The sequence below is a fragment of the Conger conger genome, chromosome 18 (assembly GCF_963514075.1).
Source record: "Conger conger chromosome 18, fConCon1.1, whole genome shotgun sequence".
Lineage (NCBI taxonomy): Eukaryota > Metazoa > Chordata > Actinopteri > Anguilliformes > Congridae > Conger > Conger conger.
In genome coordinates this window covers 13268907-13329498 of record NC_083777.1, presented here as the reverse complement: position 1 = coordinate 13329498, position 60592 = coordinate 13268907, and the positions used below count along the sequence as shown (strand labels likewise).

The window sequence follows — 60592 nt, the reverse complement described above, 5'->3', positions numbered from 1 at the left end:
CACTCACTCACAAGGAGCATTCTGTTTTTTCTGGATTTATTTGAAGAAAATATAACTACAGCTGGCAGATTATGTAAGAAAAAGGCAGGGGATAGAAGTAGATAGTCTTAGGAGAAGCCTGCAAATTAATGTAGTGTTCATCTGCATAGCAACAGATCCCACCGCTACAGTTGCACAGATGCTAAATGCCATTAACCCCAGAACTGATCCCTGTGGTACACCCACCATTTTTTAAAATAGACTAGGTATGTGAGTGTGAAATGATTCAAGCCGAGACATTTCTTTCCGTACCTCCTCTCTCTTTCAAAAGACTTAAAATGGGATTGTATCGCATGCTGCACTTAAACTATGCAAAATGAGGACATATGTATGTTACAATCATCATGCATGAAGAAGTCATTTAGTAGTAGTCCTTTACCAGGGTATTTTCTATACTGTTTTCTATACTGTATTTTCTATACTTAGTAAACTGTGCTGCCACTCCAGAGCTTCACAAGAATAGGAGATGGGAAACAGCCATAATTATCCTAGGCAGGACTGAGTCTTATTGTAAATGTTAAATTACCTTCTGTTGGAGGGTGGGTAGTACAGCTTTAGCCTGTAAGGATTTATTTACAACCTGATAAGTTACATTGTGCCAGGTTGATAAACCCATCTGGAACAAAGCAGTGGGAATGGCATAAAATAAGGTGGTAAAAAAAAATCACAATTTGTCTAATGACATTCTGCAGCCTGTAGGCCGTATGCCATGATTGATGTACAACCTATGGCCGCAAGAAGTCCGAACTGAACAAATCATTATGGCTCTTCTGTCTGATTCTGGGCATGGTGCATACACATACGGTGCAGTGAAATATGACCGAAGCTTCAATCAGCTGTTGTCGTCTGCTCCGTTTTATCTCTCCGTTCCCTGCAACGGGCTGCAGGTGTTTGGTGTGCGGCCGTTCGGCTGAGGGAAGATCACCCGGGGCTGGAAGCATACGCAGCAGGTGGGAGATTCCCACCGCTCTTGTGTTTAATGCCTCTCCTTCTCCGGAAAACAGCTGTGCAGGGATACTCTGGGACTCCTTTCACTGAGAATATGCTCCCAACCAAACGCAAAAGGAATGCATAGCATGACAAAAATGTTCCCTTACCTCGAGAAGGTATAAGAGGCTGCGATCGAGAAGAGAAGCGTTCAATGGTACTTCATAATATGGCAAATTATTCATTGTAAACACCTAGCTGCTCTGTACAATTCAGTATAAAATCAGAGCTGATCCAAGCACATAATTTATAATATGTTATTTATCAGACGCTTTTATCCAAAATTACTTACATTTGATTAGACTAAGCAGGGGTCACTCGCCCCTGAAGCAATGTGAGGTTAAGGGCCTTGCTCATTTTATCCAACCTTCCAGTTGCCAGTCATGTACCTTAGCCTCTAGGCTACAGGCTGCGCCTTGATACAATTTGCCAAATGACGTTTGAGTTTGATGTCTCCTGGGTCTGTCACATGTTTGGGTAGATGCCTGTTTCTCTACCCTCCATTTTGCATTTATTTTTGCCAGTTTGGGCAGATTTGAAAAGCGGGTGTGGAACCAGTTGCAGTTTATACATATTTTTACCTTGATGAGTTTATCTGCTGAGAGCTCTTAATGCACATTTTGTCAGGTCAGCCTTTGAGCAGTAAGTCTCCTTGTTTTGGTGACCCTCAGTTACATTCACATCAGCAGTAAGCAACAAGACAGTAGATTTATTTCATCCAATCACAAATTTGACCAGCAGCAGTCTGTACTCGTGTATATCTTTTTTTTTTTACTGTGGATTGATATAAAGTAAACTTCCATTGGTGTATACAGTTGCTAAGTAAATTGATCCAGAATAATTGGTCACTGCATACCCTGAAACAGTGGTGAGAAAAAAACTTCTTAATGGAAGAAATCTCAGGAGGAGCCCAGCTAGAGGGGAGGGCGATGAATCTGTAGCTCTAGGGTGTCAAAGAGTGGGCTGGACCAGTCCACAACCTCAGAGCGGGGGTCTGGGGGTCCGGTTGGAGTGGTCCATGAGCTCGGGGGGTAGAGGCAGTGGCAGGAAATAGAAACAAAGGAGGATGTGAGGCAGTAAAATGCATTAGTACGTAGAATAACTTACCTGGTGGATGAAAACCTAGCTTTTGCGTGGGCCGTCCAGGCTGTGCACTCAAAGTTTCCATTTTAATAATGACTTATTCCAACAATCAATATATCACAACATGAAAACCATACAAAATCAATTTGTGGCATAGTCCATAGTCCTAGTGGTTCTTGAAGGTACTGCAGAGGGTCCCTCCTGTTCTTGATATGCAAGGACGATGTAAAGACGTGGGGTACCCTGGGTGGCGCACCTGGATCAGTAGAGGTTGAAAACCCACACATCATAACAAGCCAGCTGGTATTTTATTAATATGTTTCAGTTTTATCATGGTAGGGGATCATGTACTGTACATTTTTAATTGCTAAAATGTAACTTAGAACTATGGAATGCTTTTGAATAATGTTTTTTCCAAGTGTGTTCCCTGTGGTTGATATTGAAAACAAATTTATCAAGCCTTTTACTGAATAAATTGTCAGCAATTGGCCGATGAGTGCAATCACTGACAATGCATATCTAGTATGAGCTCATTTTAAGGTTGGAGGGCAGGAATAATATTTGCATTTTCAGTAAAAAAAAAAAAAAAAAGACTAATCAAGAATGGAAATAAACTAGGGTAGGAAATGATTCTCCACACATTCCTGATGTCGTTATTGACAACAGAATTTTCTGACAAAAGCAAAAAACCAAATTTTTTGTGGGGGTTTTGCTTCCCAATCCCTAATGTTTAATAGCAATCAAGATAGCATATCTTATGTGGAAGGAAATAATGTATTCCTTGTGAAAAGACATTTTAGAGAGAGATGGCGGTGCGTAGGTGACTGATCATACAAGGGTGAACTTGTCAAACGCATATCTCCCCTCTCTCAGATGTCAAGATTAACGCCTGTGAAGTGAAAGGGAGGGGGTGGAAAATGATAGACTTGCTCTGATATTGGCAGCACTAACAGAGAGGGAGAGGGTAAACTGCACCAGTGTTTTAGTACACTTGAAGGGCAACCCTTTTTGGATCTTAATGAACAAGGCCGATCCACAGCAAGACCGATAACAATAACAATGACTATAAATATGTCGTTTTAAAAATCGTTAAAACTCAAGTGGATGGCCGTGTCCACGCCACAACTATAACGACGGCGACAGTGACGAACGATATCTTTGGGATCGCTTTCAGAGCTATTTTTTTCCTGCTACGTGAACAATAAAACACTGACAGCCAATTAAATTCCAACCCTATGTACAGGGTGTCATGTGCAAAATGGCAGGTGACATAGCTGATTATTTACAGAACGTTCTCGTTCAGCGGTGTGGCTGACGCTCATATCGTTATGGATAGAGTTGTCATTATAGTTCTAGCTCTTAGTGTGGATGATGCTCACATCGTTATGGATAGAGTTGTCATTATAGTTATAGCTTTTGGTGGGGATGGGTTTTTAAGAAAGAAGTGGTTCCGTGTGCGCTAGCTTTTGGGGCCGGCTAATTACAGGCTTTCAGTTCAGTGCGCATAGCGGCACAGTCTCTGTCACGCTATCCAGGGAGCTCCGTGCGCGCTAGACTACGGGGAGAGAGCTGTGGAGACGGGCAATTAAGTGCTTTTCTGAGTCACTTCCTGCAGATGCCTCGCAACAGATTGAGTGCGCCAGCTCAAGCACATCGGAGCGAATGGAAGTCATAGGTTTACTTCTCTTTACGGTTTTCTGAGTTCCCCACATAGTCGATCCTGTCTACTCTGCATATCGATACCTCGGAATTACAGGCTACCAGCTGCCATTTTCAAAGGGCTTTAAATTGAGCTTTGAAGTTCTTGTCAGTTCATTGGTTTTCATCTCTTATAACCTCATAAAAACTGGAATTACACTCAGATTCTAAACTGTCTTTTACATTTTATAACAATACACATCTAAAAAATGATAATGACAGCATTTATTTGTATATAACTCATTTTTGAGGAACAACATCTCACTTAAAACCCTTTAATTGTCACCTCACAATATCCCGGGCACCAGCCCTGGTCCTGGTCAGATCTACTGGGCTGCAATCACTTAGCAGATGTTCTGGTCCTCAATGACACACACAAGTGGAGAGACAGTAGTGCTGTTCTCAGGAATATAAAAGTGCAATATCACCAATGTAAACAACCTCTGCTGCCATTGGTCGATACCATTAGCTGATTTGTGAGAGAGGGCAGGCCGGAGGGATGGAGGCAGTGGGAGGTTCCCGCTTGGACTGCCGTTCATAGCTGCTGTGCTGCACCGTTGCCTAGCTGCATGTCTGCACTCTGCGCAACATCGCAGGTGGTGGTGTGAGCTAAACAGAGCAGCCAATTCTGCCAGAATTCATTCTACTTTCCCCTGCCCGACCACCTGCCGCTCCTCACAGGTCTGGTTGACTTCCTACCCGCAGCTAAAGACACTGACACACCAATGAGGGTGTGCTTTTGGGTTGATTGGAGAAGAGCCCAGGCGTCGTCTAGCGTTATCTCCACACGGGCTGGTTAGGGAGCACCAACATTCACACTCATTTATAGTTTATGAACAGTAACTGGATCGGATTATGTTTTTTGTTTTTTTTAATTAATGACTTCTTTTTTTTTTTTTTGCTTGGACATCCAGAGCCTCTGTTTTCGTTAGCTTCTTAGGATGCAAATTCGGGGCACTCTGTCCAAATACAGCGGTCCCCTGACGTGCATGTTTTAATTTCATGCTTTCTCATAATTCATAAATCCATTAGACTTTGCATGTAATTAATTAAATATGCACGCAGCGCTTTTGTTGACATTATTTTCTGCTCACTGGAGCATTTGCATGAACCCACCGCCCCCCTCTTCCCCCTATAATTGCTGCTTGCACTTGTATTTACTTTATGTAAATGCAAATATCGTACATTGTTAATTTAGGAAATATTATACGAGTCAGTTTCTTTGTGCAACACACTGTGGTAGTGCCACATGTGCACTGCAGGAGACCTTGCTGTGTCTTTTGAAAATATGAAAAAAAGTAATTAAAACTGTGTAAAATATGTGGCCTTCATGCCATATTTCTGACACCCCTCAGAATTGAGACTACAGCAGATGCAGACCACCTGCTGTCCGTCTCTTTGTCAAGTCCTAGCAACTTTTCTGTTTAGATCAGAATCTCCAGACAGTGTTAGATATATTGTGGACAAATGCAATGCAACTAATTTAAAGTTCGACAAGTGTCTTTGAAAACAAACAAACAAATCAATTAATTGATAAAATACTTAATGTGTTTACTGCCATACGGCCATTTTGGTGACACTCTGATTTTCAGATCCAAAAGGCCTGCTTTATATTATGAAAACAGTAATAAGATTTAATTTATTTATCTATTCAGCTGTTGCTGTAGCTGATGTGCAAAATGGGTGTTTGTTCAGAGGCGATGGTGCACCTCTTTCTGACTCTGCCTCTCTCCTTCTATGCTAATAACATTGCGAATACACCTGAGGCATATAATGATACTTGCAGCTCTTGCAAGGTGAGAACCTGAAAATGAAAGTTCAATGCATTAATCTTCTTCAGAAAGAAAATTGGAAAGGCGATGAAAGACAGAATGAAATTTGCTGTTTGTTGTTTGTTGTTTGAAAACCTGTTTGTGCTAGGTCTTTTCTTTCTTTTTATTGAGCTCTTTATTGAGTTCCCTATGCTCAAACAACACCCTGTGTTACATTTCAGAAGTGTCATGTGTATGTATGTGTGTGTGTGTGTGTGTATATGTATATGTGTGTATGTCTCTCTGTGTCTCTGAGGCAGAGGCAATAACTGTGCCATTTATGCAATGATGTCCTGAATCTGCTTTTGATTGTTTGAAAGCAGAATAAAATGGGTGACCACTTATACTGTAAATAGAACATTCATGGACTAAAAGAGGAGAAACAACGAGCCTAAAGCAGTGAACGTGCACTAAAACTTCAGCACATGAGATTCATTAATTTAATGTAAATGAAATCGGATGTTGTTATTCCATTGACAAGAGCAAGCACTCCCCTCAGTCATATACGTGGGTGTAATTCATCTGCAGGAGGTGGCTAAAGCAATCAAGTAGACATATGAACATCATGGCATGTATTGTTGTTGTGTTGGCACTATATTCATATTGTATATCTACTTGAGGAGTCATTTAATTTATCACCAGCACACGGGGACATCATGTACAGACAGATAAACATCAGTTCAGCATGCTGTTGGGTGCTGGTACGCATCATCGGGGCTTCCCAGATGACCGCTGTTTGAAACGACAGAGCATCGCTTCAGCCCTCGTCCGTGGCAAATAAGCTCTTTTATGTTCGCCAATTAAACCCATTTATGCTGATATTACACACTCATTTTAAAAAGCCACAGAAATCCGCTTGAGGGAAGGGTGAATACTAGCAGCAACCAGGATGGGGGCCATATAAATTGATCAGACAGGATTGTATTAGAGGGAATCTGCTCGTGTGGCCATTACAGTCTGCTTGACAATCAGCAGGAAAGGAGACGAACACAGCTGGGCCAAAACGAGATTGAGTCAGCACGCTGAACTCTTAGGAACATTACTGGGAAACTGTACAATGGGATGTCGCGTATAAATCACTGTTAAACGCTTAGTGTAGAATCTCTTGCCACATCCAAGCTCCTCTGCTTTTGAATTGCTTTTCCTTTGTGGCAGCAAAGCTTTATCTTTTGTCACAAGGAACAGAGTCATTTTTCACCAGGGCTTTGCCTCTGTAGAGCACAAATGGGGGATGATTAATTATGAATGTGCAACTTTTTAGGACTAGAGTGACTTTTTCTTGGATCAGTGCCATTTTGACCTTAGTTTGTGTGTGCATTGTTCCTCAAAAAAAGAGTGTTTGCTGGGCAATGCAAGTATCAAGGCTTAATGCCAGAACACAGCAGCAAGCCACAATAGATCTTGCAAGACTGAGTTTGTACCAGGAGGATTGCCGGCTGAAGTACAATTTGAGGACTGCTTTTTATGTGCAATGTTCGAGCCTTTTAACAATTAGCCAAATAGAGTTCACCATAGATACAGGCCCATCCAAAACAATAACTATAACTCCAAAGGATAAGTATAACAATAACAGTGTGAGCATCCACACTGATAAACGATAACGTTCTGAACGTGCCTTGTTCATCCAAATGGATTTTGATTGCTGTCAGTGTTTCTATCATTCATGTACCTGGAAAAAATCTGAATCTGATCCCAAAGATATTGTTCATAACCGTTGTTGTCGGCATACTGTAGTGGTTTGAACTCCTTCATCTACATCTGCTTGATTACAATGAATTTTAACATATACAGTGAGGTCCAAAAGTCTGAGACCACATTGAAAATCTGCTGTTTTTTTTCATGTAATCGTGAAAATAAACAGAAAGTTTTAGGATTTTGAAAAATGTAAAACAAATTAAAGTTACTTCAAAGTTTGCAAGAACTACTTGAAGACCAAAGAAGAGCAAGGAGTGCTGCGCAATCCACAATCACCTGACCTCAGCCCCTTTGAATATTTATGGGGATACTTGAAGTCTGACAAAAGCTAAGCATTCAGTATTCACAAAATACTCTTTGGAACATTGCTGTATAATTCTGGGATAACACGGATCATCAGGTTTTGCCAGTTCATGCCAGCTCAAGAGCAAGCTGCCATTAAAGCAAAATGGGGACATACAAAAACTAAGAAATTCTGAAATTCATGTCAATTTCACAAAGATTCAACTTTTCACACAAATTCTTATACTGTTTGTATTAAATTGGGAAATAATATAAGTATTTTCACTGGTGTCAGACTTTTGGACCCCACTGTACACCATCTGTACACCAACTTGTTAATGCAAATATTTAATCAGCCAAATATCTGGCAGCAACTAAATACATAAAAGCATGCAGACATGGTCAAGAAATTCAGCTGTTTTTCAGACCAATTGTCAGAATGGGGGAGAAATGTGGTCTAAGTGATTTTGACAGTGGAATGATCATTGGTGCCAGGCAGGGTGTTTTGGGTATCTCAGAAACTGCTGATCTCCTGTGATTTTTATACACAACAGTCTCTAGAGTTTGCAGAAAATGGTGCGAAAGACAAAAAACAGCAGCAGTTCTGCAGGCAAAAACATGTTGTTAATGAGAGAGGTCAGAGACGAAGGGCATCTCTGAACACACAACGTGTCAAACAAGTGAATGGGCTACAGCAGCAGAAGACTTAGTAAGTCTACAATATAATAAATACCTAATAAAGTGCTCAATGAGTTTATAATATCCTTCTCGGTGTGGACAGCCTTCAAGGGTGTGTTCTGTGTTTAATAAATATAGTATGCGAAGAAGAAGAAGAAAAAAAGACAAAGATGAAGGAGGCAAAGAAGTAGAAACGATTGAGACAGCTTCGTGACATTTGACCCAACCATGTTTAGCCTGTTGTGGCAATATGTAAAAACAGACCTACCTGCATGGCAGAGCTCGGCCTGTGATATGCACCCAGTGTGACCCCGAAAAGGACACACCTCTATACCACCCAACATTCCATTACATGCAGTGACAGCATAATGACAAGCGGAGATGCTGGTGTCAGGATTAAGAAAGTAACAAAGTGTTAGTCAGCCCCCAGAAACGAACATCAGACCGTACAGGACCTGGGAGAGGAAAATGGCAAGAGAGGCACTTTAGATAAATTGCAGTTCATTCATCTTGTCTGAAGGACAGAGCTGCCACATCATACGATATCCCATGGCAAGTTATTTGGCTGTTATTTTCCACTTTGTAATCATACTTGATTGCAAACATGATTTGTATGGATATTATATGAATCATCATGTTTAATTGAGAATATGAGACATTAGTGTTATAATGCAACAATGAAGTAAGTTAAGTGAGATCCTTCATTAAACAGACACAACAGCAAACAGAGTTATTGATATTAAATCAAAATATTAAAATTGGTAGGTATTTTAATATTTAAAACCTTTCACCTTTTTACATGAATTTGTGAGTCTGAGTTTAAATGAACATTGCTGACTGACAATGCTTTGCTTTTCTGTTTTGAGGCTTACAAGTGCAGTGGATGAAAACACAATTCCATACTAATGTTTTCATGTCAGAATGGGGAAGAAATGTGATCTAAGTGACATTGACTATGGAATGATTGTTGGTGCCAGACACGGTGGGTTGAGTATCTCAGAAGCTGCTGATCTCCTGTGATTCTCACACACAGCAGTCTCTAGAGTTTGCAGAGCATGATGCAAAAAAAAAAAAAACATCCAGTGAGCAGCAGTTCTTTGGGCAAAAAAACGCGTTGTTAATGAGAGAGAAGGGCCAGACTGGTCGAAACTGACAGGAAGATTAAAGTAATGCAAATAACCATGCATTACAACAGTGGTATGCAGAAGAGCATCTCTGAACACACAAAAAGCATCAAACCTCTAAGTGGATAAGCTATGGCAGCAGATGATAAAAAAAAGTTAAATAAATACCTAATAAAGTGGTCACTGGGTGTATATTTACAGTAATCTTAAAGGATATGCATAATGGTTAAAGTACCATCACTTTATTCAGTCAAACTGATTTTTGCAGGCTGGGGGAAATCTCCATAATATTCAGTGAAATGCTTCTTGGGTCGACAGACAAAATTCACAAATTAAATTCATATACAGAATTAAGTAAAGATGCTGTCCTAAAAGACTAATTAAAGCACAGCCCTACAGCAAAAGTTTAAACTTTAACAAGTTTTTCAGCAGAGTCATGAATATGCAGCTGTGTACTGTGAAAGGAGCTGGAAGAAGCCTGGGGAATTGCTGGCAAAATCAATGTAGTCATCGCAAGGGGTCACTGCCAGCACCAAACTCCCTTCTCTGGGAACAGAGTACTCTCTACTAAGTCACGCACAGTCCGTTCAGTCATAGTGAGTTCTGCTATAACTCGCAGAACAGCTGCTGTTACATATCCATCGTCATATCAAATGCATAGCAAGCGCAGCAAATACAGTCTGTGTTGAGTTCAACACAAGAAGAAAAAAATCTCAATTAAGTGTGAAAACCAGTGAAGATTTCACAAACAATTCTGTGAGAACTGATTTTATTTTATTTTTTTACATTGATCTTCTTATCAGACAGAGAAAGTACTGTATGCTTCACTGAGCTGTCATTTACGTAATTTCAAAAATTGTCTCTGGCTTATAAAACCATGTTCTGTGAATATGTTATGACAATAGTATTTTTAAAAGACAGAAACCATTACTACCACTGCTTTAAGTGTGTGCTTTGTTTTAAAACTTCAAAAGTCTGTCTAGACTGTCATCTGTTGCTGTAATATGTCAATTATACATGATTAAACATTTAATTGCATCAGTTACAATCCATCACATTCTGCTGAATAAAGCTGTCATATTGAATGGTAAATTATGGATAATAAGTGCCTCAGACTTCATCAATCTGTAATTATTTGACTGTTTCATATGGATGAAGACACACATCGATAAGTCAGGTTAAAATCTGCTATGGGTGAAAATAGGGCAAAGTCTGAGAAATGTAGTTTCCCTGTATTCAGTTCACTGTTCACCATTTGTAGTATAAAGCAACACTGTGCTGCAAGTAATTGGCATTAACAACGCCATGAAAACCGCCGCGAGTTTGAATCTCTGTAACAACATTTGTAAGCAATGAGAGTGGGCTGGGGCAAGGCCTTTGTGCCAAGTGCACCCTGAGATAATCTTGGCTTCAGTCAAGACTCTTTCTGTTTGATCACAAGCTTTCGGATCTGCAAAGACAAGACCAGTAAAGCCTGGTTGGCATTTAGAGGTCAATGCCCACTAGTCGTTGTGACTTTTCAGAGAATATTATCTAAATAACACCCTGTGTTATTTAGAGTCCTGAGTGAATAGAACCCATGGAGAGGGTAGAATTAGCCCCTGATTAGAGGCTGGTCTCTACCATAGGGGTCACCAACCCTGTTCCTGGAGATCTACAGTCCTGTTGGCTTTCACTACAACCTCAGCAAAGGAAGCACACAGACTGAGATGCATGTGGTGACGAGTCAACTTCGCTTTTGGGTCTATAGTGAACTGCATATTCAAGCTGACTGTGCCTCCTTTCATGTTCTTCATTCCCACCTCTCTACTCTACTCAGGAATCTTACACCTCCATTGGCTGGTGATTGCAGCATTGACTCCTATTTGTGAGCTTCCTGCTATAACTCCAACCTGACTACACGCAAAGATAAAGATATTCAGTGATATCAAGTGTGCCTTGTTCATTCACTATATGTTCGCATTTAAGCGTTTAGCAGGTGCCCTTGGAAAAGTGATTTCAATGGTGTCAATACAAAGGCAAGCTGTAGAGTGAGTGTCACAGCCACAACAGTATTAATGAATTAGTAGTTAGTAGTAATTAATACATTTGCTTACAAAACAAGCCTTAGTGGACCCAAATACAGTTCAATTAACTGTTTTAGATTCCCATGAGCACTGAGCACAGCTGCCAACTCCATATACTTTTTCAACCTCCCCTCTCAACATCATCGCACTCTTTCTCACACGTTTTGCATTGCGTTTCTCACAGGTTGGATTTTAAACCCAAACACTATCAATATACTGGGAAAAACAAAACCTTTTTGTAACCTACGGATGTGAAATAATTAAGCTTTTCACTGGTTTTATATTCCTTGTGGTATTCATACGTCATTAAACCAAGCACAGACAATGTTTTTTTATTTTTACAAATACAGTTGGAAATACTGGAAATATATATATATTTTTTCTTGAATGTTTTTATTTGGTATATTTTTATATGGAGGTTACCAATATCATACATGTTGTGGAAATTATTCCAATGGTTGTTGCATCATACATTTTATTTTTCTTCATTTTTTGTTCAGAGATGCTCTTCTGCATACCATTGTTTTAATGTGTGGTTATTTGTGTGACTGTCACCTACCTGTCAGCTTTGACCAGTCTGGCCATTCTCCTCCGACATTAACAAGGCATTTCTGTCTGCAGAACTGCTGCTCACTGGATTTATTTATTTATTAATTTATTATTATTATTATTTTTTTGCACCATTCTTTGCAAACCCTAGAGACCAATTTGCATGAAAATCATAGGAGATCAGCACTTTCTGAGATGCTCAAACCACTCTGTCTGCCTCCAACAATCATTCCACGGTCAAAGTCACTTAGATCATATTTTATCCCCATTCTGATGGTTGATGTGAACATTAACTGAAGCTTCTGACCCGTATCTACATGATTCTATGCATTGCACCGCTGCAACACAATTGGCTGATTAGATAATCGCATTAATAAGTAGGTGTAATAAAGTTACAATGTTCCTAATAAAGTACTCGGTGAGTGTATATACTCTAGTGAAACAGGAAGTGATGGAATGACACAATATAGTTCATTTAGACTGATATTAACTAAATTACATAAACTTTTATTTGTTGCCATTCATTTTGTTTGATTTTAGTGCCAATAATTTTAACACCAATGTTTTGTGTGCATGTGTGCATGTGTGCATGCGTGTGTGTGTGTGCGCGTGGGTGTATATTTTTATTAAAGGAATTATAAAAAAGGGTAACTAGCCTGTTACATTTTACTGCCATCTGAGGGATGAAAATAGCTTCTTACTTCTTCTGTCTAGCCTCGTCTAGCAGTGCTTTAAAATCTTACATCCACTGAGACCTAACTTCAATTCACCTTTGAATCCAGACAATACAGTAAGACTCAATGTCTGCTGCAATGCAGTGACTCAACCTAATTGATGTCTAACAGGATCATCACTGGGGTTGAACGTAGGATTTATTCATTTATTTATTTATTCTAAAATGACATCTGCAGCTGAAACTCTTGACGTGATATGCTTTGTGGCATATAGAAAGTATATGCTTGGCTGGCCAGACTGGCCCATTTCCTGTAAGCCCAACCTGAACCCAGCCCTGAAGTGAGCTGGCTCCACAGGCGGGCACAGCTTTCTGTTAGAGTGCAGGGAGAAATGCAAAACCACAGCCGTCATGCTTGTGTCTTTATGAATTATTAAATACGCCTTTAAAAATAGGAGAGCATGAGGTGTCTACCTTTCTTTATGTAAGCCTATTGAAACAGGTACAGTTTCCATTGTCAAATCACTGTAAAACAATACAGCCTGTCTCAGTTATAGCAAGGTATTATATGATTATGTGACATATGGTATTTGTTAAATATGTCTATTTCAATTAGGGCAAGGTTACTTTATGCTACAGTATGCCTTGAACAAGGCCCTTAACCCTACATTGCTCCGGAGAGGATTGGCACCGATTTAATCAAATCAACTGTAATTCGCTTTGGATAAAAAGCATCAGCTAAATAACTGTAATACTAATAACACAAGACAATGTGCCAAATAAGATGAGCTTATCCCTAACCCCATGCGGCCTTGAAATACTTTTTGTCTTCACCACAGGATATATTTTCAATACCGATGTCCGGTGGTATTGATAGGACTGACTGGCAGCATTTAAAAAAACATTTTTTCCCATTTTTAAGCTTTTCCACATAATTTGCTTTGGCCTTGACAGGCACTGAGCCTGTTCCTGTGGGCTGCAGTTTTCTGTACATGTTGACTTTCTCTCTGAATCACAAATAACACATTTAACTGATTTAAAAGAGATCAAGGATAATGCTTAGCTTTTCAAATAGTCGGGCTTGCTCTGCTGGCTCTCGCTGTTAGTTAGCTCCCAGAAGTATATGTTCATCGATTTCAGTGGCAGACAGAATGCTCCTTGTTGTGGGTCTCAGGCTATTCTGAACGGATAATTGAACACACAGAAAGGGTGAATGAAACAAATCAGAGAGGGTATATCGGACAATTTTCTCTTTCTGAATAAATATTATATTTTAGATGGCTCCTTGAGTTGATGTATATATATATTTTGTCTGGGATTTTTTAAACCTCCAAAGCAATCGTTACGCACAGTGGTGAAAACTAAAATGATATTTCTCGTTTTTTTCCTTTTACTTTCACCACCTACTCTACCTATTATTCATTTGAACTCTTTGATTCTGTTTTAACCCTTTAATAATCGTCATGCCTTTGCTCAGAACTGGGTACATTGCTTCGCTAAACTCATCTGCTAGCCAATAACACTGTTAATGCCACACAGTGAGTTTCAGGTTGGGTTTGGTTGTCGGTGGGTGGGGATTCATGATGGATGGATAGAATCGGGAAGATAAGGTGGTAGGTTTAAAGAGCCAGGTTGGAAATTTAGACAAGACATTCTTCAGGATAATTTAAGGATACCTTGGAAAAAATAAATGTAAAAAAAAAAATTCATAATGTTAACATCATAACTTTCTTAGACCCCAAGGCCACTCTGGCCATGATTGACCAGGGCAAAATGTAAAAACCTTTGAGGATTGTACAAATAATAACCATTCAACACATAATAGTACACCAGTTTCTAGAATGAGAACCTGCATGCAAATTTCGATATAAGTCTGCTCTTCATACAGATAAACTTCTGTAAGATATTGTGCCACACAACTTGGAAGAGGGTAACACATTGGTTTACTAAAGAACCCAGAGAAAGCTATAAGTAGGGCAAAATGTTTGAATGTTTAATATACTCGACACATTTCAGACATTATTTGGTTCCATAACCATCTCAATAGGTAGCCTGAGAGTACCTTTGTTAAACTGCACTGCTGTGCCATGATTTAACGGTTATTAGAACTCATTAGATCCGAAATGATGACAAATTATTCTCCGCAACACTAAAATAGCACACAGAAATGTTCTGACTGTGTGCTAGTGGTTCTCGTGGTCCCATAATGGTTTTGCAGCAGCTTTTTACTGGTATGGATTGGTGCCGGGAAGGGGGGAGGAGGAGCAGAGAAGGCTTCTCCTTCTTATTGGCTGCTGTCAGCTGTGCCTGTTCCGTCCCACAGACAGGGAGGCCTGTAGGACCATAGACAGCAGCAGAACATGTTCCCTCCACAGACATGGAGGCCTACAGGACCATAGACAGCAGCAGAACATGTTCCCTCCACAGACATGGAGGCCTACAGGACCGTAAACAGATAGACAGTAGCAGAACATGTTCCATCCACAAACATGGAGGCCTACAGGACCATAGACAGATAGACAGTAGCAGAACATGTTCCCTCCACAGACAGGGAGGCCTACAGGACCACAGATAGCAGCTGTGCCTGTTCTGTCCCACAGATGGGGATATCAACAGCATTAATATTTCCACTTCCAAAAAAGATTACTTTTGTATTGTCTCATGTTCCTCCTTGGTAATTTCACACATGAACAGGTAGAGTATACACTGGCCATACATGGTGTTTCTCCATGCTATTAAATGGTGTTTCCATTTTCTTTGTTCACTCGGCCGTGTAAATTTAGACATGTAAATGTAAACTTTCCATGAAACTTCCTTCAACAAATGCACCCTTGTTAAATTGTTGATAAGGTTCAATAAAGATACATCATTTATGAATAACATTCTCCAGTCTTAAAATGATAAATATGCGCCAAAAAGTACTGTAAACTAAAAGAATAATAGTTATTGACATCAGCTTTATTTTCCAACATGTGTAAATGAGTGTGCTTTATTAATGATTCAATGGAATCGACCAAAGTCTTAAATTTTTCAAGTAAAAAATGTATTTCCCCCCCAAAAAAACCCTCACTCCACCCCCTACCCCTACCCCCAAGGCATTAAAACTTCCAAAGTTCAAATGAACAAAGCTTTTTTCTCGCCATTTTCCATAAAACTGTGAAAATGGTCCGCAGCTGCTGCTGCAAAGCCAGAAGGTAATTTTGGAAAAAGTGAAAAGCCGCTCGGTTCACACAGGGGAGGCCACTAAAGTGAAATCACTGCCGTCGCCCGCCATCAGGGGAGACGGACCGACCGGGCGAGCTCCCCACTCACACAGCAGAAAGCCCGGGGTCACCAGACGCAGAACTACATCTCAAACCAGCCCCGGAACCTGCAGCTCAACCTTCACCGCACTTTGCAGCATGTTCAAATATAGACCTCTTATGAGAATGCGTAAGTACTGCGGAACATCCTTGTCATTCGCCGAAACGGCCGAGACTGCTTCATGTGACTTGATGTTGACATTTTAAAGTGGTTCTAAAAGCGGATAAATAATGTGCCTGCTGCAATTCAGGTATCTTACAATAGAGGCAACAACAATATGTCTGAGTGTCTTGACAAAAGAAAGGAATAGCAGACTGTCTCAACAGAAGGAAAAGAACAGAAATTGTTCCTGCCTGAATGCGCATGAAAGATCAATTAGTGTAATAGAGTTTGAGACACAAATGGCTGGTAACATGAAGAACAAAAAGGCCTGAATACAGTTTGCTTCAAAGAAGTACTTGAAAAGTACTGTAGAGTTCTGGATCAAAGTCTTATGAACAGATCACATGAGTAACCTGTATCAACCTGTATGTGGAGTGGAGAAATGTGGAGAAAAACGGATCATGATCCAAAGCATGTTACCTCGTCTGTGAAACGTGGTGGTCATGTTATGGTTTATGTATGGCTGCCACTGGAACTGGCTCACCTGACTCGCCTGGAGGATGTGACTGCTGTCGGTATCAACAGGGTGGATTCTGTAGAGAAACATCTGCTCAGATCCAACAAAATGCCTCACAAATCAGCACTTCACCCAGCTGCAGGACCAAGGCCCATGACATACTGCCAAAGCAACCAAGGAGTTTTTCCGGGCCAAAATGTGGAGTGATCTTGAATGGATAATGGATAAAAGTGGTCCACTTCCGATACAGAACACCCAATATGGATGCAAATACCCCAAAATTAAAGTAGACAGTCTGTCCTTTGACCTTATGAGCTCCTTGCTCTGTTAACTAGTCATGCTTGTTTTTCAACCTGCAGAGTATCTCATTTCCTGGCATTTATAACTTCAGGCTTTCAGTATTTTGATTGGTTAACAGTGCAAGGACAGGCCTATCAGAATTGAAAAGTGTGTCACTGTTAACATTCACACTGTCAGTGCACAATTTAGTTTGCATTATACAGTAGGAAATTAGTTTTGCAAATAATGTCACACATTGCTTCAGAAATGAATGACACACTCCATTCATTGAGCAGACATTGTATTCAGAGGGACCAACAGTGCAAGAGAGTCATAGGTGCATCCGCTTGCGTTACAGTAAATAAGCAAAAATACCACACCTGTCTAATAACATCCCCTGACTGGTATGCACATATACAACCTAAAACACTTTAAATACAAACTAATGACCTGAATTAATTACACATTGTGATATTGCTTGCTGTCGAAGTCAGTTGTTCCCGAGCATTCACTGTTTACCTGGCGGCTGAGACAGACAAGATCTGTTAATCTAAACTTCTCACTTTCTGTTCTTGAATCAACCCAGGAAGCAATCTGTGGAAGTAAGGAGTTACGTATTTAAGTTACATAAGGAGTATGGTCACGATAAAAGGGCTTGTCTTGTGTTATTTCCCTTACTCCAATATTATTGCTTTTGGCTTAGTACAGTCTGTCTGTTATGCCAATGTGATGTGGTGAATTAAAGGAATGAGAGGGTCTGCAAATTGTGACCTCACAACTTATATTTACTACTTCTTGCCTGGGAAATATTTCAGTAAAAAAAAAAAATGCATGAATGCTAGCTATTATTTTGACAACACAGTATATTCTAGGTGTCTTGCAGTATATTTTGTGTTTTTTTTCCCCATTGCTTCCAAGTTTTTTGAAAGCACAATCATATTTTCCAATTGTGTTCCTCGCAACAACCTCTGGCATCAATAGTGGTGAGCGCAGACAAGCACGCACTCTCCTGGAAAACACACAATATCAAGAGGCTGCTTATCAATATCGCGTTGCAGTCTGCCAGTTGAGCTCACGCACACTGGGGAGTTGGTGGACAACACTTCATTCACGGCTTGAGTGAGCAGGTTGTGGGTGCCCTCTCGACCACACCTGGGAGAGAGGATAGACATGGTCGACTGAATCTGTATCCCCCAGAGATGCCACCAAGAAGGCAATTATGCTTTGCCCATGTTACCAGCAACAGTTGGATCAGATCAGACTCAGGAGACTTCACTTAAAGAACTACACAGGCTACATTGCAAGATGCAAACAACTAAACCAGCCTCAAAAACAGGATTGCCAGGTTCCAGTGTGCTAAGAAGTAACTAAATGAGCCTGTAGAGCTCTGGAAAAAGGTCTGAGGTCAAGACTCACTTTTATCAGAGTGGTGGCAAGAGCAAAATGTGGAGGCTGCTACAGGTACTGGCTCACTTGTCTTCATTAACGATGTAACCACTGATAACAGTGGCAGAATGAATTCTGAAGTGTACAGAAGCATCTTATCTGCTTCAAGCAAAAGCCTACGAACTCATTACATGGCATTCCATCCTATAACAAGACCATTTTCCTAAACATACTGCTAAAGCAAAAGTTTTTCAAAGCCAAAAACTGAAATGGGAACAAATTCTTGCCAACCCATTCACCTGATCTGGATCCAATTGAACATGTGTTTCACATGCTGAAGAGAAATGTAAGGAAAATAGCCAATGAAACAAGCAGGAGCTGAAGATGGCTGCAGTACAGGCCTGGCAAATTATCACCAGAGAAGATACTGGCACCCAGTGATGTCTATGGGTCAGAGACTTCAAGCAGTCATTGCTAGCAAAAGATACATAGCATTAATACAGTATGTCCCAAATGTAATTGTGCCCTAAAATGGGGCACCATCTTTTACATTAAATGTTGTCATTTCAACATGGTGAAGGCAAAGTATATAATAATACCAGTAAATAAAAGCTGAGAATGTGCCTTTTACAAATCTAAACTGGGGAGGATGAAACCAAATAAATCTAAAATTGTGGAGTACAGAACCAAATCAAGAAAGAAAATATGTATTTGTCCCAAGCATTATGTAGCTCACAGTATATGTATGTGAGATGTGCAAGATTGTCAACTGTTCAATCAGTGCACACTCCCCGCACACTATCAGACATTAAGACATTACAGGGCGTTAGATTTTAGCAGCCATGCCTTGGCACACATTTGATGTGTCATTTTAGGTGTTTGAGCGTTAGCACTGCTCCTGGGAGTGGCATTGCTAGTGCACTAACAAGTGGTAAACACTGAAAAGATGCACTCTCCCTGTGGGGAAATAAGACAGCTAGCCTTGGAATCTAATAAAGCTCCAACACAAACAGCTCTAGCAAGGTCTAGAGGGGCAGAGATGTTTTCTCCTGCATATCCAACAGGATGTAATTGTTGGTGTCACTTGGCTTAGCGACAAATCACAGGCTGTGAGATCTGGCTTCCCGCACCAGGCCACTGTGGCTCACGAAAGGCATTTTCATTTCGATGTGCCTGCTTAATCAGGGACGTTTTTTTTGTTTCTTTTTTGTTTCGTTTTTTTTTTTACTGAGAGGGTTTTGGCTGAGATTTTGCGGCTTTGATTGAACCCAAGGACTTAGAACATCTGTCGATTTTTTTAATGATTATTATTTATTTGTTTGCCATTCCGTGCAGTTAAGCAAAAAACAATAATTAAAATGAAAACTCTTTTATGAGAGGATATTAAATGTGGATTAACCGTGTACGGTACAGCCAATTGGAAGCAGTGCAGAAGACACAGAATTGTCTGCACTGGGATGACCCAGACATAAAGTCACAGGTCTAATAAGCATCGTGCCTCTGTTTGAAATTGATAATAATAACTTTGAGAAAGGCAAGATAAGAACAGGCCACATTCGCCAATGAAAGATAAATGGTAGACTGTGGCTTTTATTCAGGAGTCACTAATAACACTAGATGTCTAGATGTCTGAAATTTGAAATATTCAAAATGAAGGAGAGGCAGTATATTAAGACCTTTATACTTTTGCACACAACTTATTGCATTCAGTGGTTTCATAAACATTTCCATTCCTCTAAACAACAGTAAAATGCTGTGTTCTTGAAATCTGATAAAGAATTGATGTAGTCTTTCAATTTTATAGATTGCATTTGATGCTCCATGGAAAACTAAAGTGCATTATTTTCCACAGAAGTCCTTCATAATATACAAAGACAACCTGAAAACTGCAGCAAATATGAAAACTCACCAGTGTAAAGTAAACTATTTTGTTTTCATTAACTCTCACTTGTGTTACTATGGTATGTTAAATATGATACAGTAACAATGACCAGATAGATAACCAACACTACAAACTTATGAGCATATTTTTCCTCACTATTGGTAGTCTGGGCTAGTGTCTACTTACTGAAAACTCAATGTTATTGAACATGAATATGTACTTGAACCATTCTCCATTACTTTTATCAGTCCAACCCCCAGGTGAAAGCCATTGCAATGTGAGCTGCTCTAAATAATTCTTATTTGAGCCAGGATGATCACAGTATTCTCATTTCTGGACCATTGCAGGGCTGTATGTAAATTCCAAGGTGCAAATGAGCTGATATTAAAGACACTCATCATACACAGTGTAAAATTACTGTTGTATATGCATGTTTATACGGTATTTTTGCTGTGATTCTTCAGGTTGGGGTTGGTTGGTATTCAGACTGAGCATTACTTCAGCAGGCTCTATCCTACACATTGCCCAGGATGCTACACTAATGGTTTTCAGTTCAGAACCAGCTACAGGTTACATTACATCACATTACATTAATGGCATTTGGCAGATGCTCTTATCCAGAGCGACGTACAGTTTATTAGACTAATTAGGTTAATTAGGTTCATTTGTTTGCAAAGTGGGATGGCCATCGCCCATCGACAGGGTAATTGCGCACTCATTGTATGGCGCTTGTGCTTTTTCTTGTATGGGACAGCGCATCAGTGCTATATCACGCTGCAGCCCTGAAATGTCAGAAGCTAAAGAGCTCAAGCAATTCAGTGTAAACACAGGAGCCTGGAGCTGAGATGAACTGAAACCAGTTTACACCAGTTTATACCTGATTAGCAGTTTGCAGCAAGCCATGGAGAGAGAGCCAATGTTTTAAGGAAAGTGGAAGTGTTTTATTGCTGCAAACAATTGTCGATAACAATGAAGGTTTTTTTTGCTTGTTTTTTTAAATACCAATATTATTTATTGCTCTCTTTCCTGCTTCATATATCATTATGTCAATTTAATTTAAATCATAATCTATTCAGTTGCTCAGTTATATTTCATGCATTTGGCTTAATACATAAAAGGAAATATGCCAATGGCTGTGGCCATTTAGTATAGACGTATTTTACTGAAGTCCATGTAACTTCACAGTTGCCTCAGCACAGTCTTTCTCTCACACTCACTCTCTCGCTCGCTCTGTCTGTGTTATTGTTGACACTCGCTGCCACCCAGTGGCTAATCCTGGTATGACTTTTTACAAAATGACTCTAATAAAGCCCTTGTATACGAAAATAATGTGTACACTTAATAAAAAAATGTAATTGGCATCTTAGGGCGGCACGGATGGAGCAGTGGGTAGCACTGCCGCCTCACAGCAAGGAGGTCCTGGGTTCGAATCCCCGTCGGCCGGGGCCTCTCTGTGGGAAGTTTGCATGTTCTCCCCGTGTCTGCGTGGGTTTCCTCCGGGTACTCCGGTTTCCTCCCACAGTCCAAAGACATGCAGGTTAGGCTGATTGGAGAGTCTAAATTGCCGATGGGTATGAGTGTGTGAGTGAATGGTGTGTGTGCCCTGCGATGGACTGGCAACCTGTCCAGGGTGTATTCCTGCCTTTCGCCCAATGTATGCTGGGATAGGCTCCAGCCCCCCTGCGACCCTGTTCAAGCGGGTTAAGATAATGGATGGATGGATGGAATTAGCATCTCTGAAAGGGTGCACCAAACACAAGCCTCTGGGTATTATCTGCTCAGAGGACACATATTTAATAATGTAGATTTTACATATATTACTTTTTGCAAACAATTAACCATGGTATGTGCTTTACAAGATCACAAGGAGGTCTTCCTGAAAGTATAATCATGTGCATATTAATGTTTTAAATAAGAAAATAATGCCTTGCTGTGAACCAAATACATTGAAATACGTATCTGAATCATTTCAAAGTGTATTGTCCATGTTAATTCCATAGCTGTGCTTTTGAGTTATTTGCAGTCTTTCACATGGACCTTATTTAATTAACAATACAATACTCTCTGCCTCACCTGTAACATACTGGCTGAATGTCTTACTAATATACAGACTTTCACTCTAACAAGCAGTTTAAGGTTGCATGCAAAATTGCAGGTGTGTGAATATTGAGTTCATTGTTTGGCTCTGTTGCTTCTATTCTGACACTTGCATATGTTTCTGTTGATTCATACCATCTTCACCATCTTTTTGTCCCCAATTACAATGATTATTTTAATGAAATGCTGTCACCTGCTGGATATTATGAAGTTCTTACAACCACCTGATCTCCCTGAAGCTCTGAATTTGCCTTAATCTTAATTTTATGAATGGCTTGAGATAGTGCCAGTGAGTAGGGGTTATGTGGGGTTATGTGTCTGGCAACTGTAGCTACTTTACTGGCAGTAAAGTAATGGTCAGAGGATATTTGTCATAAACCCAAGCATCGTACCTTCTGTTTACTAAAACAAGAATACGTGAAAGATATATTCTGTCATCACTGACAAAAAGGGGAAAAATCTTGCCCCTGCACCTTGAGACAGGTTGCCATCATGGTACTGATGAATGTGTATATATTGTAGTCTTGAAGAAGTTGAAGAAGTTGAGTGAAGTGAATTCTACTTTTTCATGTACTGCAGTTATGTACTGCACGATTTTCATGTTAAATTGTTTAAAAATAGCATGCATATGAAAATGCTCTTGCTCAGTGATGTAGAAAAAACTGTGGTCGTTTGATAATAACATGTTTACATTGGCAAATTGTATTTATAAGGCTTGGGGCAGATGTAAAAGGGCAACCTATAATTTACGTTTGTTTATTTATTTTTGCCCTTTAGTGATATTAACTTATTGTGCGGTAAACGGAAACAATGTAAATTATTTTATAGAGGGAATTGCAATTGATATTATGACAATGTTTTATAACCCTGTAAGAGGTGAGTTATTTATGAAAAGACACGGAAATAAACTGAATTCATTGAGTCTGAATATGATTCCAACATTAGAATTTGTTTCTTATTGTGAGGCATAACTAATTTACATCACATATATTCTTCAAAATACAGATTCTTTGACTTCTACCAGCCTTTGTCCAATGTTCAGCTACAGCGAACTTTGTAGCTTTTTAAGTCACAACAAAGATCCCATAATATTCCCAAGATGTGACACACATGCACTATGTACAGGTATTTTTTACTTTGTAAATGGAATTTAAAGAGGAAAAATGTATTCCCCTTAGAGTGAATCTGGAAAATCTCTAACCACTTGGACTTTACAGCTAATTTCCTTGAACGTTGTGCTGAGCACAACTAATAGCTTTCCTCTACTGAGCCACTTAAAATTGTCTCTCTGTCAAGCACCCACCACACAATTGCGATGCTTTCAAAAATATGTAAAATGGATTAATGTATAAATAAATTCTTTCAAGCAGAGCACAACTGGGGAAAGGATTTAAGAGAGGAAGTAGTTTATACAAAGTATAACCTGGGGAAAATTGTTGAAAATCATGCCAAACGGGACCCTTCTACATAAGTTTGTACAAATTGCTGAAGTATCTGATAATTGAGATAATGTTTTACAAAGTAAATATTGTAATTGTTATACAGATGTACTTGGATCCACACAATTATGCCTAAAGCTCTCCACAGTCTACCACTTGACGCTCTCCCTCCTTCCGTGCATCGTGACTTTTCACGCCTCCTCCTCCTCGGGGAATGTTTCATTTGAAGCAAGTTAAGCAACGTTTTTAAAAGGGTCTGATAAGTGACGTCATCGCGTCATGTCGAATGGCAATGTGCGCCATTTTGGAAGAAAAAAAAATCACGGGGGTTTGCTATGCCTCTGACTGTGATTGTCGGCTCTTAAACCCCATCGCATGCCCCTTCTGGTGCTTTAAAACGCGAACGTAACAACACAAATTAGGTTGGGAGAAAGACCTCCGGCGACGTTAGATCTGGTGCATCCAGGAAGAAGAGATGGCTGGTAAGGCAACTTTATTATACAGGAAGGGCCCTTTACTGAAGTGCGGCCTACTTGAACTGCAAGTTGTAGCTAGTTTAACTAAAGCTAAAATATCAGAGATACTCATGCATGGTGCTTTATGTTGCAGGTGTTGGAGGTGGGAATGACTTTCAGTGGTGTTTTTCCCAAGTGAAAGGTGCAATTGACGAAGATGTGGCGGAAGGTAATGTAGTGTGTGTGTTTTCCGGGGTATGGAACGCTAGCGACATTGACTGTATTCTGGACTATTAGCACGTTAGCATAATCAAGTGTGTTTGGCTTCTAAAACGGCTGTTGCTTATACTAGCTATCTGTTCGTGACAGAGGTGCAGTAAACGTCATATTGTCCACTTTTGCTATAGTTAGCGAATAAGAAACTGCTTGTTTGCTCGACTCCAGCTAAACTAAGCCATGTAGCTAAGCTAACTCGGTTGCTTTCATAGCTGGCTAACCCTAGCTAGTATTCGAGCGAACATTATGCTACCACATACAAAACGTCATCCTCTCTGTGAAGAGTATGCTGTTGTTCTTCGGTGTGTCAGGCTGATTTTGCTTGCTTTAACTTTTTGCAGTGTGCTCTGAAGTTTGTAAAACCTGCTAGTCTTAACTACAGTGACGTCTATGCGTCGCGCCCAAGATGAAAGTTACATGGGCAGGGCATAACATAACTGGTCTGTGTTTCCTTCTTGTTACAACTTGTTCTCCATTAAGTTGGTTGTTGGTCTGCTTTTTAACCGTATGTGGTGTTGTTACGATTGATATATGTATATACAGTGGATGTAACATGTTATAGTAGCTTGCTAGCATGTTACGGGCGTGCTGAATGAACTATGTAGCTAGCTAACGGTCTGACTCACCCACAAACCGGTTAGGCTGTAAGAACTGGTCGTGACTCATGTTGCAGTTAGGTATTGCCACCTGTAACGTTACATCAAGCATCAATTCAAGAAGTGGTGCATTTTGATGATCCAAGCAAGCATAAACTAATTTCCCCATAAACCTGTTTTTGTCAAAAAAAACAAAAAAACGTAATAATATAGCTAGCTTAATATGCATCAGGAATGATTTAGTCAAATAAAACATTACAGTGATATGATCGTCATGAACTTACAGATAACCTAATAACTGACTAACACCAACTCTAAACACATTTTTAAAATGCCTGATTTATGCTTTCATAAAACGGTTTACATATAGTTATGATGTATGTATTCACTTAATACATTTATAATGCCGTTATTGGATGTTTCAGATGGTTAGTTGCATTGAAGGCTCTTCTTGCTGCTTTCATCGCTTAATATTGTCTACTGTGATTAGCACCATCTGACTTGTGTCACTGTCAGCAAATTAATGACACAAAACAAGTGTAAGTGGTTAGACAGACATTGACTGACTTTTGAGTTAACTAGAACAGTGAGTTACCAAACCAGCTCAGAGTATCTTAATTTTTAAATAGTAATACGAAGGTGGCATGAATTGTACTGTAAGTACAGGGGTTCGTACTTAGCCAAGTTGTTGAATGTTGTGTAGAATTCTTTAAAACAAACCAGAGATGGAAAATTGTGTTACTGCAGGAATACGTTTATGAATGGTCATGGTCACATATGTGCCTCAGATATTTCCTGTTTCTTGAATATTATTTAGAATATATAAACCAAGCACTTTAATTAGTTTGCCACAGGAAATGTTACTCTATCATCTCTGGGTTGTTTTTCCCTGATTTTATGTGAATCTCCCAAACTGCATATGTGAATAGATTCTTTTGGGACCAGTCTCCTTAGCCCTTGAACAAACTGCCTTTAATAAGTGTTAATGATGCTTCACGCATGAGTATTCCGAACATGCACGGGCCAGCATTTTCCTCATGTTTTCGTAATGTTTCCGGGTAATTGTTTTCCGCTAGGTCTGCTGTGGTCTGTTGAGCTAGACCTGGCATATAAAAACATGGGGAATGTGTACCCATGCATTGTAACATGTAAATAGTCCTCCACAACATTTTTTCAAGCAATAAGTCATTTGTAGGCAGTACCTTTGCATTTCAGTAGTTCAGTAGTAGTTTAAAAAGGTATTCCATTGTGCAATTTAGTAACTTGGAGGTATTACTATTATTATTGCAATTATTATTAATGACAAGTGGAATTGCTGTGAAGACTGCACAGGATTTGTTTAGGTTTAAACACTGTTATAAACATACAGTGACTGATTTTGGGGGGAAGTAAAGCATTTTCTTAAAATATACATGCCTATCTGTTAGTTCTGTAAAGAATAGGCCTCTTATCAAGCAGAGTAGGTAGAAACTAAGTTTAAAAAAAAAAATATATATATATATATATATATATATATTATTTCTTCCAGCTGACATTATATCGACTGTTGAATTCAACTATTCTGGAGACCTTCTAGCGACGGGAGACAAGGGAGGCCGAGTAGTCATATTTCAACGGGAACAGGAGGTAAGTTTCCGCAGTGTTACTGCACCATTCAGGCCAGCCTCTCAAGACATTCTCCAGCAGTATTGTGCTGTGCAGTAATTTATCTAAATCAGATTGTAGTCTTCCATACTGTACTGTTGTGCAGTGTCATAGTCTCAGTGTAATATTGCATATAAAACACCCCTCTTTTTCCCTTTTTTTTTTCCCAGTGTAAAAATCGGCCTCATTCAAGAGGAGAGTACAGCGTTTACAGCACTTTTCAGAGTCACGAACCTGAGTTTGATTATTTGAAAAGTTTAGAAATTGAGGAAAAAATCAACAAAATCAGGTGGTTGCCCCAACAAAATGCGGCTCATTTCCTGCTCTCAACAAACGGTAAATATTCTTTTTCATAAGCTCTCATTTGTCTGACTGCAATGTGTCCCATATATGTATACCAGCATTCAGAGGCTTGCGGTACTGAGAATGTCTGCTTTTCTCCCAGATAAAACGATTAAACTTTGGAAAATCGGTGAAAGGGACAAAAGAGCGGAAGGCTACAATTTGAAAGACGAAGGCGGAAGGCCGCGAGATCCTTTCCGAATCACGTCATTACGGGTTTGTTTCGCACATTATTACGCTTGTAGTGTTATTCCTGAATGACGTATTTAATTATTTGTGCGTTATACTTCTGGTTAACATGTTCCCATATACAGGTTTGTATTGTGTGCATTTCCTTGTGTATTGGCAGTGTCATTTTCCTGGATTATTCTTACCGTGCGTTTCTCACAGGTTCCAGTGCTGTTGCCAATGGACCTCATGGTAGAAGCCAGTCCTCGGAGAATATTCGCAAACGCGCATACGTATCACATTAACTCCATTTCCGTAAATAGTGATCTTGAAACTTACATTTCTGCGGATGACCTAAGAATAAACCTGTGGCACTTGGGAATCACGGATAGAAGTTTTAGTATCCTTTTCCTTAAAAAAACTAAGCATAAACAATATCTTTGCATATCTACTCTAGACCTTTTGCTCGCTCTTTTATGCGAGAACTACCAAAGAAATTTAACCCACCTGTCCAAGAATAATTTTAGCAGCCATTTGTCCAATTGCTTTTGGTCCCCTAGAATTGGGAGGGGACTATGTATATAAACGGCTACAGCTCCTACACTATTTGGCCAATATGTATGTAAAAACCCTCAAATTAAAGCTAAAAGTCTGCACTTTAACTGCAGAGTCATTGTTAATTTTATTTCAAATTCAGTACGATGGAGTGCTGAGCCAAAACAACAAAAATACATATGTCCAAATACTTGCGGACTGCACTGTCAGCCTGGCCGTTGACTTTTCCTTCACAGCGTTCCCTCAGACATTGTAGACATCAAGCCAGCTAACATGGAGGAGCTCATAGAGGTGATCACTGCGGCGGAGTGTCACCCGCACCAGTGCAACGTGTTCGTGTACAGCAGCAGCAAGGGCACCATACGGCTGTGCGACATGAGAGCAGCTGCCCTGTGCGACAGGCACACCAAATGTGAGTGGCAAACGTTCCGCATATTCAGCCTGTAGCGTAGCGGTTAAGGTTCTTGACTGGCACCCGCGAGGTCGGAGGTTCGATCCCCGGTGTAGCCACAATAAGATCCGCACAGCCGTTGGGCCCTTCAGCAAGGCCCTTAACCCTGCATTGCCCCAGGGGAGGGTTGTCTCCTGCTTAATCAACTATAAGTCGCTCTGGATAAGAGCATCTGCCAAATGCCATTAATGTAGTGTAAGCGGGCTCGAAAGAGAAGACTTAAAAGTATTTATTTCTGAAACAAAGTTGTTGCTGTGCTGTTGCTTGATTTCGTTTTGTGTTCCTTTGCCCACCAATCTCTTTCCAGGATAAGCTTGAGAACTTAGAAGTAGATTTACAGTTATGAAGGGGCTTCTTTCCTTTCTGTGATGGGCTGTGGCTGTACAGTTTGGTCATTAGAGGTCCCTGTATGGGTTGTAAATTTGACACTTATCACAGGAGTGTTTCACTCGGGAATACACCATAGCCTTTCTTATTAGATGATTGACCGTATCCTGTGCTCACCATAAAGAACATACTGTATGTGTGTAAATGCACATAATTCCTTGCCGTATAGCTGCAGCATTCCTAAAGATTTGCCTCTGCAGAACTTTGAGTGAAACTTCATAAGGCCACTAAACTAATGTAAACACTCTGCCCATTTAACAGCTATGCAGTATTATGACTTTTCGTCTTGAGTGAGGTTTGCTTTGTGTTTCCAGTCTTTGAGGAGCCAGAAGACCCAAGTGGCAGGTCATTCTTCTCTGAAATCATCTCCTCGATATCCGACGTGAAGTTCAGTCAGAGCGGCCGATACATGATGACGAGGGACTATCTCTCTGTGAAGGTGTGGGACCTGAACATGGAGAACAGACCGGTGGAGACCTACCAGGTAGCCAGCTCCTGCCCCTTATGCTCATGGAAAAAAAAAAGAATAATAATAATCTTGTTGACCGTGTCATTGGTTACAAATAGTTTATAGATTCCTGTGTATGCATTAGTCGATCTCTTTGATATAGTTAGCGATATGACTCCTGATTATGCAAGACAGTTAAGGATGAAGTAATATTGGACTTCCTAAAACAAGTGCCTTGTAAAAATGTACTGACTACAAGTTCTAGGTAGGCTTCCGGAACATTTACCAAAAAATGTCTACTGATGAAAATGAACCAAAAGTCTTGATAAAAGTCTTGGGTGCCGATGTGCAATTCAGTTATTTTGGTTATACAATGTTAAATATTCAACATGTCTCCAAAAGTAACTTTATCCTGTATCGTAACTTGTTGCAAAAGACCCTACATAGCTCCTGCTATAGCTACTAACCCCCCCCCTAGGCAACGTGTGCTTTCTGTACATTCTTGAAGGTGAAAGATAACATCTTTCGGGTGTCTTATGTTCCAGGTGCATGAGTACCTTCGAAGCAAGCTGTGCTCTTTGTATGAAAACGACTGCCTGTTTGACAAGTTTGAGTGTTGCTGGAACGGTACGGACAGGTAAGACCTTGCCTTCTTGGAACTAGCCTTGGAGATGAGTATTTTCACTGAAGTGCCTTCTCCATTTTAATACTGCAGACTTGTAGTGAAAGATTCCTGGGGTTACGATGACATCTTCACTTTGTTTCGCTTTTAAATGGCAAACGTTTCTTTTTTTCTTTTCCGCTACCTTTTATGTGATTTTGTTTGTACAGTAAAGCATTTACTGCAAAGTACTTCTAATTACAAAGGGCTCACACAAGCATGCCATGTCGGATTCAAAAACGCACCTAACTTAAGACAAGTACCCTAAAGTAATATGTTATAATACAGTATATATGGTACTGTACCGTGGGTTCGGATAACTGGGCAATGGGATTAACAAGAATCAAAGTCTTGCATAGTACGCACCTGATTGGTTAGACTGCGGTTCATTGTTTTTTTTGCTAAACCTAATAATATTGTGGACCTTGATTAACTCATCTCTTATTCCTCCTAAACAGTCCACTAAAACGCATTTCTGAAAATATTTGAGCCAATTCATTCATAGTTAATTTACAATGCCTAATTTTAAATTTTAAGGTTTGCGCTGCATGCTCTCCGAAGGAAATGAAAGGAACACATTGCTTACATAATGCGTACGACAGGTTGGGATTGCTCGTAACTGCACTTCCTACCTGAGAGAGAGTGGTTTTCCACGAGGCCCGATGGTTGAAAGTTGGTTACGACAGAACAAAGAAGTAATCCTCCCATCTCTCCATCCCTCTCTGCGTCCTCTTTCAGCGGCATCATGACGGGCTCCTACAACAACTTCTTCCGGATGTTCGAGCGGAGCAGCAGGAAGGACGTGACGCTGGAGGCCTGCAGGGAGAGCAGCAAGCCCCGCGCCCTGCTCAAGCCCCGCAGGGTCTGCACCGGCGGCAAGCGCAAGAAGGACGAGATCAGCGTGGACAGCCTGGACTTCAACCGGAAGATCCTCCACACCGCCTGGCACCCCAACGACAACATCATCGCCGTTGCCGCCACCAACAACCTGTACATATTCCAGGACAAAATCAACTGAAAGCCTTTTCTTTTTTTTTTCCTTTCAGCCAGAGGGTGGAAGGGCGGAGTCTCATTCTTGCATAGTGGCGCCTAGTTGTTTATTTGTAAGAGAAATGGCCTTCTTATCCTCTTAGTGAAGACTTTTGATGCACTCATCTCCTCGTCTAGTCAAGGAGAAATGTCGGCTGCTTAATTATTATTTTGGGGTTTTGTTTTTGCTCAGAAGAGTGAATTGGGAAGAGTCAGAGGCGTATGAGTCAGGAGAGGACCCTGCGGAATCAGAGTTGACCGGCAGCACTTGACGTCATGCTCAGGAGTCAGTTTGATTTTGAGTCTTTATTTTTTCGATCGAATCGCCAAACTGGGACACCTAAGGACCAATATTTTTTGTCAATCGCCTCCTTGTGACAATAGCCGTGGTCCTAAATAAAACGGGGAAATATGTGTGATAAAGCATGTTAACATTCCTCCACTGGCACAGTTTTGCAGGCCAATATGTTTTTACTTCTGGAGCACTTACCAGTTTTCTTTGGCCAGTGGACAAATCTTTTTGTTTTGTTTCCCCCCCCTTCTTGTTCACAGTAACACACACACACACACGCGCACACGCACACTGACTGCCTTCATAAAGCACTGTCTGATGTAATTTAATAAAAGTAACGAACACTCCATATGTTTTTACATTTTGAAAACAAACCGAGTATTGTGTTTTACGACTTTGCACGTTATGTACATGCGGAATCAAGATCTCCGCGGCGAAGTCAACCTTAGGGATTTTACAGTAGCATTTGGGAGATTTTATAAGGAACTACTTGAAGCTGCAAGTCACACCATCAAAAGCAGGTTACTGGCCATACATGTCAAGATATTTCTGTGCTACACCCCTACCCTAAATGTAGGTTTGTAACACAATAGAAAGCAATAGCCTAGTATACAAAGGGAAACTGCAGCCTTAATACTTTATTTTCTGATCGCTGTGGATGATATCCGTGTTGCACACACATGATTTTCAGAATACCATACCTTATGTGCATTATTTTTAAATGCTCTTTTAATGATCTAATTTACCTTGTAGTACAACTGATTGCTGCTATACGTGGCCATGTCTGTCGAAACAACACCAATCCTGATTCTGCAAACAGATATTGCACACTATTAAGAACTTTAGTTGGAGCCGAACACCTCCTGGAGCTGCAGATGGGATTGTTTGTACACTCTGGAAAATGGAGACTGGGATTATGACATTGGCATACTGTGGGTTGTGCCCCCCCCCCCCCCCCCCCCCCCCATCTCCCCCGCCTGTTTTTTTTTTTTCTTCATTTCTACCAGGGCCGCACATTTGGGCAGTATTGTCAGGCTGAAATTAGGGGAAAGTGCTGAGATGATAATGTTTAATGTTTTTAAATTCAGCAGCTGTTGGGTCACTGGAGCCTTGTTTGACCTCGGTCCTGTTGAATAACGATGCTAACATGGTGTAAATGTATGCACTTGTTTATTTTGACCAAAGTTAAAATAAATTTTAATGGTGTTTATGTCAATTAGTTCTTAATTTCACCTTTTGTGATGTATCTGTTTAGGCTCTGTTCCTGTGTAGATATGCCCCATGGTCTGGCATGTGTTAAGCCTCTGTTCCAGTGTGTGGATGGGCCCCATGGTCTGGTGTCTGTTAAGGCTCTGTTCCAATGTGTAGATATGACCTATGGTCTGGTATGTGTTAAGGCGCTGTTCCTGTGTCTGGATGGGCCCCATGGTCTGATAATGAATCGAAACTGGCAGCCCCACAGGGTGACACAAAATTGGTTGTAATTTCACCCACTGAGGGAGGTGATTCAGTTGATCGGAATTACCATTTAATCACTGACCAGCGACCCCTACTGGCCGATAGCAAACTGACTTTGAAGTGGTTTCCTCTGAATGTTGGTGACATCACAGGTAGCAGAAGTTTCAGAAGAGAGAATTCCTCAGTTGGTTGTGGAACCATCTGGCCTTTCCAAGATGGGAGAAAATATGTGTAAAAAAGGTGCCCTCTGTGCCCAATGACTTGAGGGTAAAAAGTCCCTATGGAAAGCAGGCAGCAATTATGTTTGTGTACCAAAGAGGTTCCAGTTCTGGCCATTACATCACTCTGGCACTAATTTTAATTTGTTGTTCTGCATCTCCTGTGCAAAAGAAAAATGAATTAAGGTTGTAGAGGATACTAAGGCCTGAATCTACAAACTTTATAACAGAATTATAAGGAGAGAAAAGATAACAGTGGCTGAAATAAAATGATGAAATATTTAAATTAATACAATATTGTTTCACATGTATCCCATTTATAAACAAGCTAATTTAAAATGGGCATTTGCTTGCAAAAAATAATAAAATATGACGCAAAAATAACATTAAAACCTCAACACCGTAGTAAATGCCCTGTTATTGTGATCATCCATAACAAATCCCCGATACCATCACCAGAACAGCCATATTATGATCAAACACAAATTACTTGTTTAAGGCAAACTTGTCTTCAACATCAGAAGAATTTGCTAACGCCCAGAAATGGTCAATATGTGTGTTCCAATTCTCTTAGGTGAACGTTTGACTGGCTGTATCATAAATCTGAAATGGGGAATGTTGTTCCTTATTCTCCTGTTTAGTAGGTATGTATTTTGAAAGGGACATGGACCCGTGACCTCATTTGTATGGGATTCCCCTCTCAAATGCACTTGTAATTCCCAACAGCAAGTCTGTTTTTGCTCAATATTCATACAAGCCTATGCTTCTCAGTGGCTAACAGCAGTCATTTCCAACGAATACAGCTCTCAGTATAAAAACAGGAAGAGTAGAACAGTGCATTCAAAACTTTGTATGATATGACCGGGAATTGATTGTGAAACTGCAGAGATTTTGAATAGCCTTTGTGTTTGTTTTTCACTGTACGGATACCAGCTATATTGAATGCAAGGAACAACTTTTTCGCTTGATTTCCCCCCCTTCCACTCCTGTTCACACTGTTTAAACACCCACTACTGTAATTTCTTACTTTATTACTCTCTCTGCCTGTCTTTCTCTCTTCCTCTCACAACAGTGGTAATTCATTGCATTATTGAGGTAGCGTTCTTTGATAATTACTTGTTCTCTCAGTGGGCCTCACTGATATGATTACATGGTCATAAAGTGCATACACACATTCCCAATGCAAGAATAAGAATTATCTGTACGAGCAAGCAGTTAAGAGTATGACAAACTAATATCCAAATCCTGTAGTAGTTTGGTAAACAAGACTGAGTCTGACTACAGAAACACTTGAAGCTGCATTCTGAATTAAATCATTTATTTCAGGGTTTCTTAAATGCTTTGCCAGTGTAACAGACACTAGATACAGGGATTGGAATGATTTTCCGCATTTGATTTCATTTCTAATGTACATTTGCTAGGTTTGGCTCAGTTAGATGACAAGATACATCCAGTACAAGTTCTTAAATGCTGGATTTTATTATACTTTACAATTTGGTTAGTAAGAATCTGGCTAAATATATTTTGATCACTATTCATGATTCACTATCATTATTTTAAAGCCACAGAAAATACAATATTATATAGCTGCACTTCTTGGTAACCATTATTAATCTCATGCATTTATTTTTAATTTAGTGTTAAAAGATGTGTAAATATTTCACTACCTGTTTACAATTAAAATCACCAAATTTGTAATATAAGTCCCTTAAAGCACACATTGCGAGGCACATCCTGAGAAAGTTATGTTCTATGCTGTAATTAGAAATTGTAATTACAACTTCCATTACTGCCACTTTTGCCATTTCATTTGACAGGTTAAAATGTGTTCATTCTTTGTGGAAGTCCTGACTTATCTTTTCTTTATCCATTGCTCATCCATTGCACTACCTGGCTATTCCATTTGTTGGCTTGTCTAAGGGCTGTACCTGCAGTAATAATAATAATAATCATAATTATTATTGTTAAAATAACAATAATAATACTCAATGCAATGATCAGAATTGCATTTTCAGGCAGAATGCACAACCTTCAGCACAGCCTTTGAACTTGGATTTAGCAACTGGACCAGTTCTATGAAAGTAAAAGTAAAAAAACAAAAATCATCATGAAAAGCAAAACCACAGGAAATTAAACTTATTCCAACAACATATTATTATTATATTATATTTTTTTATTTCCTGAAAATGTATCCTTCTTTCCCTATAATATTCCCTTTTTGTAGGCAATTGTGCTTTTGTTTCTGTCCTTTATGTTCTGCTTGCTATAGAAAAAGTCAGTGTACTGAAATATGCTTTTCACATTCGAGCTTAGACTTGTACAGTGTACTTACTAAATCAATACGCCTAGAAAACGCATTTAAAGTGAAGGCTGTCCAGTAAATGTCATGTTTCTAAAGTGAAATGGTTGCTGACCCGATGGCATGAACATGGATATAATGGAAATGTTCAGGACAGAGAGGTCTGAGGGCAGCGTGCAGTCAACATTACTCATTCCCAGCAGGTAGTGAGGCCACCGCAGCCAGTGAAATGGAAGTCACGTGACCGAGCTCTAAGCATTGAATCAAGGCATGCCAGGTCATTTAGGATATCCTGTAACGATAACAATAAACGGGTTCCCGCAATGTGTTTTCAGAAGGTCGCGGCAGAGGTGGTCAGACGTCTTCCGATGTAGATTCTTGCAGACAAAAAAAAAAAAATGCCAGGGTTATAACATCCTGATCAGGTTTAAAATAAATACACAAAAGCATATATTATCTAATATTTCCCCAAAAGAGTTTATTCCTTTTAATGTGCATATTTCAAAACTAATAATTAGAAATTATTCATTAATTATAATGTAGAATGCCAGATGAATAGCATGGGATTCGTAAGGCCCTTTGCTATAAAAAATGGTTTCTAATTTTTTTAATAGTTATTCATAAAGAATCAAGTATCCCTGCCCCCAACAGGGAGATTTTGCACTGGTCATTTGTAGATCATACGTTTTGCATAAGTAACACCATTTACATTTGAATCAATCCGCAGTATATTAATTTAGTTGCCAAACAGAAATGAACCTGGAGTGATTATCCATTGCATTGTATCAAACCCTCACTTCTGGTGTTTATTAACTTTACATCAAAGCAATACAGAATGCATGGGTTATGCTGCACGTCAGGGGTGCCAAAACCTGTGCCATGGAGGGCAGAGAGTCTGCAGGTTCTCATGCCAACCAATCACTACACCAGCTGATTTCACTAATTAGTTCCCTCCTCTCTGGTTGAAGGTGTGTTAATTAGTGAATTCAGCTGGTGCAGTGATAGGTTGGAATGAAAACCTGCATACTCTCGCACTCCATGACACACGATTGAACACCACTGCTGTCCGTAATAAAATACATACATGCATGTACACCAGGGGTGGCCAACCCTGGTCCTGGAGAGCCGCAGGGTGTGCTGGCTTCCATTGTTACTCAGCACTTAATTGATCAATTAAAGCAGGGGTGTCCAATCTTATCCAGAAAGGGCCTGTTGTTGTTTTAGCACAGGACTAAGACAGATGATTCTACTCATCAAGGTCTTGATTAAATTAGTATAATCAGGTGTGTTACTGCTGGGTTAAAACAAAAACCTGCACCCACGCCGGCCCTTTCTGGATAAGATTGGACACCCCTGAATTAAAGCAATTAACTACACAGTTAACTAACCTCGCCTGGTTTAACGAAACCGAGTGGTGTAGCCAACGGTTGAAGCAAAGACCTGCAGACACTGCGGCTCGCAGGACACGGAGTTGAGTCACGCTGGTGGAGAGCAAACGGCCAAAGGTCTGACAGGAGATTACAGTGATTCTACTCACCCGAGCCCCATGGCCAGGATGTGGGAGAGCAGCAGAGAAGGGAGGAAGACCTTCAGGAACTCGGGCGAGAAGACGCCCCCCTTCTTCATTATCCCAGTGTTTCTTATGCTGAGGGTCCCTGAGCGTTTCCGCTGCTTGAAGAGGAACTCCCTACAGGTGGGACAGATGTGGATTAACATGCAGTATATGTGGGCAATTCCTGCATTATGGACGTGACATTTGGACACAGTGACTCTCAAAATCCCTGAGAAAAATTACTCCTCTTACATGATTAAAAATGTTATGCATATTATCATAGCACCCACTTGGCTGAGGGGAAGGGCCAAACAAATAAATATGACAAATAACTTGTGTTATGGATATGATGCAAAAAGACAGGTATTTTGGGGAGACTATACACTTTATAAAAACTCAGACTTTAATGCAGAAAGTTTGCTATTCACGTAATGTAGGAGGCTTGGCTGAACATAACAATTTTGAAAATATTTATATCTTTGTCTAGATTATTATGAGGAGATACCAGCGTTATGGATGTGCATTTTAGATGTGTCACATTGTTTGACAATCTACTTCCCAATCAAATTGTGTCATAACACATTTGTTGTCATTTTAAATTGTTCTGAATTTCAACTTTGACATTGCGAGAACCATCTGAAATGTTTTTTAATTTTATCAAGATGGCCACCAATTGGCATTGATTGGCAATGGTAATAGGACCAATAAATCAATTTTGAAGCATTTTCTGGTTGTTAGCCTACATTTTATCGGATTTCAGAATGATCACAATCGACAGTTTGGGACAAGTTCATGTTGACATTACTGTGGAATGTGTTTGAAAACAATGGAGATTGTTTCCCCCTCATTTATCTCTCTGAAAAAAACATTCATATGTGTTTCATTGATGCATTTGTTGAATGTGTGGGGGGAAAGAAAATGTGTTTGCTTAATCAGTTGTTTTTTTCTGTGTAAGAGTAATCGTTCAGTATGAAGGTTCCTATGCATTTTGATACTTTTCTGTTGATCTTGTGAAAAAAAAAAAAAACATTCACATAATCAGTTTGTGTGCCTTGTGAAATAAGTGGTACAAACTTGGGTGGAATGTTTTCAGGTCGACTCGACCAATCCCAGATCCAGTCAGCATTTTTCTTCATTAAATTGTCGATTTCCTGTCTTCTCTCCAAAGAATCTTCATCAGACTGAAATTAACATATGCAAAGAGTGTAACTGGACAGTGACGAGTTACCTTTATTGCAACATTTAAGCAACTGTGTTCATTAAAAGGTTAAATCAGGGGCAAGGTACATCTAAGAGAATATTTCAGAACAGATCCTTACAATATTTCATCAACTAAACAACTGCCTGACCTGTGAACTGCTCTTTTCTCCAGTGTGCACCTCTGAGCTTCTGTGAAGTTGCAAGGGAGTCTGGGATCTTGGAGGACTGGAGGCAAAAGGCACAGGTATTGGTAAATATGATAAACAATTGGTTTTGTTACAACTAGTCTGGATTTTGTATGTATTGCGTGAACCACTTTTTTCACCCATGTAGCGGTTTGGAGCCTCAGGGCTATGGTCACTAATGATCCAAAATCTTTAGAACATGTTTGGAAAATACCCCAAAGTTCTGCTGTTTTGCTTTTATGATGTTCTTTTCTTTTGGCAAAAGCTCCAAAACATCAAATGCAGCAGGCCATATCCCCCCTTTCTGCACAAGCTCAAGTACTAAAATGGGGGAGAGATACAGCAGGTGGATTTAATTGAGGAGAGGTGAGGCCATTTTTGCTGAACAAGCAAAATAAATAATTATTTATTAAAACATGGCCTTTAAAACATTTTTTATCCAGGTTGGCTGTGGCTGTTCTGAAAGTCTGTATTTGTTTTTTTTATTCTCTAAGCCAGTGTTTCCCAACTCCAGTCCTCGGGACCCACTTTCCAGAAGGTTTTTGTTGTAACCAGTAGCTCACACACCTGATTTAACTAATCAAGGGCATTTTTGTGGTTTGATTGGTTCAATCATTAAATCAGGTCTGTGAGTTACTGGTTACAACAAAAACCTTCAGGCATGTGGGTCCCGAGGACTGGAGTTGGGAAACACTGCTCTAAGCTAAGGTAGGAGGAGGCCACTCATTAGTTTAATTGGCAGAGCCTGGTTCATTGTGAGCCAATTAGCCACACAGTATATAAACTAGCCTTTCCCCCAAGTTTGTTTGGATAGAGAAACTGAGAATGGTACGGTGAAGAGGTCAAGCATGTGGCAATTTGTTGCTGCTTGCCATCAGAACGGATTAGCAGCATCATTGAGCTATTTTAGTTCAGTTAAAGAAAAGGAACACCGAGTATAAATTGTGTGCTGAGTTTTGTTAAATTGCATTTCCCAAATACAAACGTATTTTGTGGTTATTTGTCATTCGTTTCTTCCTAGTAGGGTACAGGCAATGGTGAGGACTGGGAAAGTAACTATGGTTAAAGCCATTAACAAATGGTGACGGAGGGATTCCTCTAAATGACAATAAAAAAAAATAAAAAAAATTATCGTGATGCTCTGCGGTCTACAGATTTAATAAACTCCAATCGGTTGCAATGGGCCCTTGTCTTGTGGGCAGATTGTTGGTAGGCTATGTCATGGTGTACTTTCATGTCATGGCACGGAATGTTCAGGTTTCGTTGTGTCCTGAATAGCGGCGTGTTAGCCGCGTGCACCTGTCGCAGCTGGAGCTTCCTCTGGAGCTACTCCTGCCGGATTCGCGCTGCGCTTCCAGCAGCATTCTTTCCATGTCGCCCTCCTGCCCGGCCGCGGGCGCGTGCTCGCTCCCCGAGCTACCGCTGCTGTAGTGCAGCTCGACCCAGGAACCTTTTCGGGTAAATACACGGGGGAAACGGGCCCGTCACATGCCGAAGCGATGCGTTTGCTCAAGTCAAGCTCTAGTTTTGTAAATGCAGAAATTTAGATGTATTTTTAAAATTACTATATTTTGCTCATACCTTGTGCTCTGTTTACCTGGGTCGGTATACCCGCTACATTATATGGATTTTAAAGCAATACATACAACATTTATGCAAGCATAATGGATATTTAACTCCGTTCCAAGCTATTGTAAACAATATGGTTAATGATTGGCATTTACCTGTGTCAGATCACACTTTACAATGAAAGCATAATTCGTGTTTGTGAAACAATGATCGGCAGAAAATGTATATAATAAAAATCCACTATAATGGATGGATGTTTATCCATGATTTCTCGAAACGGTGTTTTAATGCAGTAGATTCGTCTGCGTTTATTAGTCTGCGTTGACATTCTACTTTTTGATTGTTCTAATCAAATTAACCATATAGGCAACAAATAGAAACTCAAAACAAGAACCATGCACTGGTTTAGTCATTGGCTATGAAACATCATGCCTGCTAAATACCAGGAACTGAGACTTGAGATTGCCTAATGTTTGACTAACGTTCTCAAAATAAACCATACATGCAAAATCATGTCATCGATTTCAGAGGCTTGTAGACCACATCTCAGTACATAAGTACAATCACACACGCGCTAAGGCCTACCTTATATTTAAAAGTATTACGATGATACTCCATTTTTGCACCGTTTTCAAACTGTATATATCTATGGTAAACCGTATTTTGCGTATTGATTTATTGACATGGTTAATTGCGTAGGCCTATTAAACACGTTAAATTCGCTGGCAGACTGAGGCCTACGTGATTGGCAATTCTGTAGCTACGTCGGGTGGTCTACCAAATATAGTGCATGGTTTACACAAGCAAAAACGGAACTACCCATCTATGGAAACTGGAAACACGTAACACGGTGAATGTGTTATTCAACGTCACATCGGCACCCTGTAAATACACCGCTGTTATCAGAATTGTCAAAATGCTTGGTCTGGCAATGTTATTATAGCCTATAGCCTACCTCGAGTAGGCTACAATAGCATTGGCAGACGAGCCGTATAGCACAGTATACATTTAACTATCATACACGCTTCTGAGGGACTAGAGGTACACGTTTTGGGGGTTATAGCTACACGTCATCTAAAACAGCACTCGGTAAGCTAGAACCACGAAGACGTTGTTGTTTTTCAGTTGTGATTTGGAAATTAAGAATACATTGTTTAAGAGCTTATTGGTAACGTAGTGTAGGCTATCTGTAACCTTTTGCCTGGTCGCAACGTTTAAATAAATAAGCAATACAGTAGGCTATTTCGAAACAAGTAGCTCGGCGATCAACACACACACGTCTGTTCACATCTGGTGGTGCAGATCATTACCTACCTTGTAAATTTTCATCAGAAGACATGTTTGTTCATCCGAGCTACAGCAGACACCTCTACGAGTTACGAGAATAATGATAATGCTAACAAATTAAAACGGACAACGGACTTGCTATGGAGCTACAAAAAGACAACAGTGGTACAACGTGTCCGAACACCGCTAGAAGTACTGTATAATATCTCACGAGTCACAACATCAACGGTGACGCAACCCACTGTTGACCTGTTGTAACCCGTAATGTGATTGGTCGAAGGGTCTTTTTTTCACGGGCGTCAGTTCAAAGCGGGCACTGCGCAGATCCACCTTAGTTGATGTACTCCGCAATGCATACTGCTTAGTGGATCTGCGCAATGCTTGCTCTGATATAATGATCACTGCGGAAACTGTTACAAAACATCTGCATGCTTAACAGCTGAGGCAGGTGTCAAAATTTCCGATGGGAACAAGTGTTCGCTCGTCACGTAGCCTACATGATTTAAATGACATCAGCCTTCGGTCTTTTATAAAGAGTGACAAAAGTAGGCGATGTTCTCAGTTGAACATTATCTGCATTTCATTTTGAGATCGTTTCAAGCTGAAGGTACAATAGGTCATTTTGGACTTGACTAACGGTCAAGAGAGGAATTGCAGCAACACACGCTCAAACCACAACACTTTTTATCCCACTCCTTCTCTTTGAACGCGCTGACGTTGAAACTCTATTGGCAGTGGCAATTAGAACCAATTTTCAACCAATGTGCTTGAATTATTGTACAGCTATACGATGTTTTGGTACAGAGTGCCGGCCCGTGAACTGCATACTTTGAAACCCGAATTCACTATAACCACAGGCAGAGGGTGAGTCAACATGTCAGTGAACCTTTTTCAATGGTAGGAAGGGATTTGCAATGGTCACACAAATCTTACCTATTGTACCTTTAACTTTCTGGAGCTGAATAAAACAATGTATAGTCTGTCACTGGTTATGGCTGATTCTTCTCTTCCTGCGCATGCACCCAGTGAGCACTTTATTAAGTATTTATTTGACTCATGTCTTCTGCTGCTGTAGCCTATCCACTTAGGTTTGTGTTGTGTGTTCAGAGATGCACTTCTGCATTCCACTGTTGTAATCTGTGTTTATTTGTGTTACTGTCACCTTGGCTGTTCTCCTCTCTCATTAACAACGCGTTTTCACCCGCAGAACTCCTGCTCACTGGATGTTTTTTAGTTTTTCGCACCATTTTCTGTAAACTCTCGAGACTGTTGTTCATGAAACTCCCAGGAGATCAGCAGTTTCTGAGATACTCAAACCACCCAGTCTGGTACCAACAATCACTCCACAGTCAAAGTCTCTTAGATTACATTTTTCCTCATTCTGATGGTTGAACATTAACTGGAGCTCCTGACATGATTCTGCATGAGTATATGCATTGTACTGCTGCCACACAATTGGCTGATTAGATAATTGCATTAATAAGTAGGTGTACAGGTGTTCCTAATAAAGTACTCAGTGAATGTATAAAGAGGAGAATGGTTAATAATTGATGCATGCACCTGAGTATCTATGACTATTACTGGTCTGCAGAAGCAATCTTTTACTTGCTCCAGAGAGTTATTTTGGGAGATGTGAGGTTTTTGTGTAATACTGATGTTAACTTGCTCAGAGTAATTGAAAGGCATGAAAAAAATTAAAAATAAATCCAGTGACCTAAGTTATAATGCAAGGCTTTCGTTTATGAGAAATAAATGACAGTGACATTCTGGGCTTTTAGAAGTATTGACCTCAAAGTAATTTAGTCATTTAGAAGATTGATCATAAATTACATACTCTTTTTAGTGTGGTTAATATAAAATGTAGCTATAATTACCTCTGGGAAGAATTTTTTGTGATGAGATCAGACATTTGTAGATCTCCTCTCTGGATGAATACTCAGTGTGCAGGATATGACCCAAAGAGAATGTTTATGTGTTTGTTTGCCATCTGGCTGTTCCTCTGATGGGTTGACATTCAATGCTCTGTACCGGTTCGGGTGAGTTAGGATTACTGAAGCTGGGTTTGCCTTCACTGGGATCCAATGAGGTCATGAGTTCCTTCAATCAATCACATGACTTTGCACAACTGTCTTCAATGCAGGCAATTAAGTTCCACTCTAAAATGACTTATCTCTCAGAAACTCGCAGATGTCAAATCTACAAATCCCCGCATTATGACGGGTGGCCCTGGAAAATATATTTCCCAGCATGCTGCAGAAGGGAAATTATAGCAAACATTTGTGCAGATTCAAGCCATTAAGCAAATAAGTATTTAATCAACTTCAGGAATTTGTGTACATTGATTTAAATCAGTTTGAGCATCTGCATCTGCACTGACTGATGCTGCCAAAAATTACATGACCACAGTAGTGCATTTCAATCTTGCCAATTCAATACTATTGAATGTATTGTATGTATATGTAATGTATGGCCATAATCGCAGTCAGTATAAAATTATCAAGTAATTATGGCAATATAGAAATGTAGAAAACTGTATTCAACACCTAGTTTCTCATATTATTCCTAACCAACATAATTATTTCTGTATGAAATCTTATTAAGTACATTATTGCAAATTGATGGTGTACAGTGTAGGTGCTAATTATGCAAATCAGTTTCTTGGATCTTCTCTACATTCCATTATTTATGCTGCTAGACAAGTTAATAAAGTTGTTATTTTTATGGTTTAACTTGGCATTAATTAGCTTACAGAAAAATGGATGACATCCAAAAGGTTTTTAATAAAGGCTCTCTGAGCTCAGTTTTTGTTGGCTTGGTGAATCACTTGTTCGCTGCTGTTGATGAGAGCCCAGCAAAGCTCTTAACTTATGAATAATTACTCGCCATCACTTCCTGAATATTCATTCAACTTTTACATTTCTGTAATTGCAGTTCGCTAACATTCTAGAAATCTATTACCATAATTAGTGTGGGCTTTGGCAGACAGCTTAGATGTAAGACCAAATAACTCACTGATTCAAAGTGAGACAGTATGTGTCATACACAGCGGCCCATCATATGGACGGTGTATAGAAATGGCTGATCCCTGTCAGAGGAAGGTGGAGGTCACAGAGAGGTCAGGGTGGTTTTTCCCCATTTTCTTTCCTCATTGGTCACAGCTGTGAATAATTGCCCTGTGTGGGAGGAAATGGCAGCAGTTGGGATAGTTGTTAGTACGGTATTGTAAGCCCCTGGAGTTGAAGGGGTGACTGTAGAGAGGACTCCCTTTTCTCTCGAGTCCTGATTAGTTATGGCACTCCTACTTGATGGGTAAGAACTGTGCTAGTGCCACAATGTCAATGTTGTTGAATTTGCATGTGTGTGGGGGGGGGGGGTTCATTGGTTTGCAGAAGCCATGGTACCATTATGCCTGCAAGTGGATCACCAAGAGAGAATGTATGCTGTTGTTTTTCATCATCTCATCCAAAACTGTTTTCATTCATCAATATGATGCATTTCTATGATATGGTAAGTTTACTTTGAACCACAGTGCTTTGTTTCAATGCAATGTGCAATCTGGATTGATCTTCATCAAAAGCTGTCAAGAGTCTTGAATGTTGAAAAGGTTTTGGGCGCAGTCAGTCATTTTATTCAATATCTCAGCGAAGTCAACTTCAGCTAAATGCAAGCATTAGCAGAATAGAAAGAAAATCCTTTTTTAATTTGATTAATTATGAGTTATTCGCCTTGAGAAAAACAATCTTTTCAGATAAGCTTAAATTAGAAGCTTGAAGTGTAATCGAAGTACTCTAGGGGCAAGTCGACAAGTCTTTTGAAAACCAGCGCCATAGAAAGTTCAAGAGAAAGTGCCAGCTCAACAGTGCATACTGTGTAGCAGTCCATCATTGTCTCTGCATGGTCCAGAGTCCTAAAAGATAGCGGATTCATGGGTAAAACTGAAGCATCTCTCCTTCATTCTACTAGTGATTCCATAGATTTTTTTGCAATGTCAGGCATGCTGGCCTGAATAATATGCTGTCTCGAAGCCCCTTTTATATGTAGTCATGATAGCATGAGAAATGAGAGAGTGAGAGGTGTTAGAAACTCTGATGCCATTTACAGTAGGCTCCAGAATTATTGGCACCCTTAATAAAAATGGATATAAAAGGCTGCATTTAATAAACAAGACACAAAACATGTTCTCTAACCTTACAAATGTATAGGAAAAGACTCATGGCGGTCATATTTGCCAGGGGTTTTTGCAAAAAGTATTAAACCAGAGTCGGCAATAATTGTGAAATTATGAATACAGCACACTACGCATGTTGGAAAATAAAGCTGATGGCAATACTGTATTTTTTAGTTTACAGCAGTAATTGTGCATATTTATTAAGGAGTGAATTGTTCTGTTGATTGATTGAGCTGCTTTTGGGGACCGTGCCATTTTCTTTAAATTACCTCAAATTACAAAATATCATTTGAATAGCACAAATCATATTTGAGATGTAATTCAGTGTTAGCATTACATACTGTGTGTTATAAATGTGCGATTGCCATTAAAGTCGCATGAAGGTCGGCTCATAGCTGTAGTACATTCTTCCGCCTGCAGGTGGAGGCATCACTCCATTTTCCACAATGGATCCCCGAAGTGATTTTATATATTATGAGATGTTTGCATATTAGTAATGTAGGATAGTATATAAATAAAATACAATGCAACTTCTATTAAGCATATACTCATTCCAAAAAAAGAGTCGATTCAAGAATGAGTCTGGAATAAGCATGTATTAGTTGACAGGATGAGATGGTTATTTCTCTTTTTATGTAGCCCTGCCACTGTTTGTGTGCATGTTTGCTGATACAGCAATATTCTAGAGGCTTCTGTAATTCAGTGTCTATCATAGATTCATCTCATGAAGTTGGACGACACCATATGTCTGAATGATGCCATTTCAAAGTCTGATGGGAAATGGTTTATAAAACAGAAAATGACACACCCAGAAAATGTTTTGATACTTAACTAGCACTGTATGGTTATGGAGCGTATTTTATACCTGCCTGCCACATAAAATGAACTAGATATTTATTGTAACCTTTTTTACCACTTTATCATATCACATGAATATGTATGTTTATGTATGAAATGTATTACAATGTCAATTCCATACTGATTACATAAGTTTAGGGAAGCAGATTTATAAATCATAACTGCATTGCAGTAAATGGCAATAAAATGGATATTACGACTGCAACATTGCAAACACAATATAATGCTGATGCTGAGAAAGGGATTAATTGTCGGAGAGAGGATTTCACATTCTGTATTTCTCTAAATGCATTTACCCCTGCTGCGGTCATGGTGAAATATAATGCTAACACCTGAAGAATGTGCAGAGAAAAAGGGCAGACATTCCACAGCCGCTCTTAGCAATACAAGAAAAGGCTATCCTCCCTGCTGTGCATCTGCAAAAATGAGAGTAAGATGGTGTAAACTACTGCAGATTGATATGGCTAAACGGGTATGGTTTGAATTTATTCTCTAATGTTTTTTTTTTTTAATTACTGCGGTATGTTTAGTAGCTCTAAAACCAATAGCCACAGTAAATACACATTGATACACAGAGTACGCGTGACTTTGTAGCTAATATTGAAATCTTGACATTCCACAGACCTCATCTAGCCCATGAAATATTATGTTGCCTGACATTCCACTGCCCTTGTAAACTAAGGTATATCTTTTCTGTTTTGGTGTTTGAAAGCCGGAATGTTCTCCCTCAGCCCCCACCCAAACAAAAAGACCACTAGAGAGAGTACCCGTGTGTTTCTGTTTGTGTGAAACGTAACAGACCAGGGAGCACTATTGCTAATGTGCATTCTGTGTGGCCACTGCTAAACTTGAATGGATTCAGTCGTCAATGTAACACACAGTCCACAAACCTTTTCTGCAACCAAGATATTTTGAGTGTCTGGCCGTTGTTTAGTTTTTGTTTGTTTTTAAACCAGTGCACAAGAATGAATTCATGTTCATGGAAGCTGTTCAGGACTGCAGCTCTGAGCTCAGAGGTGTCCAGATTCATCGGGCATAAACACGTTAAAAGTGATGTACATAGATTTTAATGAGGTACCCAGAGAAAACATGGGCGCTAACAATTCTGTAATCTTCATCAGAGACTGTGGGCCGTTAGTATTCATCACACATTGTCTGCAGTCTTCGATGTATAAATCTGCTTCAGATTAAAGTGAAATAATGTGAAGACGTGTGAATATAGTTTTGTTTTTGTTGGAACTAAGATTGTGATCAGGATTTAGGTGTATGTGTTCCTCTTAAATGTGGATCCTGGGTTTTAAGAATGAAGAAATCCACATTCGGAAGCACCTTAGTCAGGTCCTATCAACAACAGTAGTTTGGGCACAAAACTAAAATACCTTCATGTACTTGAATATGGTATCTGAACCCACTAATATACCTGTACTATAATTATATATTCCTAATTATATGCTTTCTTTCATGGAAAATAAGATTCTAGTATGGAAAATACCATTAATACATTAAAAGAAATTAGCAAATGTTTTTTTCAAAGCATCTGCTCGGATCTGGCAATCTGGAAATCATGCAGAGCTCAGTGCCTTCTGACAAGAAACAGGCAGGCTACTGGAGACAGCAACAGCTGTCATAAAGCTCGAAGGGTAACGCATCATTGGCAGAAAAAAAAAAAAATGGCTTCCAATTATTTCTTCTTATAGCTACACAGCTGATATACCACAGTGGCTACACATGCCTGCATACTACTGTACATCTGGGAAAACAAGTTAATTGGCAGAGACCTATTCACCTTATGAAGAGGCTTGTTTCAGCTGGAAATGCGTGCACAGACATAAATGCCCCTCTGTGGTCACCGCCGCCTCTTAAATGAGCAGGAATCACCCCCCCCCCCCACAGTAATGGCAGCGCTGCGTTCTGTGGGCTGCTTTGTAGATGCTCGCCGTACGGGTACTTCAATTCTGCCGTTTACTCGTTATCCGGACACGCGCTTTCCACTGTATGTGTGGCTGAGAGTATTGTAGTTCTCTACTGAATAAGAGTGTCATACTACACTCAAATGTTTTCCATATGGATAATCTGCTTCGGATGAGCCAAGGAAGCAGGAGAAAGCAAGTTTTCAGGAGTATATAAAGCATTAACCATTACATACACACATTGACCGAAACGGTGAGCTTAGCAATGTGTATCTCAGCAGTTCCTAGAAAAGTATGTAAAATAGCTGATGTCCATGGAAGTGTTGGAGTAGTCTGACTGTGACCAACAGTCCTGGGCTGAAGATCTCGGAAAATATGAATGAAATGTAGGACCCTGCAACAAAATGAGCTTCCTGGAGGTCTCGTATTAGAATGGATGTGGGAAATATAGTGTTATGCATCAGAATATATGTGGCCTAATGGCATCATTGTGTGACCTTTTGTACAATGTGATACAAGCATGTGGCAGCCACTCTTATAGAATAACAAAACTGCTGAAAATCAGTGTTAGTCTGAGGAATACAGATATGCAGAAATCACTAAGAAGGAAAAGTAAATACCAGTATGCAGCTTTCTTTACTCAACTATGCCTATGACATTATGATCCCTAAGGGAAATCCAAAAGGAAAGAGAAGATGGCAAAAGAAGATTTAACACACTCAGAAATAAAGTGACAGTGGATGTGCATTTTTGTTCTTCCAGGATCAAATTTCCCAAAGGTACTCTGAAAGTACAGTAATGTTCTCTTCGTGAACAAATGAGTGTTTTCCAAGCAGAAAAAGTACAAATTAATTATATTCCTGTCTTGGGGTACAATTTTATGTCACAGCAATAAGCAATTGAACCTTTTGTACCTTTTATTTGGAGTGCCGTACAGTCAGAAGAGATTGGACTTGTCAGGAGGTTGCGAATGTATCCAATATCTCAAGTGAGCAGGAGGAAATTGAGGTGGAAAACCTGACCTCAGGACCAAACACAGGTGGCTGTGGTACCAGGACTGAGTTCCAGCTCAGTGAGAGGCAGTAGCTTTGAGTGAGATGTCTGCTGAGGCTGGGGGAGATTAAGTGGGTTTTAGGGACTCTGATGGAAACAGGATGAGTCTGGTGTTCGTGACCTTTTTGGTCTGTGTTGCAGTGTTTTGAAGGTGCAGAGGAATGTGTTCTATTCAATGCTATCTCAGGAGCGGTCGTCTGGCAGTCGGAGTGTTGTCGGTCCAAACCCGGCCCTGGGTGTGTCAAAGTTTACCTGAGCAAGACGGCTAACCCCCAATTGCTGGTGAGCTGGTTGGTGCCTTGCATGGCAGCTTTTCACAGTTGGCATGCAAGTGTGTATGTGTGTGAATGGGCGAATGAGACACATTAATTGTAAAGCGCTTTGGAAAACGACTTTAACGACCCAGTCATACCTGTCTATACTGGGCCATAATGGTGGAGTAATCTTCCACTATTTCAATTCAGGACATCAGAATCACCCAGGTTCAAAAGCAAAAATGTATTCTGTTGTAGGGTTTATAGTTCATAGTGATTCTTAACCTATTCTGAAGTAGACTTTTCAAAACTTTAATCAAAAAGTGAAAAGTACCAAGCAAACAGCCATGACAAAAAAAATCACTTTAGCTATACAAATTAAGAATGAAATACTTTATCATACTTCTGTAGTCTTTTTCCATTGTGCTTTCACATACTGCCTTCAACAACTGCTCAATCATAAAACCACATTTCCTGAAACATATTTACTTTTTTTGGCTCCTGACTGAAATATCGGCATTCTTTTATACACCTGGATGATGATGGAAACAATTCATGTTAAGTACCATTTTTAATGTCACAATGGCTGTGGTATTCAGTTTTGACGGCATTCATAAGTGACTGCAATTCAGGTTGATGGATGTTATTATACATTTTCATTTTTCCAAAGTTCTGAGTTTACTTTGAATGGGACAACAATTCATATTGATGGCTAATTTTTCCAGTTCTGGCTGTGTTTGCAACAGTCTACAATTTATGTTGATGGATTCCTTTTCAGGTTTGACAGTACGTGTTAGAAACTGAATTCATGTTTATATATCTTTTGTCAGCTCTGTTCTGTTTGAAAGAATTGGCAATTAATGCTGATTGAAACCTTGAGAGAGAACACAGTGCTCTGCATGCTGTTTTCATTGAACTGTCAGTTAAAGTCATTTATGATTTAATTGTTTAGGATCATATTTTTAAAACGGGATTATACAGCGCCCAAAAATCCTGAACCAAGATTTGAGAATGGACTGTTAATTGGACTGTGTATTATTTATATATTTTTTAATATAATATCTGAGACTATATCTTATTACAATGTCATGTTTTGTAGATCAAATCGAATAATCAATAATAATTTAATAGGCCTCTTTGAGGAAGGATGAAGTGGGTTCTCAGATAAAATACCAAAGAGTTGCAACAAGTCAAACACAGCAAGAAGTGAAATTTTTCTTTATTCTTTTTTTTTTGTTGACAGGTATCTGTTCCCCACGTGATGAAGAGGCCCTCCTCAGCCGGGCACTGCAGCATTTAAACACATACTTCTTCAAACGATTGCTGTACAGCTGCACGTGCATTTTAGAGAGTGGTGGTTGCAGGAGGCTCTGAAATTAACAAAGCTACATCCAAATTAATTTCATATAAAGGGAAAGTATAGGACTGTAAATTAAATCCAACACGGATGCACTTCTTCATTCTTTTTAATTTTAAGTCAAAATGGCACAGTCCCACTGCATTTGAATATGTTGATTTATTCACAGTCACCTGTTGCTACTCTAAATCTGTTGGGAGGTCTTGTTATGATTAAACAACCTGTAATTAAGTATAAATGCAAAGCTAGAGTACTTTGTGGGGATAAGTGCAGGTTTTCAGCATAATCACCCCTGAAAATAGTAAGATTATATAAGTAGAAATGAATATGTTTGGCAATGCTTTGTATTTGAGTAACTTTTCCTCTGCAAGCAATGACCATTCTGAATGGTTAACTACCATTGATTCTTGAAATGTATTTGTTTGATTTGAAGAGAGCTACAAGAGGATAGGGTGGGTTTCAGTCACCAAGTGTCCTCTTCTCTCATTGGCCAGCAGCGTTGCACTGCAGTTTACTTCAAGGGGGCATCTCCTGTACAATGGATTCATTCCAATCGTTTATTTTTCTCCTCTTTTTTCTTCTCCTTTCTTCTTTCTGTACTCCTAGCTCCACCCATCAGGAGAGGCTAGAAAAATAAGTGAAGACAGAGAAATTGAGAACGTTAATTAGACATGTCAGTTACAGACATGATAGAAGTGTGGCAGATAGGGAGAGGTGGACCTACAGGTTGATGATTTATACGTCATGTTTTCCAAAAAAAATACTTCCACAAAGGATGCACTCATTCCTTTAAAGATTGGGAGTTCCTAACTTCTAAAGGGTTGAAATGTCCTTAAAAATGGCGGACCTTGATCAATTTCTGGGTCAGGATTAAGGAAAAGTAAAAAGAGGAGAAAAATATGTCATTGGAATGAGCCCCAGGTCTGCAGTGAACGGCAGCAGTGACTGGCCACACATTGGGAAGGATATGACAGAGAAATGTATCAGTGGCTCTCAGATAAAATTTTACTGGATAAGTTGGAGATGTATTAGCGGGGTGTTGGCAGGTTGGCGAAAGAGAGTGTGACAGGTGGCACTGATCTTCCAGCATATTAAGTTATGGATGATGAATGCTGAGAGAAGATGCTTTTTTTCTTTAATACAAAAAGCTTAAGCCATGAACAAAAAAATGGTCATGTCTTCTGGAAATTGACGTGCCAGTCCCAGCCAATATCAAATCACCTGGGATCTTGCAATTTGCACTCTTCCCTACAGCTTTACAGAAAACACACTTTTCCCAAAGCATATTCCCCAAACAATTCCTTTAATTAAATAATAATGATACTTTATGCTTAAGAAATGGCATGGTCGAAGCCCATACCTGCCCACAAATGCTTTACATTTGATATAGTTTTGAAATCAGACAGCATTGTAAAATTAGGCAATTTCTGGAAATGTCTTATTTTACAACAGCTGGACAGCAATGAATCTCCCTGACCTTCTATTAGTATCAATAAGAATGGACTGTAATGAACCATTATTACAGTAATAGCACAGCTGTACGCATCAACTGTTGTTTCTTGGATGAGTGTATGACAATGCTGGAAGCCACTTTAAATATTTTCCATTTATTGAATGCTTTTTCAATCCTGGGTTATTTTACCATTTATAGGGGCAGTACCATGTGGCTGAATACTGAGTGGCAGAACATCACAAATTCTAGTACAATTCCTGCTGTGTGTTTCTGTGGCAGCAGATTAATTGGCAAAAAGAAACCTATAGGTTAACCCTATAAACGCTGCCCCCTTGTGGTCGAGTCATCAATAGGATGGATAGATCCGGTCCATTGTCCCTATTGATCAGTTTGATATACATGCATATATGCCTGTGGGATATGTCAATATCAGAGGACAGTTTACTTCAGCCCGTCAGTGGGTTGAAATGTGGTGGTACCGCAGACATCATATTGCTTTCGGTCTGTATATATTCTGATACTTTACTTTTGTAGATAGTTTTATATTTGTTTGCCTCCTAAAATCTAACCCCATGTCCATGATGTATGAGGTGGTAACAGACAAGGATTTGGACTTGCTATAAATGAACCTGTAATTGTACTGGCTAACCTAATTTAGAAATAAAGTTCCATTATAAATATGATGCAGGTTGGTTAGGAATCAGCAGGGTGCATAATCCTTTTTTGACACTTTTTTTGACACATGCTTTATAAAAACATAGTCTCATATGTGCATACAACACACATGAAGGTTAATTCTCTTTACATTTTGCATAAAAAATTAGTTTAATAGAAAAATAAGCTTTTCTGATCATCCATGTGTCTGGACAAAAAGTTATGTTGTCCAGAAAGATGTTTTGTATTTGGAGACCCTTGAGGACATCTGAGTGCAGTTTTGGGAAAACTGATGTGGAATTTAAAAGCCTGTTGATATATCTAACATAACATTTTGTACACAAGTTGACATCAAGTTTGTGCACAAATATAAAATAGGTCGGTCCTTGACTTCGAACCTCGGACTTATACTATAAAAAGATAAGGTGTTTCGTAATTTATTGCATTTGAAAGTATCTTTTGTGTACACTCTTCTGTCTAAAATTTCTGAATGGTACAAGCCTCAATCTTCAAACGTGTGTGCAGTAAATAATTTGAGATTCACACTTTTATAGGACCAGTACAGAATAGGTGGAAATTGATGGGGGCAAAGTGGAAAGGGTTAAATACTCTCAATCAATTTTCATGAATGTGTGACAGGAAAGGTGATCTCATAGGTGGCTTCAGCAGTTCACTTCAAACGAGTCACTTTCATGAATCAAGGACATTTGGATGTGAATTATTTTGTTTGACCATTTAGCAAGTACTGTATAAGCCTAAATGCTCAGGGATGAGTGTATTTCAGGAGTGTATTTAGGAGATGAATGCTTTGCAGGGGTTGGGGTGGATATCTAATGTCTGTTACTCCAATTCCAACACACTGCTTTAACAGTTCAACACAAGTCTAAGTGGATTCACGTTAACGTTATCCGACAATTATGCAAAAACATACGTCATCTCACGTGGGAAATCGTTTTACAAACAGCTGGGAAAAGCAGTCAGATCATAGAATGTGCAGGCTTCTACCAAAAGTGCAATTTTTTTACTTGGATGAGTATGGAACACAAATCAAAAGCTTCAGGATGTTATTAAAAGCGTGTGGGTCTTTAATCACTATTGCAGTCCCTTGGCCCTTGTATTTAAATGCAAGTATCCGAGTTCTGCTGGCGACAAAGTTCTATCCCTGCAACAGAACAAGTTGGACCCAGACATGCTGCTTCCTCTGAGTACGTTACTGTCAGGACATCAATTAGATGAGCAGTTATGACATGATGTCGGCTTGTCAGAACAGGACATTCCTGCTCACTGGTAGGGCGTGAGCAGGTACAAGCTCTTAGAACAGGAAAGCATCACGACGCTTAATCAAAGATTAAAAGTGACTGCAGCGCGTGACAGATGAATTTGAATTTTCCCGTATTCCTGACGGAGAGCGCTGTATGCTGGTGAGGCACTACTGAGAAAGACCTGATTTGCATCAGCAATTATTGCTTTTTAATTTTCTCCACAAATTATTTGGCAAAGGAGAGATGTAGCAGTGCAGCTGTGATTATTTGGCACTTGAAAATGAATATTCAAATACTGATGAAAAAATTGACTGCAACCATTATAACATCATTTCCCCTATTTTACAAAAAGAATTATCCTTTACTAATAGCTTTTGGCCACATTGCTACCAGTTATCTATAGATGTCCCTACAACTGAGTGAAATTTAAGTGATTTCAGCATTAAGGAATGCAGGCTATGGTATTGTATGTACACTCACTTTATTAGGAATACCTGTACACCTACTTATTCATGCGATTATCTAATCAGCCAATCATCTGGCAGCAATGCAATGCATAAAATCATCCAGATTATGGTCAGGAGCTTCAGTTAATGTTCACATCAACCATCAGAATGGGGGAAAAAAAGTTAGTTTGACCGTGGAATTATTGCCAGACAGGGTGGTTTGCTAGAAAGGCCTGGTAAATGAGAGAGGTTGGAGAAGAATTGCCAGACTGGTCAAAGCTGACAGGATGGTGACTGTAATGCAAATCACCACACATTACAACAGCGGTATGCAGAAAAGAATCTCTGACCACACAACTCATCAAACCTCTAAGTGGATAGGCTATAGCAGCAGAAGACTTAAGTCTAAAAATTAAGTCTAATAAATACTTAATGAAGTGCTAACTGAGTGTATATTATTGTAATTTCAGGGGCCTGAAGGGCTATAGAGGCCTGAAATGAATTCTTGCTTAAACGAGAGGCCAGGCAGTGTGATCGTGAGGTGATTAATGAAAGGACATGCCTCAAACAGAGCATTACACAGAGTGCACTCTCAAGGCTCCGATTTTACTCCAGACTTCCACAATGAGGGCGTGCGGCACAGTAGAGCCAACTCCCAACGTGCACAACAAGGGCCAATTCGTTTCAGGATTTTGTGCCAACCTTAATTACTTGATTGATTCAATCATATCTTATCTGACATGTGTATGAGTACCGGCTAGAGCTGCAGACTGCAAGTGTATCCTAATGATTTTACAGTGCTCAAGTACAGTGCTTGAACCAGGGTAATTTATAGGGCTGTCAGCAAATTGAAAACAAGGCAATTGGTTGGATCAAAAGCCAGTATGCAGACCGGGCCTTGAGGACCGGAGTTGTGCACCCCTGGTGTATACTAATCCTAAACCTACTAAACCTTTGTGCCACCATGTTTGATTCCCACCATTACATTAATTTGTTATCTGGCTGACGTTTTATTTCCAAAGCGATGTACAGTTGATTAGATTAAGCAAGGGGCAATCCCCCCTGGATCAACGGGCTTAACAGCTGTGCAGATCTTGTCGTGCCTACACTGGGGCTTGAACCACTAACCCAGTCATTCCCCTTGGCCACTAGGCTACATGCGACCATGCCACTTACTGGACTGGACTAGACTGGATTGCTTTCCTTTTGTCTGAACACAGTGGGAAAAAGTGCACACGGAGCGGACAGCCATATATATATTTTTTTTTTCAATGAAAAACATCATTTCCATTAAGACAAATGTGCCTATACACATTTGGGTTGCTTGGTACTCTCGCCTGGCTCTATAGCTGGAGAGATAATCCGAAGAGGAACGTGGAGGGAGAGGAGAAAATCTATGTGTTTAATATTACATCTGTCGTCTCCCCCCAAAGTGCGCTTTCAGGATATCGATCGCAGGCTTTCCTTTGCCTGACACTTTACCTTTATAGACAAAAGAGAAGATAATATAATTTGAGGGGAAATTTGTTCCCCATGTTATTACTTTTGAAAGTTGCTGAGCAGTATTTATATAATACTGAGTAATTGTATTGTAGAGAGAATAAATGTTGCATATATCTGGGCATTTGAAGCTTGGGCCTGACAGTGATAAGAGATTTAATATTTAACATCGCTGAGACTGTCAGGGAAAGAACAGCCTGAACAGGGTGAATATCCAGTGTTCTCAACATTGCGCAGGAGTTTATGTTCTTGCATGTTATGTATTAATGGTGGGGCCACATCTATAAATCAGTGGGGTACAATCACATCTCATTGCATGCATTTAAAAAAATAATAAAGGTCAAATTTTTTTCTCTTTTGACCTGTAAATCTGCTGAAGCTAGACTCATAACTGCCTCGTGTGATGTAATGTTTGCAGTTTACTGAATAATGTTGCCCAATCAAGAATCCTGTCACAGGCATGCCAATGAATTCCAGAGGAATCTGAATGCTGTCTGCGAGGACTAGTACCATGCATGATAATGCCAGGTGTGCCAACACAATATAGCTGGGAGAATGGTAGCGACCGGTTACCTTGGTTACCATGTAATTCTGTAGCCACTGAACTAAATGGAGGCAATGGAACATTCATACACTTCATTCTGTTAGCGATCATTGGTGCAAGACCCCTGCACATTAATTCTGATTGAATTCCTGTGGATGAAACCCTTTGTACAGACTCTGCCAAGACCCAAAGTACATCCAGCAGAAATGACTAAAGTCCTTATCAATGGGTCCAAAACAGGCTATTTGCATAATTGCTAGCACTACCACTTTACAAAGGATAATTGCTGCCAAGGCACTTTTGATTATTTTTATTGAAGTCCCTTAGAATGCCGGGTGAATTAATGTGTACATTTCAACTAGTTTTACCTTTTGCAATAGAAAAGTATGAATTGTTTAATGGATGTTGATAAAATGGCCTTTAACACAAGGTTAAAGTGCAAGCATGTTTTGAAATTCACCATTAAATGTGTAAAGTGAAAACAAGTGCAGATGAGTAATATGATTTGATTGCATGGTTTGATTTGTGTTCAACAAATAGTAAAGTAGTATAATACACATAGCATTTTCAGAGTGAAAATATCAAGATCATTTCATTAAGATTGCTCAGGAAAGGCGGGTGATAAATTAGCTATAGTATTATTATTCTAATTATCATTTGAATTCATAACCCAAAAGTGCAGGTGGAAGAACACAGTGGCATAACTGCAATATGGTGTCAGATTTAGGCCATCAAATACCTGGATCACTGCAGACATTCAGGGGAGGGGGGGAACTCCACCAGAGGAAAAAAGGACAGGAGAATTTAACAAACAACAAACGGGAGCATTACAGAAACGACAGACAGAATGGAAGTAGAGGGGGCTCCACAGTGAATCGGGGCCACAGGAAGACAGTGTCATAAAGTGGGAATGTCTGAGGGGGCATGGATCTCTAAACACACGGCAGAGTTGGAGGGGTGTTCTGTTCAGCTTCCCCATTTTCCAAATGGGTTTTCCCATTTAATCTCATTTGATCTACGTGGCCTTTTGTAACTAAGGGGTGGCATTCACTCAGGAATAGGTAAGAGTTGTGTGACCGAAGGGTTTATCATTCTAATATGACATAAAAGACGGTTTAATTTATGTTAACTAAATTGTGTTAGTATTTACAATTTTTAATTTTCTGTGTGTGTGAAAATTGATACGGCCTAGTGCCTAGTGTTTTTTCAATCTGCATTTTTCCAAATATCACAATTGTAAAAAAAACCCAAAAAAAAACATGATTATTACAGTTTGCAAACATAAATGAAAAGCGCAAAAGGATATTAATTGAGGATTGGTAGGATCAAACGTATTGAACAATTCTTTTTGTGTCAGTGGCTTCACGCAAACAAGTCAATTTTCCGGTTCTTGTGCCCAGTAAATTATGAAGTCTTGTACGCAATGATCTCCTGCAATTAGTCCTCGTTCACCAGGAGGCTGGAATACACAGCATCGTGCAATTTCCTGCCAAGCAAAGAGCCACTCCAGATGGAATAACCTGCCACTTACGCTGTCAAGCAAAACAGAGGACAAGGGTCATTGGAATTATGCTACTGTTCATATTTATGCGTGGGTGTTGTGAGCCTGCTAAATGGGGCTAGTCATGTATGACTCATCCGGTGTCCTCTCCTCATGTGTGAGTCAGTCATCGTAAATTCGCCTATATTGATTCATCTCTTTTCTTTCTTTTTTACTGCGATTCTGCATTGTTTGCCCAAACAAACACTTGGGATGTTTGTTCTAACAAGTTATTCTCACGATAAAATCTCTAAATGTGATGCATTGCATGTATATACATTAGTCTTAGGCACCTGCATAGCATTCTATACAGATAAGATTCTTTCAAAAATAATTCAATGAAAGGTCCTAAATAAACATAATATACATTTTAGTAATTTGGCAAAATAGTTAAAAACTGAATCAAATCAATATTTTTTGTGACCACCCTTCGGCATTAAAACTGCATCACTTCTCTGAGATAGCCGACGCTGTCCTGCAGTTCTATAAGACAACCAGCAGGGAGGTTGTTCCAAGCATGTTGAAGGACTTGCCACAGTTCTTCTGCAGATTTTGGTTGGCTCCTTGCTTCTGATCTCAGACAGCCTTGATCAAGTTTTTAAGTAAAAAGTAGTTAATTGCTTACAGTAATATGTTACCTTTCTAAATTAAATGTCTAAAAAATGTCTGGAAAATGAATATTTGGAAATCTCAAATGTGTTCTTTTATACTAGCACACACACACAAAAAAAAACATATATAATAAAGTTTAGGGTGCCTAAGACTGCACAGTTCTGTATATATTCAAGCTAAGCTAGGGAACTAAAATAAAATGTATAAATGTGTTCATTTTTATTTTATAATCAATGAAAAGGGCACACACTCTCCTTCGTCTACTGCAGATTATATTATTTAGCTGACGCTTTTATCCAAAGTGACTTACAATTGATTAGACTGAACAGGGGACAATCCCCCCAGGAGTAAAGTGGGGTTAAGAGCATGGTTAAATATCGTGGCTACACCAGGGCTTGAATCACCAACCTTCTGGGTCCCAGACATGGGCACCACAATTGTATTTTCCTTCAGCAAGTGAAGTTGCATGATCTCTTGCTGTTCTGATTGGAGAATATCACACTCAGTGTTGGATGAGTTGCTTCCTGAGGCACAACATGCTAAAATACGGTTATTCGTCATCAAAACTCATCCAAGTTAGGGCTGAAATTAATACGCCATTCGAAGAGTCAGCATGTTCAAAGTGCCAGCGTGATTTTGCTTTTGATGTTGCAATGAAATAGATACCGTGTGATTTTGTCTTTGCTAAACTGCACAATATCAGACCAGGTAGACACTTCATTTGGGCAAGCATGTTTCTACCCCACATTCTCAATGGGTAATAATGGCTTCACATGCACACTTTAGGCTTTAAGACTGCTAATCTGACCAGGTGCTGGAACATTGCTGTATTGACTTGACAGTATGGCAGTGAATTGCCATCAGCATGGAGCCTTTTATTGTCCACCGTTGAGCAGCAGACCCCAGGAGAGGAGACAATGGAACATTTTATGGAGGCTGTACAACCGCTCAAGAACATATTCCACAAGTGCAAAACATTCAAACTACTTCCATTCTAAGCAGGTTTACCAGGTCTCCTCTTTCTTAACCTAATGGCACATCACAGGTTGTCACAGCAATGTACAGTTACAATGCAGAAACAATGCAAAATGAATAGTTTGACTACTACTTCCCATAAAAAATTATCCATTTGAAATAAGCAAACAGCTATTTAAAAAATTTTTATGTGATGTTATTTTCGCATTCTGTGACATATGTTTTCGGTTTTTATAGTATAGGCAAAGTATGATTTATTGGATTGGAAAACAGGCCTTACCAAAATAGACCAGGGAATGTATTAAAGATATATAAGTAAATTTGTTTTGGCAGTTTAGTGGTTGAACTGTAGGAAACGCATCACACATGCCAGAAGACTGTTCCCTGATGCAGAGAGATACAGTAGGGTGGTGAAATGTTAGGATGTGTGATATGCATTGCTTTCTGTATTGACATGACAGTCCATCTGGAAACATGAGAGCCGATTACATCCGCACAGTGCTATAAATCCTAATTGAATGCTGAAAATTGCCACAGCAAAATCTTTTCATCAAACTTGAGTGTTTTGACTCTGACACTGTCATTTGAGACAGGTTATAGCTTCGGATGATAGAATTTGGTCAGTCATAGAAGCAGCACAGATCTGCTGTACCAGCAAATTTACATCTAAAGCAGTTTTACCATCCATCATCTCTATGATATGAGCAAAAAATCCAGATGCGTCATCATCTTGCAAGTCATGAATTCGGTATGCATTTCATGTGTTATGAATTCCACCTAAAGTGCCTTGTAGATGAAACAGTCATAGCATTTGTAAAAATGAAAATGTCCAAGTCAGCCAAAAGTAAATCAATGCCTCTTCTCAAATGTTAAAACAAAGCATATCCATGCCAGTTCAAATAACTGAAGGCTAGCTAATTAGATGTTTTTACTGACCACCTCAAATGGAAGCATCAAAATCATACCTCTTTATTTTCTGCATTGAAAATGTGACTATTACATCGTCAGCCAAATGAAGCGTCAGCCAAATTACATATAATATTACACACACAAGTGCTTTATCCCTCTCAAAAAGTCGGTTACACCATCTTGCGTTTAAATGCTTTAAATGGCTGTTCAGAGGTGATTATGAGGGAAAAACCCACCATATTTCTCAATAAATGTAAAGCATACTGGGACATTGTGAAAGAGGCACAACGGTTACTTGCTGCTGCTGTATATCCATAGTTAGGCTATACCAGCTG

The 60592-nt window shown here is 39.6% G+C and overlaps 2 protein-coding genes and 1 long non-coding RNA gene across 4 annotated transcripts; 2 read left to right on the top strand and 1 right to left on the bottom strand.

The window, feature by feature from the left end:
• Window positions 1–23972: 23972 nt before the first annotated feature.
• Window positions 23973–31353, top strand: LOC133117890 (serine/threonine-protein phosphatase 2A 55 kDa regulatory subunit B delta isoform-like). Its single transcript, XM_061227400.1, has 10 exons — window positions 23973–24172; window positions 24300–24374; window positions 26546–26643; window positions 26832–26997; window positions 27107–27219; window positions 27394–27571; window positions 27974–28138; window positions 28879–29048; window positions 29558–29649; window positions 30412–31353. Exons 1-10 carry the CDS (start codon window positions 24166–24168, stop codon window positions 30689–30691), a joined length of 1344 nt encoding a protein of 447 aa, XP_061083384.1. The 5' UTR covers window positions 23973–24165; the 3' UTR covers window positions 30692–31353.
• Window positions 31354–33971: 2618 nt separating this feature from the next.
• Window positions 33972–40999, bottom strand: LOC133117891 (BCL2/adenovirus E1B 19 kDa protein-interacting protein 3-like). The gene is made up of 6 exons (XM_061227401.1): window positions 40790–40999; window positions 39206–39356; window positions 37871–37946; window positions 37596–37702; window positions 36507–36656; window positions 33972–35346 (listed from the first exon to the last, which is right to left on the bottom strand). The coding sequence occupies exons 1-6, from the start codon at window positions 40812–40814 to the stop codon at window positions 35301–35303; spliced, it is 555 nt and encodes a 184-aa protein (XP_061083385.1). The 5' UTR covers window positions 40815–40999; the 3' UTR covers window positions 33972–35300.
• Window positions 41000–43963: 2964 nt separating this feature from the next.
• LOC133117893 (uncharacterized) lies at window positions 43964–51199 on the top strand. 2 transcript variants are annotated; one of them, XR_009706330.1, is made up of 3 exons: window positions 43964–44071; window positions 48893–49033; window positions 50249–51199. It is a non-coding gene; the product is annotated as an uncharacterized LOC133117893 (long non-coding RNA). The 2 variants fall into 2 exon arrangements; XR_009706331.1 differs by having other exon boundaries at window positions 43968–44071; window positions 48939–49033.
• Window positions 51200–60592: the final 9393 nt, after the last annotated feature.

What these genes read in the sequence shown, in the direction of transcription:
- LOC133117890 (XM_061227400.1), top strand. An exon ending in TGACGAAGATGTGGCGGAAG is followed by an intron (nt 24,375 to 26,545) that starts GTAATGTAGTGT and finishes TATTTCTTCCAG; the next exon opens with CTGACATTATATCGACTGTT. An exon ending in TATTTCAACGGGAACAGGAG is followed by an intron (nt 26,644 to 26,831) that starts GTAAGTTTCCGC and finishes TTTTTTTCCCAG; the next exon opens with TGTAAAAATCGGCCTCATTC.
- LOC133117891 (XM_061227401.1), bottom strand. Translation starts at nt 40,814, where the DNA reads ATGTCTTCTGATGAAAATTTACAAG. An exon ending in GGAAGCTCCAGCTGCGACAG is followed by an intron (nt 37,947 to 39,205) that starts GTGCACGCGGCT and finishes TTTTGCCTCCAG; the next exon opens with TCCTCCAAGATCCCAGACTC. An exon ending in ATCCTGGCCATGGGGCTCGG is followed by an intron (nt 35,347 to 36,506) that starts GTGAGTAGAATC and finishes TTTGTCTGCAAG; the next exon opens with AATCTACATCGGAAGACGTC.